The 72,089-nt window shown below is 36.4% G+C and overlaps 3 protein-coding genes, 1 long non-coding RNA gene and 2 pseudogenes across 5 annotated transcripts; 2 read left to right on the forward strand and 4 right to left on the reverse strand.

The window, feature by feature from the left end:
• Positions 1-2,105: 2,105 nt before the first annotated feature.
• LOC110734031 lies at positions 2,106-24,249 on the reverse strand. Of its 2 annotated transcripts, none has more exons than XM_021914089.1 (8): positions 23,858-24,249; positions 6,322-6,377; positions 6,117-6,241; positions 5,432-5,591; positions 4,316-4,740; positions 3,092-3,604; positions 2,664-2,802; positions 2,106-2,575 (listed from the first exon to the last, which is right to left on the reverse strand). In XM_021914089.1, exons 1-8 carry the CDS (start codon positions 24,035-24,037, stop codon positions 2,437-2,439), a joined length of 1,737 nt encoding a protein of 578 aa, XP_021769781.1. In that variant the 5' UTR covers positions 24,038-24,249; the 3' UTR covers positions 2,106-2,436. The 2 variants fall into 2 exon arrangements, with proteins under 2 accessions (XP_021769781.1, XP_021769782.1); XM_021914090.1 differs by lacking the exon at positions 23,858-24,249 and adding an exon at positions 9,854-10,367.
• Positions 24,250-26,138: 1,889 nt separating this feature from the next.
• Positions 26,139-28,778, forward strand: LOC110734032 (annotated as a pseudogene).
• A 179-nt stretch (positions 28,779-28,957) lies between these two features.
• LOC110734033 (probable glutathione S-transferase parC) lies at positions 28,958-30,296 on the reverse strand. The gene is made up of 2 exons (XM_021914091.1): positions 29,837-30,296; positions 28,958-29,568 (listed from the first exon to the last, which is right to left on the reverse strand). Exons 1-2 carry the CDS (start codon positions 30,149-30,151, stop codon positions 29,215-29,217), a joined length of 669 nt encoding a protein of 222 aa, XP_021769783.1. The 5' UTR covers positions 30,152-30,296; the 3' UTR covers positions 28,958-29,214.
• A 14,925-nt stretch (positions 30,297-45,221) lies between these two features.
• Positions 45,222-46,736, forward strand: LOC110734084. Its single transcript, XM_021914146.1, has 2 exons — positions 45,222-45,897; positions 45,952-46,736. The coding sequence occupies exons 1-2, from the start codon at positions 45,222-45,224 to the stop codon at positions 46,734-46,736; spliced, it is 1,461 nt and encodes a 486-aa protein (XP_021769838.1).
• Positions 46,737-61,450: 14,714 nt separating this feature from the next.
• Positions 61,451-64,638, reverse strand: LOC110734085 (annotated as a pseudogene).
• A 230-nt stretch (positions 64,639-64,868) lies between these two features.
• On the reverse strand, positions 64,869-66,513 carry LOC110734035. Its single transcript, XR_002513748.1, has 2 exons — positions 65,847-66,513; positions 64,869-65,002 (listed from the first exon to the last, which is right to left on the reverse strand). It is a non-coding gene; the product is annotated as an uncharacterized LOC110734035 (long non-coding RNA).
• Positions 66,514-72,089: the final 5,576 nt, after the last annotated feature.

Genomic DNA, 72,089 nt, shown 5'->3' on the forward strand with positions numbered 1-72,089 from the left:
ATTATGATTGTTAAAATTATTATTAATGATGATGATTATTATTATTCATTATTATGTTGCTTGATACATATTATGCTTATTATTTATTGCTTGATCACCTTTTATTGCATGTTTAAAGGGAATTTGGTACTTGTAACCACGCTTAATAAGATAATTAATAATCTTGTTAGGTTAATTGTGATTATAATTCAAGTGATCGCCAATAATAGATTTATTTGTGCATTAAATTCAACCAACATAGATTAAACAGGTTTAGGGTTAATCCTATTGATTGTATGTTAGTCAGAAAGCGCACATGAATACGAGCAGAATAAAGTAGAGGCCTATTATTAGGGCAGGTTCAATCTCTTTTAGGTTGGATTTGTACCTTCATCCCCGAACCCTTATTTGGTTCATGACCTTATGGAGATGACGATCTCTTGGATCGTTAAGGGGTGTAACCTTCACCTCGTGAACGGTTTACAAGTTCCTTAAAAACTTGTTGGCGACTCTTTTGCTCTATCTTCTTCCCTTTTGGACGCCACCGTACTTTAGTGTATGATCACAGTGGGGTTCGAGCTAGTGGGATTTTAAAGGCTTGAAATTATTCCCTACACCAACCGTGGGTCGATTTTATGAGTGGGGGAAGGGAGGGGGGCGATTTCGAGGGTGGGGGTTTTGGGAGGGGGTTTTACGGTTTAGGGTGGGAGGGTTTTTCGCCGAATTCTAGCGACAGGGAGGTATTATGGTAGGTGGGGGAAGGGTGGGCGCCGTTTTCCGGCGGCGGGGGAGGAGTTTTCGGGGATGGGGAGCGATTTTCGGCGGGGTGGGGTGGGGGTGAGGTGCTTTCCGGGATGGGGGTGGGGGTGGGGGCTGGGTTGTTTATTTTAACTTTTTTTATTTTATTTTGAATAAATCAGATTTTTTTTTTAAAAAAAAAACAATTAATTTAATTTTTTGGACCACTAAAATTCTGACAAGGGGCAATTTTATTTTTTTTAGAAAAATGAGTTAACCTTCTCTTCAAGTAACCGGTCATCTGGGATCTTTAAAAGAAGATGGGTATCAAAGTTGGGATTGTTGAGGGATAATGCATAGTTGAGATTTTTCATAGTAAACCGCCCAAAGTTGAGATTTATAAACTCAATTTTTCCTAAAAAAATGTGTCAACTAAAAAAACAGAGGAAGTATACTACTAACCAAACCACTAGCATAGCTATGATCAATCCCAATACTATAGGCCCAAACATTTCAATCACATGTAGCACACACAAGTTAATAAACACATCCGAGGCTGAAGGCTCCAAGCCATCAATTTCTTTCTACTAGGAGAATTTTTCCCACTCACCATTGAACATTACTCATAACATTTCTTATAATCACTCCGTTTTTTTTCTAAATCAAGCGATTAAACTGACACATAATTCTATGGAGAAAGTTACTAAATAAAATATTGTGTAAGTGAAATTGGTGGGAAATTAAAAAATTATTGAAATAGGGATAGTGGGGTATTATTATTTTTTTTAGGACGAGGGAAATAATAATAATAATTTTTTTTTTTTTAAAAAAAGTGGGTGTGAAGACCATAAGACAAAAAATATAATTTTTTTTAAAAAAAGGATACGTTGAGATGTCATTAAACAAAATGACACACTTAATATAAACAACTGTAAAAGGAAGCCATTAAAGAAAAACAGAGGGAGTACTTTGTATTTAACTATTTTAGTGATTGTATTGGTTAATGAAAGGTAGAGTGTGACCCTAAAATTGCGATACAGGTTCAAAAACAATCTTGGATTTTTCTAGGGTACATTTTAGAAAGCAAAGAGTCTCATGGACATCATGTAGATAGTTATTGATAGTTAATGAGGACAGATTTAATAAAAGATATGAGGTTGAAATTAAGAATAAAATTATGGCAATATCAATTTGGACCTTATACTTTTTTTTTTTGAATAGATTTGGACCTTATACTTAATACCTTTGGACCTTATACTTAATACCTTATGTATGGAGTGTTCTTTTATTTTGATACCTAAAACGGACTGGCATAAGAGTATCCTACCTCCCCTTGAATTTCTAAACCCCAAGAGTTCAAAATTTGAATTTTTAAATTTACAAAATTCTTAAGCAAACAAATGGAATTTGGGGTATTGATCATATATGAAAGTGTTGCTTATAAAAAATAAAAAATAAAAAATAAAAAACATGTAACAAGTACATTTGGACCTTTGTTATAGTATTACAGAGCTTTCACAACATGACATGACTTTGAAAGATCAAATGAAGGCAAGTAGGCAACCCTTTAATAACAAAATAACAGAGGCATGACCATAAAATGGCAGGATAAACTAAAATGGATTAGGTGATCAATGCTCTCGACTCTTAAAATTACAGCAAAATATAACTACATTACTAAATCTAATGGCAAACATCAATATCATTTTACACTATAAGTCATTTTCTCTTGAAGAATGATAATATATTGCCTTGCTTTGGATCCTTTGCATTTGCTCCTTTCTTACCGCCAGCTTTTCCCATTGTATGGGAAGGCGCTGTGCTTCCAACCGCTGGAGACTTCTTTGTAGTATTAGCCCTGAACCAAAACAATATAAATGTTAATGTAAGCGAGCTAGTAACAAGGCAATGATTCTAATGTCGTAAATTGTAAATATGTTAATAACCTGTTCACAGGGTTAGCAGAACCGTTCTCTTCAGCCTTCCCATTGTGACCATTAGAATTTTTCACACTGTCAGTGTTATTCTTACTTGCAGTTGTCTCTTTCGTGCCTACCTCTTCACCTTCCCATACCACCTCAGTGACTAACAACAAAACCAAGGCCAAATAATCAATTCCACAGCCAGAGAGAATGATGGACAAATTTTGAAAGTTAGAACCACACGAACCCTATTTCTCACATATAAATCCTGGATTTGCTCCGTAAGTAAAATCAAAACATTAAAGCAATGAGAAATACCCATCAAATCTAAACCAATACAAGCAAACAAAGTCCACAGCAAACAACACAGTAAACTAGAAAAAGGGAAATCCATAAAGTAAAATGCCAAGAAACCATTAACAAGACACAATAATACAGTAGAAACGCAGTACCTTCTCTCCCACGTTCATCAATGTGTGTCTTCAATACTTTTCTTCTTTTAGGCGAGGATGAAGCAGCCTCTGGTGCTTTATTCTTACTACTCATATCAATGTCAGGGGTCTTACCATGGACTTTTTCAGAATTGGCATTCCTTACATTCTTGCCCATGTAAAGAGCTGAAAATTCTTCTTTAGCATAATGGCCAGCACCATCTACTTCTTTCTCTTCCTTAACTACTGGTTTGCAATCATCCTGCTTGTCAAAATTCAATACGCTTTTCTCTTTGTCTGATGTTCTACTCTTTTGCTTCGAGTCTTGAGATGATTTTGTACTTTGAACATCAGGCGACCCCAGATTAACAGCAGTTTCAAAATCCTCTTCATCTGAATCATCAAGTACTACCCTTCTCTTCTTGCCACCGTCATTGGAAGCTCTCTTGAAATTCACATTTGATTCATCATCACTACTTGCAGCCTCTAAATTTTCAAGAACACTAATTTGAGCATCTGCACTATCTAAAACACCTGCCCAAGTACGATAGTCAAAAAGTTATAGCACTAACATCAATACACATGCATAACTGCTTGTCTGTTTATCTATCCATCTATCTAGTTATACATGTGCCCAACCATGCAGATGTATTTGATATTTCAAATGAAATGAAATAGGACCAAAAGTCCTAAACACCAATCTGGTAAGCTTCATAGACTGACGATGGTGTGCTTATTGCCAGATGGTACATTTTGGTGGTAGGGTTCCATAATTGTCGGCTTTAACCAAAATAAACATACTCCATACATAATAAAACAGTAGACATGACAACTTAAGGTTCCAATTTTCCTGTGAAGTTTATTATGAATCCTTATCATATGTATTTCAGAACTAGGACTCCAGACCTACGGTAAATTCTATCATATCTCAATGTCAAAAGTTCACTAACTTCAGGGTTAGAAGAGTTCCAAAACAGAGCCATATGAGGAATGAGATTAAACATCAAATATGATTATTTGAAATCTTAACTTCTTATAGTAGGCATCTCTGAATATTAAACATGGACCACATGATTCTGAAAGAGAAAGAGTGAAAGAGGAACTTAAATACAAGTCTAAATTAACAAGTTCTCACAAAGTTTACGTATGACTACCACAGTAGCACCAGCTTGAATAAGCAAAAGACAATAAGACATATAAATAAGAGCAAAGAAATACTCCATATAAATAGATTTTGACACTCACCATTTGCCTTGGAAGCATGACATTTTTCTTCTACGGAATAGTTAGTGGATTTGGATTTTGATGACGCACGACCCCATAAGTTTGCTAAAGAGCTTTTAGTTCCTGCTGAACTCTTGTCAGTCTGACCTTTCTTCTTGACTGGAAGAGAGATTTTATCCTTATCTGACTCCTTGGTTTGGATATCACAAGTACCAGATCTATCGGATTCTATTTTGGGAGTAGTCACGTTGGAAGCCTGTAGAGCTATTTTTGGGCTAGCTTGCTCCAACTTTTTTGGCTGAGGTTGCAAAGAAGAACCAATTTTATTAACAGAACTGCCAACAACCTGGCCAGGAATCCCTACACCTTTAGTTTGGGGCACTGTTATTGCTGCAGGTGCTCCCTCAGCATCACGCTTAACCAAGGAATTTGAGACCCCACAGAACCTGAATCACACATAATTAAGAATTTCAGCTATCCAGAAGTTGCAAAAAAAAATTCTCCCTGAGGACTAATCCCAAAGACTACTACTTGAAAAAAAAAAAAAATAATAAAAAAAAAAAAAAAAAAAAACATACAACTAGAAAATGTTTGTAAGATCGGTGTGCCCTTTGACAAGCTACAGAACTACAGAAGTTGGCCAACTGTAATTAGGTTTTTCAGTTCATTGTTCTCTTTATATAAAGCTTCCTTAGTAAAAGGATATATTTACAAGCAGAGCATTCACAGGAAGTTATTTACAAAATTCAAGCTCATCAAAGCAGTGGCTTTTCTGCTTTCTTTAAGTTTCGCCTGGAGTCCTGGACACATGGGAGGGAGTAATATTTGTTTTGGTTAAACTTTAAAACTATTAACAGAATCTTGAAACATAAAAATAGCAACAGGCTCAGTTGTCCTTCCAAAAAGCAAAGTTATCCAGCCACTACTGAGATCCATAGTATACAGAGGGTGAATAAAGCAACCTTCCCATCACAATATATTCTAAACAATTAGCTCATGACTATGCATGTCTAGGCAGTCACCCAAAAGATACCACATTTCAATATAGATTGAAAGGAACAAAGAATTAGCACATCCATCATCAAATACAAAAATATCTGTTAAATAAAGTTGGAAATAGCTAGGTAAGAAAATGACCTATTATCTCTGAGACAATTATTTATTGTGACAGGTTGCTTGAAAAGCTCTTCAGCTTGAATATACTCAGCATTCCAAATAGCAGCTGGATCTTTTGGGATACAAGATTGTACACTATAGACTTGGACGGAGCAATTACCATCAAAATCATGCTTAGCTTCTGCACAATTCATTTAAGATTCTTGAATAGTTTAATCATTCTGTTGACATAGACAACTGTTATTGAACTGCCAGCTAATTTTTAATTGTAAATCAATATATAGCTCTTTAATTACAGTTCTTAAGGATACCACCTCACTAAAGATGACTAGTTAAAAAAAAACAATCATAAAGAGACTAAAGACGACTACTCATCACTATCAAGATCATCAGACATATTCCAATTATCCAGGACTGTCGGGTGATTTCTGTTCAGTTTACAACTAGTAAGACGACATTGTTGACCATTTAGATCAAATACCACATGTCTCTTAAAACAAATTAATTAAAGCTATGTAGAAATCAAGACTACCATCACTATCAGGATCATTTCAGACATACTACAGCTAAAATCTTGGTGGCTTTTCACTCCAATTATCCAGAATTAGAAATTAATTAATTTTTTAATTTATTAAACATAAATAAATAAATAGATGGATACATAAATGCTGAAATGGCTATAAACATCTAATTTGTAAGCTTCAACCTTCAAGTTTTGGCTGTGGAACAAGTCTTATGTGGTAAGTTGGTGGAGCTTTCTTCAACCATCCTGCTACAGTGTACACGACTTCTAAATCATCTTTGGTTTTCTCCACAAATTCCTGAAGCAACCTAGACAAACTCAGAGTGTAAACATCAGCATGGCAGTAGAAAGGAATGCAAACCCAATTTCTTCAATGAGGAAGACTTACTTTTTCGCAACATTTGATGACACCAAAAAGTTACGGCTAAGCCACTTATAAGAAACCTGAAATAAGAAATAATGGTCAGTCACACAAAATTTTTAACTCACAACGTTTTACAAAGAATAATTATGTATGCTACCATCAGCGACATGTTACTACATTAATAATTTTATTCTTAATCTAGTCAAACACAAGAAATCCACAATGAACAGCTACCTCAATGACATCAGAACAAGGAACACTAATAGCTATAGTCTATATAAGAATAAAACACTTAAAGGCATTAAGCATTGATGATGCTGATATTGATATGCCTATTAGAATAAACTACTTTAAAGGCATTAAGCATTGATGACGCTGATATTGATGTGCCTATTAAGACGACTACTCATCACTATCAGCTTTTCTACAAGACTGATCATGCCAATCCAGTTCCCCTCAACAGGGAATAAAAATTCTCACAAGCTCTTAGTTTCTAAATATTAATTTCTTCCTTAGCACGATAGCAGCTTTGAAAGCTGCAGAGTTGTTACAGCATTTTGAAGAATTCAATGAGTAATGTTAGTAAGATACAAAAAAGACATAATGGTGTAATGGACATATACTAGCATATTTCTTCACTTGACCGGACACCCAAGCTTCATGTAATTCTTTAAAGGTCTACTGCCTACTCCAATTGTCTCCTGATTTCTACTATGCACCCTCTCACCATTTCCTCATTAGCAGTCAATAGAATAGACAGCCCACTTGCTCTTTGCTTGCACTTATTCCAGATTTTTATGGCAACAGGTACTAAATTTGCATAATATTGGGAGGTCGGTGGTTAGTTCTGATGCTAAGAAGAGCTTTGCCATCAAGTTATGCAGAAAATCTGAGAACAGAAGCAAGCTTCATACTATTTTGTAACAGTGTGCCGCATTCAGCTTAACAAAAATGCTGGCATTTTTGGTGAGGGCCGTATACCAAATACTATTGTTTACAGAAAGATTATTTTTCATGTAGTTAGTAGATGTAAAGCTGTTACAATAGATATGCTGGCTATGTAGCCATAACACATGAAGAGCCTATATTCTCAACCCTTCCTAGAAGGTGGGGAGCAAAGAAATTGATCTCTTTAGATAAGGCTTTTGTGTCCTCACTCCTTTGTGTCTTTTGTCGGTTAATAGCTTGTTTTAAGCTAATGGCATTTGTACTGTCATGTTCACTTCAGGTACTGAATAATTTCCACTCTCTCCTTCTAAGATGATTGGCAAGCTTGCTCATCCCAATATTACTTCATACATATTGTCTTAATATTCCAATATTACTTCAGTGCCACAACAAGTTTTCTAGGGACAGTAAAAGCACATGTATAGACTACAGAGTAGTAATTTTATCACTGGACATACCAAATATAGATGCCATGTTATTCAAGTAAGAGAGTGAGAGCAATAATTCTCTTTTCTACTAATTTCTTGTTTTTAAATTAACAAATACATAATATAGTAAAGAGTTTAAAACATCAAATATTATGTGACGAGTATAATCTTGTAACTTAATTATTAATTATGTTTTCCCATAACCAAAATTATCTCAGAATATTAAGACACTACATCCTCTATCCCTAACTTTTCTTTTGCATGTTATTTGAAACACATTCAAACGGTCAAACCTTTGTGTATTCATAATTGTAGTTATCAATTAATATATTTCCTATTCACATTTTGAAGCTTTAAAACATTTAACCTTACTTTCCTTCATAATCCTAACCCATCATGGAACATTTTAAACAGTTCCAAGCTAAAGGTGAAAGTATCCATGTAATACAAGTTCAATAACGCTATGTTTCATCAACCAGTGCAAGAGGTGGTACGATACATTAGCAAAATTCTCTCAAACATAATGCTAATGCAAAATATAAAACACAAGTCCACAATGACCACAAGTACTGACAAAACTCAATCCAAATGCTGCAGCATATTTTAATATAGGAGATTATTTGTTTTTTTTATAATAAGTACAAGAAATGCTACAGAAAACCTAGACTAAAAAACAGTGTATGTAATCAATGTCTCAACATAAATTTTAAACTTTTTGCTGCCAACTTCCAAGGGTTCAGATCCTTAAGAAGAATAAGCGTCCAGGGTTTAATGGTTTACACATAGAATAACTTATCAAATGCACATACTACTTGTTTGGCAGTAATAAATGCATACAACAAAGCACATAGTAATGCATCAAATATCTCAATTTCTTAATGAATCTTTATTAGCATCCACATTAGGGTAATGGTATTGGGTGGGAATAAAAATTTAGGGAAGAAAGACATGTTTGGGGATAAGATGGCATTACCATGGATATTATAATGTTACTTTCATTCCCAAATTATATCCCATTACCATATTAGTACCAGCTACCAAACAAGACAACAGGGTCATTACGTATTTCTAGATCTTCTCTTCACAAAAAGGAAAACTCGTTTTTGTCATATTTATAAAAATCATAGTGCAGCTTCATGTTGCTCTAGTTAAAATTATAATAATAAGTGAGCGGTGTGAGATCAAATATTCGAGTCACTTAGTAATCCTCAGTAGCTAAATGTTACAAGGCACACTACTGTTAATTGAATGGTTGTACTTGTAGCCCTTGTAGGCTTAAATCTTAGTTAGGAGACTAGATTATACTAGATTCATTCTTCATTTCTTATTCCAAATAAAATCCCAAGAAAAGATTCAAATGCATAAAACCGAAAAGAAATTTACGACACCCTCTTCGTAATTTACACCACTCTTTCCCTTCCTTTGGGGAATGGTTATCAAACCTGACGTTCTCCAAATGGTAACTAACAATTAAATGAGTAAGATGACAGTCACAGTTTGACTGATTAGCAAAAGCAGAACCCACTAAATTGAACTGAATTAGAGTTTAACCTTAAAATCACAAATCAACTTAATCTTTCGACTTTCAACATTCTAAAACCCAAACGGTAATTCATCATAATTACTACCAATTCCTTATGAAGAAAATCTCAAATCTAATGCATCAAAAACACCAAACCAATACACCACTCTTTCCCTTCCTTTGGGGAATGGTTATCAAACCTGACATTCTCCTGATGGAAATTAGCAATTAGATGACAGTCCCAGTTAGACTGATTAGCAAAAGCAAACCCACTGAATAGAATCGAATTAAAGTTTAACTTTATAATCACAATTCAACTTTTACTAGCTCTAGCACAGAAGAAAAAACTAAGAAAACCTTCATCTTTCGGCTTTCGACAATCTCAAAAACCAACTCATCTTAACTGCTACCAATTCCTTATAAAGAAAATCTCAAATCTGATTCGACAAAACACCAAATCAATACCAAAAACAAGAAAACTAAAAACCCTTAAAAAATCATGACATTCAACAAGACTTGCACAAATTAGTCCGACATAAATTGGAAAAAAGTCATCAATTTCAAGGACAGAAACAAATAAAAACTTGTCATATATAATCAATTCATCGAAAAATAGGTAAAATTAAAGGCAATAAATGCAAATAGAAAGAGAAATTACCACTTGAAGACGATCAGAAACAAGGGATGATAATTCTTCGATGATGTCTAGGGTTTGGATTTCCGACATCTTTTAATCTGAAGACGAAGAAGAGAGAGAAAGAGATAGAGAGAGAGAAGAAAAACGAAGAAGAGGAAGTGAGAGAATTTTAGAGGGAGGGATAACTGGGAGAGGACAAGTGATATTGCGTAGGGCAAAGTAATTTTCCCGCCATTATCTTAATTGGGGAGCTATTCTTTCCAAGGGGACGAATTTGGAATTTGGAATTTGGATGGAGTCGATGATTCGGAATGACAACGGATTAAAATCGGGTCGGACACTCGGACGGGGTTCGTAAATTCTTAGCTACAAACTTGTATAGTCAAGCCATATATACGAATATATAGTACTTAAAAATGAAAATATGTTTTTTTTCCCTTTCTTAGAGCATCAATTCTAATAAGAATACAAATATCCTTTCCCATCTTCTCTCTCTTTTACTAAAACTAGAGTGTACCCATGCTCATACACGAGATATATGTAGTATGTAGTTTAACATAAAAATAAATAAATAAATAAATAAATATAAAAATGTAAAAATAAAAGAAAAAAAAAATACTTAGAAGCTAAAGTTCTAAAAAGCTTTCTTTTGTGTTAAATTGTTAGAGGTGGAAATAAGTTCTTTATAAGTTAAGAAAAAAAATGTACACATACTTGAAGAAATAAGGTTTATCTTTTTTTTGACAGGGTGAATTGAAGCGAATACTTTAAAGTTACATTTTTTTTAATTTATTTATTTATTTTTATCGGTAAAAAATCATGTGCAACAATTGAATTGATATACTGAGGGTGTGAGATGCGGTATTGTGTTTGATCATGAAGCTATAGATAATTAAATATGTATACAACCATTAATTAGATTTGAGACAATTTTTTAGATATAAAGTATTAAGTCATTGATATATTTACTTTTAGATAATTAATAATAGACTTACACTTAAATATATAGAATAGATGAAAAGCTAAAGTTTAAATACAAAAGGTCTTTATACTGTTATAAAAATTAAATTGTATTGTACTGTAAAATGATAAATATTTACCAAATAAATAAAAAGATCACACAATTAATATAAGTACGTGTTACCAAAAACTATATAGGTATAAAATCAAAAAAATTGTATATCTATCATCATTATCCTTGATTCCATACTCTCAAAACTTAAATGCAAAATAGTAAAAAGGATACATGGGAAAATCGAAACATTACATGGTATGGTATAAGACATAAATGCAAAATAGTTGTCACTCAAATTAGGTGTTCAATGAAGCATATGCATCATCCACAAACATAAATCTTGTGAAAGAAACAACGTAATATAGTTGTTAAAACTTGAAACCCAAATAAACATCAGTAAGTAATATTGTTAATTTCAAAGATAATAAGCATCAATTCAACAAAACAAACAAAAACTATTATTATTGGCCGTTAAAGAGAAAAAAAAAATGTGAAACTACTCACAAAATAGAATTTCAATTTCATGAGGTCATTTTCAGACAAATACTGGATCAACACACATACACTACAACATATATCAAAAGTATATCATAAGATAAAAAAAAAAAAAAAAAAAAAAAAAAAAAAAAAATTGAATAAAACACCATAAAATTACACAAAATTGATTCATGAATATAATGTAGGAACAGAACGATCATATGTTATCTCACACCAACAGGAAACAACATCAGCCTTTAAGCAGAAACGGAAGAAATTAAAAGAAAATCCAAAAATTTAAATTATATATATAATAATAATATAACATTATAAAAAGATATATTCTGAATTATAATAAAATCTATGATTATAATAGTTTGCAGAGTGTACCGAGGATTATACTTTGCAAAGTGAGAAGGCCTAACCTAATAAAATATTAAATTTCAGCAACTTGACGGTTCATACTAATTCACTATATAGAAAGAGGCGTTGTGATTAATGAGGGGATTGTAAATTGTAATTGTTGAATTTAGGGGAGGTTAGGCAAGATAAGTGGGAAGATGAAGAGTGGAGGTGTGCAGTTATCAAATTTGTAAAACTAATTGTCAGATTTTGTTTTTTTTATCTATCAGTTTTTTTTTTTTTTTTTTTTCTCTTTTGAAATTAAAATCTGATAACTGTTGGAGGGATTTTAGATTTTTAGGTGTACATTTTTTTTTATTTTTTTAAAATTTAAATTAGTTTTTTTGTTGGAGGGATTTAGATTTAGGCGGGATTGAATAAGAAAGCTGGATTGGGGATTTGTTGCAACCTCATCGAAATGACTCTTAAATTATATGTTAGATTTTCTTTGTGAGCATGGTACATTCGGATATTTAATCATTTTTTTAAAAAAAAAGCGGAATGAACATATACTTGTTTTGTAAAGAATATATAGTTGTTTTATATAGAACATTCATCTTTATGTTGTTTTTGTATATATGAAAAACATATAGTTGTTTTGTAAAGAATATATAGTTATTTTATAAAGAATATTTCATTTGCCAAAAAAAAATAAAGAATATTAATAAAGAACAAGATAATATTATTTAAACAATTAACATTATGTCACAATTAAAAGTACATTATATTGACAATAAAAGAACATGAAGATAAAAAACATTATTTAACAGTACGTTCTTTATAAAAATATAGTGTTATGTTAATTGCTATTAAGAGCTCTATGTTCTTTTTATGTACATCTCTTATGTTCTTTGATCACGTTCATTACACTTAAACAATTATTTTTTGAAAAATTTGTAATTATTAATCCTAACTTTGAGCCATTTACTTTCATTAATCCCAACTATCGATTATTCCTAAATAATCCTAACTTTAGGGGGTGTTTTCTTTTATTAGGTCCAAATTACCGGTGACCTGAAGAAAAGGTAAACTCTTTTTTTGTTTTTTCATATTGCTTGTAACACCCCCAAAATTCGAGTCTTTAAAAACAATAAGTGTAACCTTTAACTTTCAAAAACCCAACCATCGAACTCTGGAAGTGTTACTGCTACACTTATTTTCCGTAGAAAATAAATGCAAAGCAAAAATAACATAATATTTAAAATAACTAAGTGGTCTAAGTTGTGGCAAAATAAAATAGTCATTACATCAAAACTGCAATTATTTGAAACCAATAACTGAGAGGAAATAATTAAACTCGGGGATAAACTAAATTGTCTTAGCTACGTGATTATTCTAACGTCTCCTCACACGTAACCGAGTACCCTTTCTACCAACCTGCAAAATAAATCAGAAACGAGAAAAGAGAGAAGACTCCCAAAAATCAGATAAACTGATTAATTCCAACTCCATCCCGTAAAATAAATAAATTTTAGTTTAAAACAATTTATACATAATATAGTCTCATAAATATTTTAATACTCAACCAAGTTCAAATAGTCACATAACATATTATTACTTTATTTAAGAAAGGGAAAGAGAACGCCAGTAAGCCGGGACTAGTACCTGTCACCACCTACTTTACAGAGGGTCGCGCGTCACCCCAATTGGCCATAAAATAAAACAGAATGTCCCTAGTGTGCACACCCCTCGCTAATACCCAGAGATTAGGAGGAAGACTAACAACAATATACAATAAATTAAACCAACTAGTAGCAACCATCACTACTAGTGGGCAACCAGTTCTTCACCCTTTTGGGTTTCATTTCCCTTCTTAAATTAAAATTCGCTGTACATTTTATTAGATTATATCATCCAATTACACTGTACACAAGTATTGCACAAATTAATTTAATTTCAAGTAACAACACATCAATTTCAGTATTATTAGACCATAGTCATCCTACATGACATATAGACCATCAATCACATATAATCAATCATCCAATACCCAAGATTATATTTAAAAAAAAAACTCATACGATAACAAATAATCATATTTTTTTTTTGAAATTACATATACTAGTACACAAAATAGAAAACTCATATATAATATATGATTCCATAATAACATACGATAACACACTCATCACATATAATTACATAAGCACGTATTTGACACATAATATTTCAAAATAATTTCCTAACGGGATTCTAAAGATGATGGACATTGAAAATTACCTTGATTGTGCGTAAAAATTCAAGGTAATTAACTCCGGAATGATCACCTAGTAGCCTCCGTCTACAAATAGACAAATAAATAGCCTAAATTAGATAATTGTACGACTAACGGAAAAAAAAGAATTGAGCGTAAAATTGATTTGTCACCACCCATAGTCTAATCACCCCAAAAATAGACAACTAGATGAACTAATTGATGAGTCAAACGTGAGATATTATATCATCATCATCATCATCATAATCACCTACCAAACTTTCGAACCCAAGAGCCAGAACATCCACCACAAAGTCTAATTAAATGGACCAAGGAGAAGATCAGTAAGTAATTAAATAAAGTAGATAGTAATGATCAATTATCAAACCCAACAATGAGGAAAGTGACGAGTTGCTTTCCAAAGTCGGTATTTCGGCTTCGAAACTTTTTTTTTTTTGAAATCGTAATGATAGTATTAGAAAGATGAAACATATATTTATAAATCAATCTTGAGAGTCTAGAAAGTTCATGGGATAGGATCAAAATTTTAACTGATTTTGTTATCAGCCTTTATCCACCTTTGCCAATTTTTTTTTCCGGTATGCAAAATCAGTTTTTGTAAATTATCAAAAGTCAATTTTTTTTTTTTTTTTTTTTTTTTATCAAATCCGAAAATAATAATAATAATAATAATTTTACAATTTGAAAATAATAATTAGTTTTAAAGTTTATTTATTTTTGAAAAGAAATCGTTGACTAAAAAAAATACTCCAAAATTAATACTCCAAAATTTGGGGTATTACATCTACTTCCCCCTTAAAACGAAAGTTCGTCCTCGAACTTTAAAATTAGCTCTCAAAAAGTCTCACATGAAGATAAAAGATAAGTTAGTATTACATTCTACCCCCTTTAAAAGTTTCGACCTCGAAACTTGGCATACCTGGTCGAAAAGTTTCGGGTAACGTTTTTTCATATCATGCTCAGCTTCCCAAGTTGCTTCTTCAGAATTCTGATTAGACCATAGGACTTTATCTAACTTTACCGCCTTATTTTGGGTACTTCTCGTTTTGGTGTCGAGAATTTTCACAAGGCGTTCTTCGAAAGTTAAGGTCTCATCTATCTCAATAGTCTCGGGTTGGATAACATGGGTAGGGTCATGAACATACTTTCGGAGTTGGGAAACATGAAAAACATTGTGAACATTGGCTAACTCCATGAGTAAGGCTAGTTGATATGCTACCTCTCCAACTCTCTTCAATACTTCATACGGGCCAATGTATCTAGGACTCAACTTCCCTTTTCTACCAAACCGCATGACTCCCTTGGTAGGTGAAACCTTAAGTAAAGCCTTTTCCCCAACTTCAAATTCCACTATTCTCCTATTCTGGTCTGCATATGACTTTTATCGATCCTGAGTTGCCTTCATGTTTGCCTGGATAAGCCTAACTTGATTCGTTGTTTCTTCAATCATTTGTGGCCCCAAAGTCAAAGACTCACTGATATCGCTCCAACACAAGGGACTCCTACATTTTCTCCCATACAATGCTTCATAAGGTGCCATTCCTATACTCACATGATGGCCATTATTGTATGAAAATTCGATCAAAGGTAATCTTTCGTCCCATGTTCCGCCAAAGTCCATCACACAAGCTCTCAACATGTCCTCCAAGTTCTGAATTGTTCTCTCTGTCTGTCCATCTGTAGTAGGGTGAAATGCTGTGCTAAACTTCAGGATAGTGCCAAATGCTTGCTGAAACATTTCCCAGAACTTTGATAAAAATCTTGGATCTCTGTCTGAAATAATATCTTTAGAAACTCCATGTAGTCTCACAATTTCTTTCACATAGGCAGCTGCCAACTGATTCACATTCCAAGTATCCTTTATTGCTATGAATCTTGCTATTTTCGTTAAACGATCAACTATGACCCAAATAGCATTCTTTGCTGCCCTTGTAAGTGGTAATCCCATCACAAAATCCATAGAGATAGACTCTCACTTCCATCCTGGCACATCTAACGATTGCAGCTTCCCTCAAGGTCTCATATGTTGTATCTTCACTTTCTGACATGTAAGGCACCTTGCCACAAACTTGGCTACTTCACGCTTCATGCTTGGCCACCAAAAATGTTTCTTAAGATTCTTATAGAGCTTATCTCCTCCTGGGTGTACAGAGTACGGGGTGTTGTGAGATTCTTCTAAAATCTTCCTTTTGAGATCTTCATTTTTAGGAATACACCATCTCCCTTTGTATTTCACTGTTCCACTATCATCAACATCAAACTCAGTTGTCGCTCCTTCTTCTTTCATCTTCCTCACCTTGGTCAACCACTCATCTAACATTTGCTTCTCACGAATCTCATCATATATGGTAGGTTTGACTGACATTGCATTCAACTGAGCGTTCACTTGGTCATACTCTATAACCTCCAAGTTCAACTTCCTAAATTCTTCACAAAGTTCCTTGGCTAAAATCATCAAGTTCACTGTATGACTTGTCTTCCTACTCAAAGCATCAGCTACCTTGTTCGCCTTTCCTTCGTGATACAGAATGTCTGGGTTGTAATCGGTTAGCACCTCAAGCCATCTCCTTTGCCTCATGTTCAAATGAGTCTGTGTGAATATATATTTAAGACTCTTATGGTCCGTATACACCTTACATCTCACACCATACAAGTAGTGTCTCCAGATCTTGAGAGCAAACACTACCGCTCCTAGCTCCAAATCATGAGTAGGGTAATTCTGTTCATGTTGCTTGAGCTGCCTTGATGCATAAGCTACAACCTTCCCATGTTGCATAAGTACACACCCAAAGCCATTCTTAGATGCGTCACTATATATTTCAAACCCCTCAGTGATGGTAAGGTAAGACTGGTGCTGAGGTGAGTCTTCGCTTCAATTCTTGAAAAGATTGCTCACACCTCTCATCCCACTGAAACTTAGTAGTTTTCTTCATCAAATTTGTTAATGGTTGAGCTATCCTCGAAAAGTCTTGTACAAATCTCCTATAGTATCCAGCAAGCCCTAAGAAACTTCTCACTTTGGTCACACTTTTGGGTCTTGGCCAATCAGAAACTGCTCGAATCTTAGATGGGTCCACCGCAACTCCTTCCTTTGAGATCACATGGCCTAGAAATACTACCTTCTCTAGCCAAAATTCACATTTTGAAAATTTGGCATATAACTTCTTCTCTCTAAGAATCTCCAATACTTTTCTTAGATGTTCTTCGTGCTCTTCTCTATCCCTCGAGTACACCAAAATATCATCTATGAACACCACCACAAATTTATCCAAATATAGCTGAAAAGTTCTATTCATGAGATCCATAAAAGCTGCCGGCGCATTAGTGAGTCCAAAAAGCATAACAGTGAACTCATAATGTCCGTATCTTGTGCGAAATACTGTCTTTGGTATATCTTCCTCAGCAATCCTCAACTGGTGGTATCCTGTCCTCAAGTCAATTTTTGAGAATATCCCAGCACCTTTAAGCTGATCAAACAAGTCCTCGATCCTAGGCAATGGATATTTGTTCTTTATAATGACATTATTCAACTCTCGGTAGTCAATACACAACCTTAAGGATCCGTCCTTCTTTCTCACAAACAAAACCGGTGCTCCCCAAGGTGACACACTTGGCCTTATATAACCCTTCTCCAGCAACTCCTCCAACTGTACCTTCAACTCTTTCATCTCTGCTGGTGCCATTCTATATGGTGCTTTAGAAATAGCTCCAGTCCCAAGCACTAAGTCTATTTTGAAATCCATCTCCCTAACCGGCGGCATCCCTGGAATTTCATCTGAAAACACATCTTGGAATTCTCTCACCACTGGAATGTTTTCTATGGATTTCTCTTCTACATCACATCTTGCACATGGCATAAATAAATAGGGTATCCCTTTTGGATATAAGAATGAAAATTCATGGCTGACACAATACTGATCCCTGGTTTTGACACAACCCCCTGGTAAGAGATTCTATTCCCTCTTGGCCCCCTAAGAGACACCTTTTGGGTATGACACTCAATTCTAGCCTTATATTTACTAAGCCAATCCATCCCCAATATCACATCAAAGTCAGTTAAGTCAAACTGAATAAGGTTTGCAAGCAACTCAGTTCCAACAATATTAACTGGAATGTCTTGGTATAGGGATCTACAAGGAACTACCTCCCCTGAAGGAATTGTTATGTTGGTTTGACACAAAGATGAAGGTTTTAAAGCATTTTTATTCACGAAAGAAGTGGCTACAAAAGAATGAGATGCCCCGGAATCAAAAAGTAAATAAGCAGGTTTTGAGTTCACGAGAAAAGTACCCGTCACAACGTCGGCATTAGAGTCAATCTCGCTCTGGTTCATGACATAGATTCTTCCATTAATGGTCCTACCATTGCCATTGTGGTTGCTTCCTCCGCCATTGTTGTTGCTTTGGCCATTCCCTCCTTGAGCATTGCCATTTTGGCCCTGAGAATTTTTGTTGTTGAAGCGGTTGTTGTAGTTTGAGTTCCTCCCATAACCACCTCCCTTATTGCCATTGTTGTTACCTTGCCCATTCTGAGCTTGATTATTGCCATTCTGCTTCTTTGGGCACTCAAATTTCTTGTGACCAACCTCCCCACATTCAAAACAAGTAAGCAAATCTCCATTGCAGTTGCGTCCTGGATGGCTCTTGTCACATTTACGGCATGTTCGATTGCAAGATCCTTGCTGATTCTATTGTCCTTGGCCTCGGTGATTATTTCTTTAATTGTTGTTGTTACGGCCTCCCTGCTGACCATTTCCACCATTCCCATTGCTATTACCCCCTAGGCGTGGTCTCTTGTCATAACCTTGAGGGTTCGATGAACTCTCACCATTTCCTTTCCTCTTATGCCTATCCTTGACCTCCTGTTCACGTTTTAAAATCCTTTCAATATTACAAGCTCTATCATAGGCCTCCTTATAAGTAGCAGCAGTACCAGCCCCGATCACCTTCTTTTGGATCCTAAAAGTCAGTCCATCTTCAAACTTCTGAGCCTTGGATCTCTCATCAGGCACTACATTAGGACAAAACCTTGCGTACTTATTAAATTACACAGCGTACTCCTGCACACTCATACCAGCTGTTTGGTTAAACCTACTAAACTCGCTGTATTTCTGCCTCTTGATATGCTCAGGAAAGAAACGGTCCCTAATTGCTGTCTTAAAAGCATCCCAGTTAAAATTCTGTTGAGCTCTTATGGTGGCTCCTTCATTTTCCCACCAAATATCAGCAGCCTCACGTAAATAGAATGTGGCTTGATCCACCTTCTGAGCATCAGGGGTACCAGCAGCAGTGAAAATCTTGTCAAAGTCACGTACCTAGTTCTCAACCAACATGGGATCTTCCTTCCCCATAAATAGCGGAGGTTTCAATGCAGCAAGTTTCTTAGCCATAGCAGCTTGAGGGTCGTTGTCATTATTGTTGTGGTTGTTGTTGTTATTCAGCTGGTTTTGCAACAACATTCCAAGGTTCTGGTTCATTTGCTCAAGAGCTCTTAACCTAGCAGCAAGTTGTTCAGGAGTCTTAGCCATTTGTGCAATTCTTCTCCAACGAGACCTGGTGTATACGTGGTAATTTTGCATACACAGTCTGCACAATTTCAACACTGGTGTTACCACCATACACATTTTAACACGACTTATTTAGATCGTGTGAATTGCAATTAAACCATCAACCACGACATGCTTTCATGTAACACAACAGCACATATAGAGACAAGAATTAAGCGATTTATTAAATCTCAATAACATTCAAAGAGTCGGCCAAATTCCAAACCAAATAATGCATCAAATTAGCATTAGACTATAAATTCGCGCATTGCTTTGTGATTTCACTATCACCCGACCAAGTCATTACTAGGCTTGACTAAAGTAAGCATAAGAAAATAAGAGCTTTGTCCTATATAAATACAATAGACCGAAAAAAAAAATGAATTGATTTTTTTATTAATAATCATAAAATAGCAAGGTATAAATATATTAATCAAAATTATTATTTTAGTGCAAAACCAGAAGAGAATGAAATTGTCTTTGAAATACTAGTACTAAATAGCTCAATAAACTACTAGTTACAAATAAACCAAAACTATAGCTCCTAGTCATAAGAAACTAGCTTTTATTTGTAAAACTAATATATAAAAATTTTAACCAAATAAACTAAACGTAGCTTTTAAAAAATAAATGGATAATTCAATTACTATTTTCCCCTTGACTCTCACGAGCTTCACTTTCCTGGGGCTCATCCTCCTCCTCATCATCCAGGTTATAGTCAAAGTCTCGCTTGGCTTCCATCATTGCCTTCTCAAGGTAGTCCACAGTAGGGATCCATTGTTCATCATAATAATACTTATCATTCGCTTTACCATTAATGTATAAGTCAACATACTTCTTTGTAAGTTGAGCATAAGGTCCCTTCCCAATTAACGTGTGTAGAAGGATTTGAGATTTTATTTGGTAAAGAACCTAGTTTTGATGAGTTACGTGTTTTTGGTTGTCTTTGTTTTGCACACAATCAAAAGGCCAAGGGAGATAAATTTGCACCTAGGAGTCGGAGATGTGTTTTCTTAGGCTATCCACATGGTAAGAAGGGTTGGAAATTGTATGACCTTGAGATGGGTGATATCTTTGTGTCTCGTGATGTGAAGTTTTTTGAGAACGAATTCCCTTTTGCTAGTGTGAGGGATTCCGGAAATAACATTGCAATGACTGAATCAAATGAGGTTAATGTGGGCATTGATCATGATTTTATTGATGACTTGGAGGCTGTTTTGGAAATTCGTTATATTGCTCGTGTTCCAGACCCCGAAACTACAGAAAATGCGTTGGATACGCATGGGACAGGTGCTGGAAGTGAGCTCCGCAACCCCCCTGGATGGCAGTGGCCACGGGCAGCCTGCGGAGTCCACTGCAGAACCTGCTGCTGCTGGAAGTGGCCACGGGCAGCCTGCTCCAGCCACTGCAGATTCTACTGCTGCTGCCCGTGATGTTCCTGTGGCTGGCAGCTCGTTTATGGGCAGTGATGGGGCTTCTTGCAGCTCACTTGAGCGTGGTCTTGAGGCTGTTAGCAGCGTTGGTGCTACTACTTCCCTTGATCTTCAGCGTGGACACCGTGAACGACGAGCTCCGGGTTGGCATAAGGATTATGTCGCACATACTGTACAAGCACCGAGTCCTTCTGGTTCACCTACTCCATGCTCCTCAGGTACTCCCTATCCTATAGCACACTTTGTGAACACCGATAAATTTTCTGTTAGACACCGTATATTTCTTGCAGCTGTAATTGTAGGCACCGAGCCCCGTAATTTCAAAGAGGCTATGAAAGATGCTGGGTGGAGAGAAGCAATGCAGAAAGAAATTGCAGCATTAGAAGACAATCAGACTTGGGTGATGGCAGAATTACCTCCGGGGAAGAAGGCTCTCGGATGCAGATGGGTCTATAAAATCAAGTACAATTCTGATGGTACAGTTGAACGGTTAAAGGCTCGTTTGGTCATCTTTGGCAATCATCAGGTTGAGGGCATTGATTATAATGAGACGTTCGCTCCTGTGGCTAAAATGGTCACAGTTCGGATTTTCTTAGCGGTTGCAGCTGCGAAAAATTGGGAATTGCATCAAATGGATGTTCATAACGCCTTTCTTCATGGTGATCTTGATGAGGAGGTATATATGAAGCCACCTCCTGGGTTTCATGGTAGCAAACCAGGAATCGTTTTTCGTCACTTTATGGTCTACGTCAGGCACCCCGCTGTTGGTTTGCCAAACTAGCAGGATCACTCAAAAGGTATGGCTTTAAACAGTCATATTCCGATTATTATCTGTTTACTCTGAATCAAGGGAATGTCCATCTTAGTGTTCTGGTGTATGTTGATGATTTATTGATTTCTGGCAACTTTGCATTTGTGATTTTTGATTTCAAGGCGTATTTGAGTGATTGTTTTCATATGAAAGATTTGGGTGTGTTGAAATACTTTCTTGGTATTGAGGTTGCTCTAGTCCGGAAGGCATATTTTTGTGCCAACAGAAATATACTCTTGATATCATTGTAGAGTCTGGTTTATTAGGGGCACGCCCGACAGGTACTCCAATTGAGCAAAACCACAATCTGGCAAAGTCAGAGGCACCTCCTATTGTAGACCCCGAAATGTATCGGCGTCTTGTGGGTCGTTTGATCTATTTGTCTTTCACTAGACCAGATTTGGCATACGCCGTTCATATTTTGTCCCAATTTATGCATCAACCTCGTCAAGATCATTGGGAGGCAGCTCTCCGTACGGTGCGCTACTTGAAGGGTTGTCCGGGTCAAGGTATTCTTTTGCGATCAGATTGTGACTTACATTTGACAGGATTGTGTGACACGGATTGGGCTAGTTGTCCTCTTACGAGACGATCGATTACAGGTTATTTGGTGTTTCTTGGACATTCTCCTATTTCTTGGAAGACTAAGAAGCAGGATACCGTCGCTAAATCTTCTGCAGAATCTGAGTATCGTACGATGTCTAAGGCCACTGATGAGTTGAAATGGTTGAAGGGTCTTCTTGACAGTTTAGGAGTTTCGCATCCGCAAGCGATGAGTTTATTTTGTGATAGTCAGTCGGCGTTGTATATTGCGCAGAATCCGGTCTTTCATGAACGTACGAAGCATATTGAGGTTGACTGTCATTATGTTCGGGATGCTATTCAGGAAGGGATTATTAGACCAGCTTATGTGAAGACCACAGATCAGTTAGCGAACATCTTTACTAAGGCATTAAGCAAGCAACAATTTTTGTATTTACTTGGCAAGTTGGGCATTTGTGATTTGCATGCTCCAACTTGAAGGAGGGTGTTAAGCCAGGCCCGTATATATTGTATTTAGTTGTTAACGGGCTATGTTAAGCCCTTACTTTAGGTTGTATAAATACCGTGGTTATACTGAAATACAAACCAAGGATTCACATTCTTGACATCCTTCTTTTCATCTTGCTGAATTTCGTCTTTTTGTCTCCATATCTTGCGGAGAAAATTGAAGAACTGATCCATGATAGATTTTAAGAGAGATTATCATCATATATAACAAAAGGAATAACATGAAAGATGAAAAATAATGTATCATATATAAATGTATATATAAGCACTAATGCACGTCTAGTCAAAAGATGAAAAATAAAATGGCCATGATTCTTGATAATTTGAATAAAAAGACTCCAAATTATTTGTAGTTAAATAAACTCTAAAGAGGATCAAGGATTCAAGGGGCAGAGGACGGTTAATCCCTCCATCTCCCCCATTAGTGATCTGGGTTTGATCCTCACCCTACCCCTCATGAATAGGAGGGGCACCCCCTATCTTTATCGTGAAAAAAAAAGCTTAATAAACTTTAAAATTTCGATGATCAACAAGCTTAATTTGTTGTTTGTTAAAGTCTTAAGGAGTGCTACTCAAAACCCTCAAAGCTCGAGAGTGTATCCCGTCAATATCATTTACCCTTATGACTTTCTAAATAAAAGGAGTAAAATTTAAAGTTTAAACACACACTTTTGATACCTTTACTTTAATCATTTTAATCTTTAACACCAAATATCTTCAGTGGTGCCTACCGACAAATTTCCATCCTTTTACCTCATTTTAATTCCTTTAAATTAAACAACATTGGGTTAAAGCAAATCTAGTCTATCAATAAGCTAACAATTGATAATCAAACAATAATTTACCACTGCACCTTAAATTATAAGTGTCAATTCGGGTAACTAGATTAGGTTCAACTAAGTCGGATTCGGCTTATTTCAAATTTAAGTTATGGTAAATCATTGCACTCATACATGTTCAAATCTAAATCCGATTACTTTCGGACGGGTTGGGTTAGATTGTGTTAGTTCTAAACACCTCTATCTTAACTTATGCATCATGATAAACTTCAAAACTTATGTAGGGAAAAACACATACCATCTTGTCATTATAATCAGCCCAAAATCGAGCTCGAGCCCTCTCATAAGGATCAACAGGCAATAAATTATGAGACTTGTCATTCCAAACTTCATCAATGTACTCCAAAATTACAAGTGACTCGCAAACCGGTTTTCCATTATGAATTAAAACCGGGATTTTCTTGTGAACCGGGTTCATCTCCAAAAGAAGTGAGCTTTTAGCATTGAATAAATCTTCATGTTGACATTCATAGTCTACAACACCCTTTTCTTGTAGCGCAATCTTGACTCTTGCAGAATAAGGGCTAGACCAGAATTCTAGTAACAACAGATTATTGTTTGAGATGTTTATGGATTTTATTTAGTGGGGTCTATTTTGGAGTGATTTATGTTATTGAACTTGGTTTAGTTAGTTTATTTTATATAGGTGAAAAGATGGGATTTAGGGTGATAGACTGATAGTGGTTAAGTTATTGATCCGTGATGTCATCGCTTTCGTAACATTTAGGCATGTAATCTATGGACAAAATTTTATACTGAGTAGTCTAAAACGGTGGGAATATAAGAATATTTTTATTTTTGGTAGGTACGAGTAACTACATCAAGAACTCAAATTATTTGGATCGGGTCATTTCGGGTTTTAGGTGTATTGGCAATTAATATTATGTGCACCGTGGTGCACATAAAATTGAACATTTACAATAAAATGAACATTTAGTAACAAAAATATGAACATGTCACAAAACTAAACATAAACATGCAATTTTTATGTTCATATTTTATAAATAAATGTTCATTTTGTATACAATAAATGTTCAGTTTATATTACAAACCTATTGAATTATTACGAGTCAGACAAACTTTTTTCAAAAATTTGTGTGACATGTAATAATATAAAATTTGAGATTGTTAAGATTTATTATTGCTCAAAATTTATTATTGTTCATATTATTTTTACTATATGTTCAAAAGTATAGGGCTATAGGCGTGGTGCATTGCGATTGTTTAGATCTTTTTACTAAATGTTTAAAATTTGCGATGTTCATAATTATTTACTAAATGTTCAAAATTTGCGATTGTTCAGATTGTTTTACTAAATGTTCAAAAGTATAGGCGTAATGCATTGCGATTGTTTAGATTTTTTAACAAAATGTTCAAAATTTGTGATGTTCAGATGGTTTTACTGCATGTTCAAAATTTGCAATTGTTCAGATTTTTTACTAAATGTTCAAAAGTATAGGCGTGGTGCACTTATTTCTAGGTGCACCATGGTGCATCTTAAAATTTTTAGGCAAGTTCAAAATTGGATCGAGACTATAGGTCAAGCTTGGATCCGATTCATTGCACTTTACAAATTTTTTTTAAAAAATATATGAAAATAATCAGGTCAGTTTGGTTAAGGCTATTTTCTATTCGAGTCTAATTCGAATGTAAATCAGGTCGGACGACTTTTGGTATCAGGTAATTTCGGGCCGGGTACAATAGGTAGAGTCGCTTTGAGTATTGGGTCAAAAGCAAGTCAACTCCACTTTGGATCTGGTAAAATAGAGACCTGATATGGACCTTAAACAACAACACAAACACTAATCAAAATCGGACTTTTGACCCGATAGATACCCGAAGTGATGACTCGATTCGAATTTACCCAATCCGAAGTGACCCAAGCTGATTTAAAACCCAATCGAAAATATCTTGAACCACACTGTATTTTCTTTTTGATACATTACGAATTTCTTTAGTTAGAAGGATTCCTAATGTTTAATGTTTATTTATCTTACTTTTTCAAAGGAAAAAAAATTAATGAAAGGCTCTAGTTTATTATTAAGATAAAATAAAAAGGGTTTATCTAATGAGATTTCTTTTTTTTTTTTTTTTTTTTTTGAAACAATATCTAATGAGATTTTTGTAACCAAATCAATAAAAATGTTTAGTTAGTATGACATTTTCGTAAATAAATCAACCGTTTTGAAGCCCACATTTAAGTAGTGTTTTTTTTTTTCTCGTCATGATGATAAAATTTAAATTCCCGTATTTAGTACTCCCTCCGTCCCTAAATTACATTCCTCTTTCTCTCTATTATGTGAGGAATAAATGCTAGAAAGAGGAATGTAATTTAGGGACGGAGGGAGTACTTGGTACTTACTTGTAGAAAAATTAATTGTGCGACATATATGTATATTGTATACTAGTATATATATATATATATATATATATATATATATATATATATATATATATATATATATATATATATATATATATATATATATATATATGTATGTATGTATGTAACCCACATATCAGTAAGTCATACTTTTCTCACAAACACACTCAAAAAACTTCAACCATGGCAAATGAGCAGCTAATATTAATTGATATCTGGGCAAGCATGTTTAGTATGAGACCCAAAATAGCATTAGCTGAGAAAAACATCACTGATTATGATTGCAGAGTGGAAGATCTTATGGGTGACAAAAAAAGCTCATTGTTGCTAGAAATGAACCCTGTTCACAAATTAATCCCTGTTCTAATCCACCATGGAAAACCCATTTGTGAGTCATTGATAATTGTTGAGTACATTGATGAAGTTTGGAAAGGTGAAATTCCTTTATTGCCCTCTGATCCTTACCAGAAATCTCAGTCTAAATTTTGGGCTGACATTTGTTGACAAAAAGGTATATCTCTTATCAATTATGTTAATTTTAGTCTTTTTTCAGTATTGACTGTGGTTTGATTTTGTGAAGTTTATATAATTATGTTTTTTCTTTTTTAATTAGTTTGTGTTGTTTTAGCTTAATGATAATGTTTGAGTCTTCAAAAAAAAAAAAAAATTAATCATTATATATACAATTTGACCTATGTTTGCTACTAATAAGTTTTGAAAGATGCTTATGTAGATCTTCAGAAATTGAGCTCTATGAAATAATACATGTTTATTTTTAAAATAAGATAATTATGGAGTATTTATAATAATAATTTGTAATATTAAATTGTTGATTATTCCCTCTATTTCTAAATCATCTTATTAAGGGTATGTTCTCATACGATTCTTTTCCTCTAATTTTCTTCTCTTATAAAATATTCATTTCAATTCAGTTCAATTGAACTCTAATAAGTTCAGTTCAATCAACAAGAACATACCCTAAGTTTTGATTGTATGATGTTGTTAGATTTGTATAGATGTATTGGTTAAAAGAGAGTGAGTGAACAATACTATCTCAAATTCTCAATATTAAGGAACAGTAGAAAACAAATGTCAAATATGTAAAATTATGTATGGACAAACATGAATTTCAAAATGGTGCAATAATTGAATTAGGGTACAAAAAATTGTTTTGCTACTAATGAGATGCCTTATTGTTTCAATACTAATTCTAGAACCTCTGTTAGCCCCAAAAAACAATGATAATGAGATAGTTTGCTAATTCAGATCAATTAGTGGTTATACTTTGAAATGGATATTTCTAATTGGGTTTTTTGATTAGATACTCCATCCATTGTTTAATTTAAGTGAATAACCGAGAAAAATAAAATTAATTTAATAAGTTTGATTGATATAAATTTGTAAATGAAGGAATAGTGTAGTCCTATGTTACTTGGACTCAGGTACCCATGTCCGACACGGGTATGCGTCCAAGTGTTCGACTCGGCTATTTATGAATTAATTTAATAAGTTTGATTGATATAAATTTGTGAATGAAGGAATAGTGTAGTCTTATGTTACTTGGACTCAGGTACCCATGTCCGACACGGGTATGTGTCCAAGTGTCCGACTCGGCTATTTGTGAAAAAATTCTATAATTTTGAACTAAAATGAAGTGTTTAAGTACCATACCTATGTCCGAGCGTCGAGAGTCCAACACAGGTTTTTGAGGTAAAATGAAGAGTACAAGTAACATAATTATAGTCATTGCATCTTATAAATTGGGGGTAGACTTATTGCCTGGTTGTCCCTCGAATAACAAACCTGTAATTAATTCACCATGTTTGCTTTTTTACGCAGTTTTATCCAGCAAGTAGAACATTGTGGAGAACAAAGGAAAGCGCTGAAAGAGAGGCAGCTAAATCAGAGTTCATTGAAAGTCTGAAGTTGTTAGAGGAAGAACTCGGAGATAAATGCTACTTCGGAGGTGATCACTTTGGGTTCGTGGACATCGCTCTCATTCCATTTTACTCTTGGTTTCATACATATGAAAGTTGTGGTAATTTTAGTATTGAAGCAGAGTGTCCTAAGATTATTGCGTGGGCGAAACGTTGTGAACAAAGAGATGCTGTGAAGAACTCTCTTCCTGAAATGCACAAAGTTTCTGAAATGATTTTGGGGGCAAGGAAACAATATTTGGGAATTGAATAACTGAAAGTGCGGAAAGTTGTAAGAATTTTACATTCTTACTTATGAGGCGCAGCTTTGATTAATGTACCAACAAAAAAATGAATGTAGTAATCAACAAGACCATGTATTACAATAGTATGAATAAACATTTTTTTGTTTTTGGGTAATTCCAAGTTTCTCTTCTTGAGAAACAAGGAGTGTTTTTCATAGGAATAAACTTGTCTTTTTAGCTAGTAAATCAGGGATAAAAATGTAATTCTCTAAATTTTTTTTCTCCTTTTCCACAATTACTGACATTTTAGATGTACCATTGAAGCAACTTCTCTCCTCCATTGAAGCACCTTTCTCTCCACCATTGAAGCAGCTTTTGAGGTTAAAAAACACTTACCCTCTAGGGTTAACAATGTCCTTTCTTTCTCCACTTTTCTTAGGGTTTTCGTAGAACTCGGCGGCGAAGCCGCCGGAAGAAACTGCCGGAAATGGCTGTCGAGATGGTGGGTTGGGGTTGGTCTATGCTGTGGTGGTGGGTTGCTGTCTAATCTGGGTAACAATTCCACCATTGTTACGTTGATAAGTTCAAAAGAAGGAAGCAGGAGAGAGAAGGGAATGAGGGACATGAGTGAATCAGCAACCAAAAAATAATAAAATATTATTAAAGTTGCTATTATTTACAATTCTTGCCATTTTGAGAAACTGGGGCTCCCCCGTTGTTTTTAGCTTTTTGCTTGTATATAATAGAGTATTCGAGCCAATTATGAGTAAACATAGAAGAGTAAAATTATTGAATAAAACAAGGTAAACTATACTAATATTGAAGAAACACATTTACAAGGCTTGCATACTCATTACTCTTAATAAGAGGTACATGTTTCGCGATTTAGGTGTCTACATAAACATTGGTAGAATATCATAATTTTCAAACCTAGAAAGTTTAGATGATAATTGGTAAACTGTAAACATTAACAAAAACATTAGAAGAGAAAAAAAAAAACAAACAAAATAAAACAAAAGGCACCCTAAATTACATGGTACAGTAAGTTTCATTAGCCTTTGAGTTCAGCAAGATGCTGCTTCCTTAGCTCCAAAAGGTGAGTATAAACTTTGTATTGATCGGGAAGAGACTTGGAAACGCTCTCTCTTTCCATGCACCTCTTAGCCCACGCCACCAAGTGTGGACATTCTTCCACAAGGCTGAAGTTGCCGCACGTTTCGAGGGCATAAAACCAACTGTAAAATGGTATAAGAGCTATATCAACAATGTTTAGATTTTCGCCTCCAAAGAAACGGTTGTTACCAAGCTCGGCCTCCAACAATTTGAAGCACACCACTAGTTCCCTCTTTGCTGCCTCTTGCACTTCACCTTCAGAAGCCCACACTAACTTCCCTATGTTGTATATCTGTAACGATTCCGAAATTCAGTCAGTCACATATACTTAACATTGTACTACATAACTTTGTTGTGTTATTACTATTGTAGTCCTTTCTTCGGATTCAAAGGTCACATATACTTGCAATGTTCGGAAAAAAAAAACACAATTATCAGATATTACTGGTATCTGTACATGATTAGATTTCCTAACGTGGAACAACTCCGTTAAGAGTGATTAATACCATTAATTATGAAGGGTGAAGACAATGTAACAAACTACAGACGAAAAAACTTACTTTCTTGTCAATGTAGTCAGCCCAAAACCGAGCATTCACCCTCTGATAAGGATTAGAGGGCAATAGGGGAGCCTTATGTGCCCAAACTTCATCAATATATTGAACAATGATCATAGATTCACACACAGGCTTCCCTTTGTGAATCAAAACAGGGATTTGCTTGTGAACAGGATTCATCTTCAAAAGAAGTGGACTTTTGTTGTTAAGATTTTCTTCTCTTTCTTCATACTCTACATCTTTTTCAGCTAATGCAATCCTAACTCTCATCCCAAATGGACTTGACCAGTAGTCCAACAATATCACTTCTTCTCCCATTTTTCTTGATTTTTTCTTACTTAGTGTAGTGGTTTGTGTTATAATATGTTCTTGCTATTTTAAAGGGATGAATGAAGAACAAAGAAGATCCTAGAGTTTGGTACTTGAGTTGTTAAAGCACTAGAACTTTCCTTTATTCTCATCTCTTACTTTCTTCAACCTGGCTACTTCTAGGATGTTGTATTAGTTTATCCAGAAGCTTTGTAAAAGAGGAGATATATAATTAAATAACTTATAAGATAATTATTTATTATTTATCTCTCACTAATATCATTTGCATAGTTTTTTGTTAATTTTCCTACCAACATACTTGTACAACATTGTAAATGTTTCTCATCCTTGTGAATCTTATATATTCAAATGTTGCAGTTATTTTTAAACGATTGGAATACAGGAGAATGACCTTGTAGCCGCAGTACTGAGAGCCCAAAGGAGGCTCTAGTACTGAGCCGATGTGATTGCTTGAACGTACTCATCTACGGCAACAAGACTATTAAATTATTTAGAGCATTTGCATTGGTGAGTTAGTACCCTACTCACAACACTCTCTCTCCTCTTTATGACTTAACTCACCATTGTGAAAAGTGACTCACAAGTTACCCATAGTAAGGAGAACACCCCATTAATGAGTAATTGATGAGTAAGTGGCCCGCAAGTTACTTTTAATTTTGTTTTTGCTTCTACCCACTAAAAACATGACAAGTGTCCCCTACAAAGTAATATTTGAATTCTTGAATTAGGAGAGATAGTGGTGAGTAACCTTATCATTATAGATAAAAAAAAATAAGATGACTCATAATAATAACTTTAATATAGTGGAAAGAGAGGTGGAAGATGGTTTGGAAGAGAGAAATAAATGAGATGAGTTGTAATGGTGGTGAGTTACCCACCATTGCTCATGCTTGTTGTAGGGAATAATTTCAAGCCTTTAAAAATCCCACTAGCTTGAACCCCACTGTGATCATACACTAAAGTACGGTGGCGTCCAAAAGGGAAGAAAATAGAGCAAAAGAGTCGCCAACAAGTTTTTAAGGAACTTGTAAACCGTTCACGAGGTGAAGGTTACACCCCTTAACGATCAAAGAGATCGTCAACTCCATAAGGTCATGAACCAAATAAGGGTTCGGGGATGATGGTACAAATCCAACCTAAAAGAGATTGAACCTGCCCTAATAATAGGCCTCTACTTTATTCTGCTCGTATTCATGTGCGCTTTCTGATTAACATGCAATCAATAGGTTAACCCTAAACCTGTTTAAACTATGTTGGTTGAATATTAATGCACAAATAAACTATTATTGACGATCACTTGAATTATAATCACAATTAACCCTAACAAGATTATTAAATTATCTTATTAAGCGTGATTACAAATACCAATTCCCTTTAACCTGCAATAAAAGGTGATCAAGCAATAACGATATAAAATAATATGCATATCAAGCAACATAATAAATAATAATAATAATCAATCATAATAATAAATATTGGGAAGAGCATAGGAAGTATCATACTTTTAAGCATACTTAATATTAAAGATACCCTAGACATGATACTAGGAATCATCAAAATAACAATTTAAGCAAGATTTCTACATCATGAAATCAATTAAACCATCAAAGCACTTACTTAGATGCCTCGTATCTCTTTCTAATTACAAAATACACGCGTTAGTAACTTCAAGGAAAATAAATAATCAAAACAATTAAATTAAATAATTGAAAGAGAGATTTGGGACCAAACCCTCAGAAATTAAAACCTTTCACGTCTAGGGCGAAGACAACTTCGAATATGGCTAGGTGTATCTAGATCTTGTGAATGCGGAATTTTGTATTAAAGCAAGAAAGAAGAGAAAGAAGAGAATGAATGTTAAGAATTATTGAAAAGAGATGAAGATGATGAAAAGAATTGATGAACGATTTATTAATAAAAAGAGTTGATTAATGGTCAATGAATATTGATCATGGGTAATTGAAAAAAGTGATTGTTGATGATTGATGATGATGAAAACGAAGTTTTTTAAAACTTAAGAATAAAGAGAATTGGTGAATGAAAACGGAATTTTTGATACGATATTTATAGAGAAAATCATCCAAAAAAGATAATTTATCAAAACAGAGTCTGAAGATCGAAAAACTAACTTGGCGCCAGCCCTGGCTCATTGGCGCTAGGACTAGTGGCTAGCGCCAGGCGCCAATGGCTAGCATCTGGCGCCAATCCTGATTCCAGGCGCCAAGGCCTGGGGTTGGACGCCAAGCCGGCTTTTAACGTGTTTTCGAAAATCTGATAATTTTACTGTATTGGAAGATAAAATAATATAATTTCAGTCGAAAATGCTATTTGATCTAATTAAAACTCTGAAGAGTCCTAATTGAATTAAGAATGATAAGACCTTCTAGAATGTTCTAGAAGACCAAAACCATTCCTAATTACATTAGGAATGATAAATCATATTAGGCCCTCCCCTAGATCATTGGGCCGTACTCAAAGCTCAAACCGGGCCCAGTTTAGTAAATTGGCCATAAATTCCTCAATACTCATCGAAATTGGGCTTATAATATATCGTTGGAAAGGTCTTTGCAAACCCCATCCAACTACACCACTATTGGACCCATATCATGGACCAACCAAACTGGATTGGCTGTTTTCTTTAAAATAAAGTTTTCAAAAAACAGGAAGAAGAGAAAAGAAATAAAACTTTCCGCAACACTAGACCTTTCCACACTTTTGTTTCATTCGATTATGATTCGACGTGAAAGGCACTCATCACTGGGTTTGGTTTTGGGGAGACACAAATGGGTGTCTACACTTGTATATTCATTTTCAAGTGTATTATTTAACGATTTTCCTATAATATCCTTAATTACTGGAGGTTATGATAAAAATAGGCCTCAGGTACTTGAGTAGAAGCATTGTAGACATGAAACAAAAATGAATGCAAATACAGAACCTCAAAGCTGGGGTATAATTTCATCTCTCTTCGGCCACATTTTACGGATAAAAATTGTTGCACATCCATAAAATGGGATAAGTAAAGAACAAAAAGGATATTATACATGTAGCCGAAATACATCAAATTTCCGAGTTTCTCCATCAAATCAACTGCAAAACCTACCTCCTGATTTGTACATCAAAGCCCAACATCTCAGCCTGAACATTACCATTTGACTAGTAGCAATCACTTTCAGCAGAAGAATAGGTAGAAAATAGTTGTCTACTCGATAATCGATATGCATCCACTGGAAACCGTATAACATGTATAGGGGGTAGGCCGCATAGTACGCATCCCCAAATATTACAAATAAGTTTACAACCCATTCCTAGATAAATGGGATTCTGCTGATGAAATTCTGAAAGTGTCGGATACCTTCTTCCTCTGCCATGTGATTCGAGAGTAATAAACTATGAACTACTTCTGGCTGCTAAATGATCTAATGTGTTCAATTAGGCTTCCTTTCAAAGATCCAGGAATTTGTGAAATAAATGTTGATCTGGCATCAGCAATTAATATGTTTCTGTAATGCAAAACCAATAGGAAAATTAGTTTGAAAACCAAAGCAGCTTAGTCACAAAGTTGAAAATTATACTCTGATGCTAATAGTAGGTCATCACAGAGAAAATGGATATAGGTGAGGGCATCCAAGCATGAATTTAGCATCAGGTGTTCAACTATCACTGCAAATAATTTATCAAATGTTCAAGCATCACTGAAAACCCATTTTGATTAACACAGAAGAACATGCTTCAAACATAAGACCACTCTCATTCATGGGTGAAAAAAAATGCCATTATCTCTCTACCCACTTTCTCACTCCTCTTTCCCACTTTTCCTCATGGGCATTTTATTTTTATAACTTCTCACACACTCATGGGCTAAAATAACTTCTCACTGGATAAAAATGACTGAAAATTGAGATCTATTTATCAAGTAAAAATAAATGTAGTCGTTCTTGTTTTGTTTTTTTTTTAAAAAAATTTAGGTGAATCAGTCCAAATTGGCATGCAAAATTAACGGTAAAAAATAAGAGATGTCAACCTTGGGGACTGACAGGGACACGTGGCTGCAAATAAGTGGTCGCTCTGACGGTCCCTGTCAGGTGAGCCATGCAACGACTCTTTTTTACATTTTCAAGTTTTGTTAATTTTTTTTAATTAAACATGGAGGGCTGCAAATTCCTCATGGTCATATTTTTTATGGCCCATGTGTGCGGAGCTATAATTCTCATTTTTTTCCCCTTAATTCTCCTCATGGGCAAAAATATGCCCATGAGTGAGAGTGCTCTAAAGCCCTTTTAGCAAGAAACCAAGAACTCATGCTCCTAGCATGCACTCAATTTTTTCAGTAAAGCCAATCTGCCACAGTAGAGCATTGAGGAAATTATACAGTAAACCAGTCCTCTAAAATAGACCCACAGCAGGGCAATAAGGTAGAACCACCACTTTATTCTCCATGGGAAAGAAGCATGGGCCTGGACGTTATTGTTCACATATTTTTGCAGAACCCTAGCTCCTTGTTTTTCCTAAAACCAATGTGACTTTACATGTAAACACGCCAAAAAATTGGCCTACACAAGACATCTAGACCTATGTTGCATCTTCACAGATAAGATGCCACCTTACAAGCAACATTTAGTTTCACTGTAACACTTATATCTAAGATTCACAAAAGTCAACTGAGGCTTTGGTTTTCAAACTAATTTTCCTATTGGTGCTTAGTTTGAAAACCAAAGCACCTTAGCACTCTGTAGTATCTAAGAGAATCATCTACAGCCAATTAGCATTAGCTTATATGCTTTTGGAATATATCTCTGAATAACCATCAAAGTTCCTCCAGATTGCCTTAAAATTGAGATACTACAGAGTGCTTCAACAGCGGGTGCCTTTAAAGAACCCAAACAAAATCAACCTGTTCAGTACCCTAAAGTAACCAAGGAAAATTACTTACCCCCAAATTCCAAACAAATAGCCAGCGATATACTAGCCAAGACTAATCATATAATCTCTATTCAGCAATATGCCAACAAAATCAACCTGTTCAGTACCCTAAAGTAACCAAGGAAAATTACTTACCCCCAAATTTACAAACACATTAGAATTATGTGTTTAATTGTTCCCCATAATTGCAACCTAGCGTAGTATTGTCTTCTTTATATAAACTTGCTGCCTAAATTAAATCTTTACAACTCACAAGCCCCAGGGTTTCTAAATTAAGGAATAAGTAACAACTTGACTTCAAGACAAGTGATATGCAATTTCTATAAGATTACCCATACCAACGCCTAAGATACACGAAAAACTCTAGAGAGAGAAAGTATGAGAGATAGGCTCTCAAGTCACAAAGGTCCCCCTAATTTCTTCATCCTTCCTTCTTCACAGACAATTCTTCTTTGCCTAATTTCATTTCCTTAAATTAATTTGCCTAATTTTTTGTCCTTTCCCCTTAATCAACTAGCAACTCTTCAATTCCTACAGAAAGAAGTTCTCAAATCTCACAGATGGCACCTTGAACCGCAATCTCACCGACACGACTTCGCTGATTTCCAGGTAAGTTTTCTATACCCTCTTCTAATTTTATTTTGGTTTTCAATTACCTCTTTGATCAGTAATTACCGCCTATTAATTAGCTATGTGTCAAGCTATCAGATTATTTTAAGGGAGGAGTCATATAATTTGCTCCGTGTCAATTGCAGATCTAGTTGCATGTTTACAGTAATTAATTTGTTGACTTGTGTCTTATGGTTTTTCTATGTTCATGCTATTTCTTTATGGAGTAATATATATATTTTAGATATGTGCTTGTTCATATCATCTTCTTCTAGCCTTTTTTCTTACTCAATTTTCAATTACTTAATGTCATCAATCCCTAGCTCTCAATCCACCTATGCCGATCGTGTCACGAGATTTTCGTCTTCCAGTCACACTATTGGCTCCAAATTACCAAAGAGTGGAATTCTTGCTGTCCCTGGTAATGATTTTGGAAATAACCCCTCTACCACTATCCCGTCATCCTCCTCTATGGAATTTCAATGTAAGGATAATGCTACCATTACCCATTCTGCAACTAATGATCCAATTATCGACGATCAACTTTTGTCTCCCATTAGAAAATCCCCTCCTGTAGTTAATTTACGATCTTCTTTTCAAGCTCCTGACCCTCATATGCTTCAATTATTAGAAGAACGTTGTCTGGTAGGAAAACCTTTTGGTGATTCTATTCCCCTCCGTGTTATCGTTTCTAAGCTTAAGAAAGATTGGTCTTTTTTAAAAGGAGAGTTCTCTGTGGCACAAATGGGTTGTGACTGGTTTCTTATTAAATTTTATTATGCTCAAGATAAAGAGGATGTTTGGAACAGGAGGCCTTGGTTTGTGCAAGGTCTCAATTTTGTTCTCAACCCTTGGGTTCGAGGCTTCTGTCCTTACACTACTGATATTGACACCATTGATCAATGGGTTCGTATCTATCTACTTCCTCTTGAATTCTGGTCTTTTGATTGCTTAGCTACTATATTGAAGCCTGTTGGTAATCTCATCAAGTTAGATGATTTTACTCTCTCCCAAACCAAAGTGCATTTTGCTCGTGTTTGTGTCAACATCTCTACTAAAAGACCTCTTCCAGGCTCTTTGTGGATTTCCTTGCCAGGGAAATCTATTGAAATTCATATTAACTATGAAGGTATGAATGAAGTTTGTCCACTATGTGGTTCCTTTACTCATTCTCTTGCTGCTTGCCCACGTCGTATTCAATCTGACCTTCATCTTATTGTTGAGCGTCTTCACTCTAGTAGCCTCAACTCCCCTGTTGCAGAGTCATCGGATAATCCTTTGCCACATGATGATCGTGGTAAATGGATTAAGGTTACGCCCAAAAAGCGCTTTAAATATTCAACTATTGCACCCTCTGATAAGAAGTATCATTCTCAGCCTAACATCATTGTTCCTCGTAACGAACCTACTATAGGTAAACCTCCTAGCCCGATTGTCAATCCTACTTCTTTGGCTGATAATAACCCTTATGCTATCCTTTTTGCAAATGAGTCTATTGGAGATATACTTGGAGGGAATCCTTCTCTTCCTCCTAAACCTCATGAGAAAAGTCCTTTAGATGACTCTCAAAGCAAACAAGATGATCAAGGCTCTAGCTTTCTAGATTCGGATGATGATCTTCTTTCAGGTTTTACTACTCCTCCAATAATGGAGTATAGCTCCAACTTACCTAAAATCTCAGGGAATATTTCTGAAGATGATCAGCTTTTTTTGGAAAATTTGGGTATTACCTCTCCCACGGAATCAATGAAGCGTAGAAGGGCTGATGATGTAGAGGATTCTGCTGCCTCTAAAAGCAAACGAGTTTGAATGACCTTGGTTGCTACTATTTTTTGTTAAGTACCTTATCCCTATGTGCCATTTGTATATAGTACTTTTAATAAGGCTATGGGCTTATCTGGGTATCTTCGTATGCTGTAACTTTTGCTTGCAGGGAATTGTTTTTGTAGTTTATGGTCCCTTTGTAGTACATGTAATCATGTTTCTTTTAGGGAATTCCATAAACTGTACTAAGATGCTATCTTATGATCTAAGTAGCATTTTGTGTATTTCTTGTACATATTGGCTTTGGTTTATAAATTTGACATATTTCTTTAGATTTTATCCTTTGGGCTATTTTTATACTCCATATTTCTTTGTTGTACTTTATACTAGCTTATATCTTTGTGGTGGTTTTTCTTTAAGTCTAAGTTTTTATGATAACTTTACATACTTCTTGCACATTATTGCATATGAAGTTCTCTTTGATCAGTTTATTAAGATGTCAAATCTTATGGTTGTATCTAGTAATCTCATTATAGTGCTATTCTTGCATTCTACTCATAAATTATTTATCTTTCATATGAATTGTGTATTAATGGTATACCTTTGTCACATACATATTTATACTACTATTGTCATCATAAAAAGTGAGTATTACGCTAATCCTACTCTATTGGGAATGGCAATATGCCTTGCCCGCATCGTTCGATGCTTGCTCGGACAATTATTGTCCCCGAAAATCTATCTAAATTTGATGCTCAATTATTGTCCTACTATTATTCCGATGAGAATTATTTTGCATACAAGCTTCTGTACAATTATTTTTTCCAGAATATTTGGTTTGTATGTATGGCCTTCTCTTACAAAATTGATAGAATGAAGATTATAAGTTGGAATATAAGGGGCGCTAAAAGATCCCAAGCCATCAGTGAATTGATTTATTTGCGGAAAAAAATAAATCCTGACATTTTATTTGTAATTGAAACAATGGTCTCACCTTCTACTAGCAATCGATTGTCTAAAACTTTAGGCTATGAAAATGTCAAATTTGTAGATCCTATTGGCCATTGCGGTGGTATGTGGATTTGTTGGAATCAATCTCACATTGATGTTCAAATTGTATCTCTTCAACACATGATTGCACATTTGTTTGTGACAGATTAAAAGACTAATACATGCTTTTCTCTTTTTGGTCTTTATGCCCCTGCTCAAGAAGGGGAAAAATTGGAATTTTGGAACAATTTTAGCTCACTAATTCGTAATAATTGTTCTTTCCCTTGGTGTATTATCGGAGATTTTAATGAATTATTATGTATGGCTGATAAAAGAGGAGGTACTTTTCCTACCTTAAATCGATGTTTGAAATTACAACGTTTTGCTCACTTACATAATGCAATAGATATTCCTCCTAGAGGAATAACCTTCTCATGGAAAAAACAAATAAATAATCATATTATCTATGAACGTTTAGATAGATGTTTAGTAAGTACTTCGTGGTTACAAAATTAACCGTATGCAACTTTATCTTACGAATATTTCTCTTGTTCAGATCATAGCCCTATTTGCCTATATGTGGACAATTCTAGTACACATCAGCTATCTTCTTTTCGTTTCCAAAATGCTTGGACATTGGACCCTGAGGCCAAGAATTTGACTATTAAGAATTGGAAACAAAAATATTCAGGATCTCGTTTTTACTGTATTATGCAGAAATTATCACGGCTAAAAATTGATTTAAAACATTGGAATTTCCATAAGTATGGGAACATTAAAAATAAATTGACTATTAACCAAGAAAAATTACAAAATGTGGAACTACAACTTCAACAATTTCCCGGAAATCATCATATTGAACAACATCTAAATCGTCTAATTAAACAACGTGAAAAACTACTCCTTTTTGGCCAAAAATACTGGGGTAAATATGCTAGAAAAAATTGGTTAACACAAGGTGATCGAAATACAAGATTTTTTCACGAAACAATGAAAATAAGAAAAAGAAAAACTCAAATTTTCAGGCTATGTAATGAACTTGATCAATGGGTTGAGGACCCAACAGATATTACTCGTTTATTTTTTAAGGAATTTTCAAATAGATTCAACTCAGATCATACATGCTCTCGTAATATTTCCATTCCTTGGATACAACCATGTATTACTAGTGAAGACAATCTAACCTTGACACAACCTTTTTTAGATGAAGAAATCAAACAAGTCTTCTTCGATATCTCTCCATATAAAGCTCCGGGTTCAGATGGTTTTGGGCCTAAATTTTTCCAATATTATTGGCCTATCATTGGAATGGATATTTGTAAAGCAATAAAAGGTTTTTTTTCATAATGGTATTTTATTAAGACAACTTAATCATACGATTATTACTCTAATTCCAAAAACCGACAATCCAAATAAGGCACATCAATTTCGCCCTATTATTCTTTGTACTACAATTTATAAAGCAATAGCTAAACTTCTAGTAAATAGAATTAAACCATTCTTAAAGAAAGTTATAGGACCATATCAAAATGTTTTTGCCCCGGAAAGAGCAATCCAAGATAACGTTTTGTTGGTCCAAGAAATCTTAAATATGTTTAATAAGTCCAAAAATAAGTCTGGATGCTTAGCCTTGAAATTAGATATGGAAAAAGCCTATGATCAGGTTGAATGGGATTTCCTATGGGCTACTTTAAAAGCTTTTGGTTTTAATGAAACTTTGATTACATGGATTAAGTCTTGTGTTACTACGGTTTCTTACTCGATTTCTCTAAATAACAACTCTACAGAACTAATCACTCCTACTCGAGGCCTACGTCAGGGGGATCCTTTATCCCCAGTTCTCTTTTTTATTTGTATGGAAGTTATTGCTCGAAAATTACTTCATCAATCATTAGATAAATCTTCTGGCATTAGTCTCAAAGTTACCCCATCTGCTCCGATCATCCCTTGTTTACTGTTTGCAGACGATAGTTTATTATTTTGTCAGGCCAAATCTAGAGTATGTGCTACTCTTAGGGATATCCTTAATGAATTTTCTTTAATGTCCGACCAATTGATCAATTTCCATAAGTCCTCTATCGTCTTTTCAAAGCTAGTAAATAACTCTAGAAAAGTTAAAAGTTATTTCAATATGACTCCTAAATCATTCCTTGGTCGTTATTTAGGGGTCCTTTTTAATTCATCGTCTTTTACTAAGCAGAATTTTCATCACCTTTTAGCAAAAGCAGAAAACAAATTGAATAACTGGTCTGTCAACTCAGTTTCTAAGGCAGGTAAAACTGTTTTAATTCAAAGTCATTTGGAAGCTCTTCCTTCTTATGCTATGACTACTGCGCGTCTTCCTAAAAAAATCACTAAATCTTTGGATCAAATTAACCGTAATTTCTTTTGGAAACAATCTCCGGATAAGAATGGCCTCCCCATGATTTCTTGGGACAAAATTTGTCAACCCAAAAGTCAAGGAGGTTTAGGTTTAAGGAAAACGGAAGCAATCAACTCTGCTCTCCTTGCCAAATTAGGTTGGAAATTAATCTCGGATCATAATAATTTATGGGTTCGTAGTATTCGGGCTAAATATTTAAAACATAGCTCTTTTTTTGAATGTAAACCCCACGCTAAGGACTCCTGGATTTGGAGAAAAATTTTACAAGTTCGCCCTCTTCTTCTAGGGGCTGAGATGGAAAGTTGGTTTGGGCTCTAATATTCTTTTTTGGCTAGATAATTGGTGTTCTTCTACGAATTTAATTACTTTATTAGATTTAAATATTTCTGATATTCAAAATCTTGACCTTACAGTTAATCAATTTATTACAGAAGATCATTCTTGGGATATTGCAGCTCTATCTTTAGTGGTACCTCCTTACATAGTTCAGACCATTAAAGGTATTTCTTTGCCAATTAATGATACTTTTGATGAACCCTGTTGGGGTTTTTCTGGTAATGGAGAGTTTACGGTAAAGTCAGCAACCTGGTTAGCTCATAACTTTAATTCTCCTGCAAAATGGGAATTTTCTTGGATTTGGAAACTTGATATTGCTCCAAAACTAAATATATTTATTTGGCAATTGCTACTTAATGGTCTTCCAACTAGAAATAATTTGATTTACCGTAATATTAATGTCCCTCATACTTGCCCCTTTTGTAATTCACATGCTGAAACACAGGATCATCTGTTTCTAAATTGTCCATTTATTAGACAGTATTGGGATGCAGATATCGTTAGTCATTGGATGGGAACTCAAGTTAATACCCCGAATCTCCTTACTCTTTTTTGGGACATTCGTCATAATGTTAACCTTCCTGTAAAAAAAATTATTGTTTCTTTATGGAGTATATGGAAAGGTCGTAATGCTCTTATTTTTAGTCATATCCCCTCTACTATTATGAGTATTTATTCTATAGCTTACAAAACATTTACAGAATGGAATATTCGTTCTCATCTTGATTCTTTTAATGACATTGTTCCCAAGACCCATTCTCCTCTTTACCATAAAACCATCCAAGTAGCTTGGTCCCCCCCTGCCCCTGGTGTTTTCAAAATTAATTTTGATGGTTCTGTTTGTAATAACTTTGGGTCAGCCGGAGTTGTTATTAGAGATTATATAGGAAATATTGTTGTTAGTTGTGCTTATAATCTTGGTACCTCGACTCCTATTATTGCAGAAGCTACAGCTCTGCGCAACAGTCTTCTCTTAGCTATTGAAAATAATATACGAAAACTTTTTATTGAAGGTGATAACCTTTTAATTATAAATATTTTGCAGGATAAAGCACGCTGTCCTTGGAAAATTCAATTGCTAATGAATGACGTTAAGAAGTTGTTGGCTCACTTCGAGGTTGTTGCTTCTTGCCATGTGTATCGAGAAGCTAATCGTGCAGCAGATTATGTTGCAACTATAGGTCATCAAATTTCAGGCTATGTAAACATTGACCCTAATGTAGATGCTAATTTTTCTTATTTTATTTCTTTAGATAAGTTAGGGTATAGTCTTGAGAGAAGACTTACCTAACTTTTGTATTTTTCTTATCAAAAAAAAAAAAAAAAAAAAGATTACCCATACCAGAGATGAGTCACTCTGAACATGACCCAAAATTTAATAAAGCTTGAGGAGATGATAACTGATCATATCTCAACCTAAATGTGATAACTTTGAAAGCCGACATGAACCATAAAAAGACCAGACCTATTTGAACCCAAATTAAACTGCAAGGGATCAGCCAAAGCCTAGTATCCGTTTCACTTATGCAAGAAGGCCCAAGAGTACTAACAATTGATGAGAGGGAAGGTGTTAAGAAATCAGTTTTGGGGAGAGGGTAAAGTAGTAATTCATGAATAAGTTAGTTATTGAGTTCGTTATTTTGATTCCTTTTGCTAATTGCGAGTTTGTTAGCTTGCTTCATTTTTTGGGTATTAATAGGAGTTTGGACTTTGGGGTCAAGGGGAAGGCATGAAGAAATTAAAGTTTGTTTTGGGAGAGCACTTTCCTCTCGAATGAAGGCCCTGTACTCTGTTTAATGATAAAACTACTCCGTTTAGCTGCCATTTCTATCTTTTCTAGTTTGTGATCCTATTGTTCTCATACTAATTCCTAGCATAAATTCACCCAATCCTGAAATAACATCTCTATAAAAGATTAAGGAAAACACACACACACACACACACACACACACACACACACACACACACACATTTGACCAGTTATTTAACCCTGATAGAACAAGATCCTAATTATATGTGCATGTTCATAAATCCAAAACCAAAAATTAACACCCAAATTGAACGGCATGGCAGTTCTAAGCTTAAATGGAGGTAGGTGCACGAAGTTAAGTGAAGTTAGAAAGACGTTCAAAATCCTCCCACAAGAATACACTATTGATCTCATTCCTATTACACTTTGACAAAGGAATTAAGGTACACAGGGTGCCTCCACTGACAAGCAATATTCCAAAACAACTAATCCCTATTCTAAGGAGTATAGGCTGCAGATGATCTCAAGTCTCAACCCCCTAGTGTTGCACTAACGGTGTGTTTGGATTGAAGGAAATGAAGGGAAAGGAAGGGAAGGGAAATGGAGAGATGGGTATCTTGGATAACAAATGAGGAAGGATGGGAATTGGTGGGGAGAGAAAGGGAGGGATAAATTTGTAGGAAATTGATCCCTCCAACAATGGAGAGATTTGGAAGGAAAACTCACCATTTTTCCCTCCCCTCTTCTTCTCCTCCCTCCCCTTCTTTTCCTTCTCCTTTCTTTATCCAAACACACTGTAAATGGGTTCCAAAGAGGAATGGATGAAAATTCTGAAAACCAACACGTTTCACAATCATATAAATGTTTTCAAGTGACACTTTTAAACATGGAACTCTTCTGGTTCACAAGACGTCAAGACCAACCCTCAGCTCAGATGTTTCCCTCCTACGAGTCCTATTTGCCCAATTCTAAATCACAAGGTAAATTCATGGATATTCTTAGTCATGTCCACTGAAAGATACAACGGCAAAAAGAAATAAGGAAAAAATGCTGTTCTCCAGCAATTTTACTAATCTAAAATATCTTTTGACAGGCCTTTGACCAACCTGTGGTACTCTTATATACGAGCTAACTCATAAGGAAACACACAGCATAGAATAAATGTAGCAGAGAGCTCAGTGATTTTACCCACTTCCCTAATTGTATGGGATGATATATGACAATGGCTGATATCATCTAAAAAGGAAAGATATCGGCCAGGAAAGGGCTGATAAGCTATAAAAAGCAGACATATAGGCCTTATCGGGCCCTACAGTGCTTGGCACGTGGCAGCCTTTTTGTTGACACTTGGCGAGAAAAGCCTTACATGCCTTGTAGCCACCTGTCATGAGGTTTATTATAAATAGTAGGTTAAGCTTCATTAAATGGTAAGCATTAATTACTCTCTCTCTCTCTATCTTTCTCTCTCTTCTTTCTCTCTCTTACTTATCATCTTATAAACACTTTCTAACTTTATCATCGGAGTGGTTTTCCCCGGACCACCCCGGGGTTAGCTGACTTCTGTTCATTGTGTAGGTTCTCAGCTTGCCGATAGAAGTATCATGATTTCAGGTTCGGGTTATCGGGTTATACAGAAACAATTTGGCGCTAGAAGGAGGGGCAGTGATTACTTCTATCGTCTAAGAACCTAACATACACAAAAGTAACAATAGCAATGGCTGAAAACAATGCAACACCCATAATAAGCAAAACGGTAAACCGACCGATTATAATGCAACCAACAATTGAAGTAGAGGATGAAACACATACATTAGAGGAAAATCAGTTCCACATGCCGTTAACCCCAGAAAGGCAGGGGGGAACGACGGTAGATCCCATGTCAGAGTTCACGCCAGAAGAATTACAAGTGGCAGCACGAGTAATGACTGCAATGAGCAAAAAAAGAAAAGAGGCAGAAATGGCTCAGGCAGAAGGGGAGGTGCCGCTAGCCAATCATGGAGAACAGTTCAACCGAGCAACAAGTTCGCCAAGACACCGTCATGAAGAAACACCGATAAGGACGCATACCACACCGCGTCACTCGGACGGGAAATCATCAGGCCGTACTGTTATAACAAGAGCCCATCAGCAAGGGAGCTCCCAGGTTGGGGGGGAAGGTACCGCGAACTGTGGTACAATTAAGGGCATCGCTGTTTGCGCAGAGCATCTTGAGTCAGCCAATGGAAAAAATCAAGATGCCAACATGTAGGTACGATGGAAGAGGAGACCCAAGTAGGTTCATAACGTCCTACGAAGGGCATATGATGCTTTACACAAATACAGATGCTGTGTGGTGCAAAGTTTTTCCAACCACGTTGATTGGGGTTGCAGCCGATTGGTTCAACAACCTAGAAAATGGAATGGTAGATAGTTTCGAAAAGTTAACTGAGTTGTTTATAGGGCAGTATGTTAGCAATAGTGTGCGGCAGAGAACATCAGGGGAATTGATGGCGGTGGAGCAAAGGGCAGATGATTCTTTGAGGGACTATATTAGACGGTTTAATAACGAGGCAAACACAATTCCAAAGTTGCAGCAAGAAATAGCAGTAATGGCTTTAATGAATGGTCTGAATGACTCTGAATTCAAGCGTTATCTTACGCGAAAGAATTTTTCAACACTGGCAGCCGCATTTAACAAGGCCCATGATTATATCAAGAGTGAAGAGTTGATGAAAACAAGTAGCAGGAGCATGACCGCTGGAAAGGGTCAGCAGCAGTTTGAAGGGTCGGCGTCTGGAAGTGGTAGGCCGAGAGCTCAGACCCCAGGAAGGGGAGGGGGAAATCGGCAAGAGTTCAGAGTTGCAAAACCGCCAATATGGTACAGTAAGTACACACCCTTGAATACACCAAGAGCGGCGATTTATTCAGTTAATCAGAGTAGAGAGGCGTGGACAAGGCCGATTCCGATGAAGGCAAAACCAAGAGATGCTAAGAAATACTGTATGTTTCACAGGGATGTGGGTCATTATACTGAAGAGTGTACGTAATTAAAAGACAACATTGAAGAGTTGAAAAGGAAAGGTCACTTGACTCAATATCGGTTAAGGGCAGGAGGGACTCAACCACCTCCAAGGCAAGTAGAAAGGCAGCAGTTGGAGGCAAGGCCTGAGAGGTCGCAAGGAGTAATCCGACAAGGAAGTGGCGGATTGCCTCCCCTCTCAACTGGAAGGGGAGTAGACGTGATAACTGGAGGGCCAGTTCATGGGGGAACTGTCAGTGAAGCCAAGAAACATTTATCTGAGCACCGACATATTATCAATGCCCTAGATACCAACAATCGTCCTCGGCCAGCATCAATCCCAGATGTGGTGTTCACGGAAGAAGATTCTAGGGGTATCGTATTTCCACATGATGACCCGTTGGTACTCATTATAAAGATTAACGGAGCAGGTGTTAAGAGAGTCCTAGTGGACGGGGGCAGTTTTGCAAATGTCTTGTTCATGAAAGCGTTCAACGAAATGATGATTGGAAGGCAATACCTGACGCAGGTGTCTTACCCAGTTATCGGGTTTAATGGGTCGACAGTGAGACCAGAAGGAAGCATAGGTTTACCCGTGCGATTGGCTGATGGACCGACTGCAAGGGATGTAATGGCGGAGTTTCTGGTGATCAATGTCTCATCAGCTTATAATGCAATTATCGGCAGACCGATAATACATGATGTGCAAGCGGTTGTGTCAACATACCATTTGACAATAGCTTATGTGTCAAATTTAGGAGCCGTAGAAAAGGTTCATGGGGGGCAAGTTATGGCAAAGTCGTGTTATTGTAGGGAATAGTTTCAAGCCTTAATCCCACTAGCTTGAACCCCATTGTGATCATACACTAAAGTACGGTGGCGTCCAAAAGGGAAGAAGATAGAGCAAAAGAGTCGCCAACAAGTTTTTAAGGAACTTGTAAAACGTTCACGAGGTGAAGGTTACACCTCTTAACGATCCAAGAGATCGTCAACTCCATAAGGTCATGAACCAAATAAGGGTTCGGGGATGATGGTACAAATCCAACCTAAAAGAGATTGAACCTGCCCTAATAATAGGCCTCTACTTTATTCTGATCGTATTCATGTGCGCTTTCTGATTAACATACAATCAATAGGATCAACCCTAAACCTGTTTAATCTATGTTGGTTGAATTTAATGCACAAATAAACTATTATTGGAGATCACTTGAATTATTATCAAAGTTAACCCTAACAAGATTATTAATTATCTTATTAAGTGTGGTTGCAAGTACCAATTCCCTTTAAACATGCAATAAAAGGTGATCAAGCAATAACAAATAAAATATATGCATATCAAGCAACATAATAAATAACATCATTAATAATAATAATAATCAATCATAATAATCATGTTAAAGCATAGCAAGATCCTAGGCATGATACTAACAAGATTAATAACAAACCCTAGCATGTCACTAAACAATAAAAATCAAATCTTTAGCCCTAACATGATACTAACAATCATAAGTATTAGGAAGAATATAGGAAGCATCGTAGCAATCATATTTAATATTAAAATTACCCTAGACATGATACTAGGAATATCATAATAATGTAAACATGATTTCTACATCATAATATCAATTAAAGTACTTACTTGGATGCCTCGTACCTCTTTCTAATAACAAAATACACGCGTTAGTAACTTTAAGGAAAATAATAACCAAAACAATTAAATTAAATAATTGAAATAGAGATTTGGGACCAAACTCTCTGAAATTAAAACCTTTCACGTTTAGGGCGAAGGCAACTTCGAATATGGATAGGTGTATCTAGATCTTGCGAATGCGGAATTTTGTGTTAAAAATAAAAGTTTAGAAAAGAATGCTAAAGAATTAATATTATTGAGAATTGATGAAAGAAAGATGATGAATGAATAAAGAGAATTAATTAAAAGCCTTGATGAATGAAGAGAGTTGATGATTAATAGATGTAGATGATGAATGAAAACGGAGTTTTTAATACGATATTTATAGAGAAAATCAGCCAAATAAGATAATTTAACAAAACAGAGTCTGAAGATCACAAAAATGCATTGGCGCCAACCCTGGCTAACTGGCTCCAGGCACCAGTGGCTAGCGCCAGGCGCCAATGGCTAGCGTCTGGCGCCAAGCCTGGTTCCAGGCGCCAAGGGCTGGGGTTGGACGCCAAAGTGGTTTTCAACGCGTTTTCGAAAATCTGATAAATTTCCTATACTGGAAAATAAAATAATATAGTTCCATCGAAAATGCTATTTGATCTTGATTAAAACTCTGAAGAGTCCTAATTGAATTAGGAATGAAAAGAACCTTCTAGAATGTTCTAGAAGACTAAAACCATTCTTTATTTCATTAGGAATGATAAATTATATTAGGCCCTCCCCTAGATCATTAGGCCGTACTTAAAGCTCAAACCGGGCCTAGTTTAGTAAATTGGCCATAATTTCCTCAATATTCATCGGAATTAGGCTTATAATATGTCGTTGGAAAGGTCTTTGCAAGCCCCATCTAACTACACCACTATTGGACTCATATCATGGACCAATAAAACTGGATTAGCTGTTTTCTTTAAAATAAAGTTTTCAAAAACAGGGAGAAGAGAAAAGAAATAAAACTTTCCGCAACACTAGACCTTTCCACACTTTCGTTTCATTTGATTATGATTCGACATGAAAGGCACTCATCACTGGGTTTGGTTTTGGGGAGACACAAATGGGTGTCTACAGTTATTTAACTGCTTTGAAAAAATCCGGTTGGAGATGGATTAGTGCCGAGTAATCCTAAAAAGGAGCTGGAGCCCATAGTACGTGACTTATCCATGGGGAACTTTGATATAAGGCCGGAATCAGCTCCGAGACCGTTGCCGGGAGGAGAAATGGTGCAGGTTGAGTTGCAGCCGGGTGACTCCAGCAGAACGGTTAGGGTTGGAGCTGATATGGATGTGGACATGAGGTGCAATCTAATAAGCCTGTTGCGCGAAAATGCCGATTTCTTTGCTTTCTCGGCGAGTGAACTGCCAGGACTACACCCAGGGGTGATGGAACACAAATTAAATGTTAATAGGGGGTTTAGGCCTGTAAGACAGAAAAAGCGTAACTTCTCAACTGAGAAGATAGAGGCTATACAGGCTGAAGTTAACAAGCTCCTAGCGGCTGGTTTTATTGAACCGTGCACATATCCGGAGTGGTTGGCAAATGTTGTCATGGTTAGAAAGCCGACGGGAAAATGGCGGATGTGTGTCGACTTTACCGATTTGAATAGGGCATATCCTAAGGATTGTTATCCATTGCCCCGGATAGATAGATTGGTGGATTCCACTTCTGGTCATGAGATGCTCAGCTTTTTAGATGCGTTTTCGGGGTATCATCAGGTCAGCCTTCACAAAGCCGACAGACCAAAGACGACCTTTATAACGGATGCAGGGGTATTTTGCTACAAAGCCATGCCGTTTGGGTTAAAAAATGCTGGGGCAACATATCAGAAGTTAGTTGACAAGATTTTTGAAGAGCAAAAGGGCCGGAATGTGGAGGTGTATGAGACGACACAATTGTTAAAAGCAAGGAAAAGAAGGATCACATAGCCAATTTAAGGGAAACATTTGAGACATTGCGGAAGTATCAGATGAAGTTGAACCTAGAGAAATGTGTCTTTGGTGTTCGGTCAGGAAAGTTTCTGGGCTTTATGGTTAGCGAGCGGGGTATAGATGCTAATCCTGATAAGGTGAGTGCAGTCCTTGAGATGAAGCAACCAAAAACAATCCGAGATATTCAAAGGTTAACTGGAAGGATGGCAGGGTTAACTCGGTTTATCAGTAAATCAACTGACAAGGCACTTCCGTTCTTTGTAACTTTGAGGCAGAACAAGGCGTTTCAATGGGGAAAAGAGCAAAAAGATGCTCTGGAAGTGGTAAGGAATCATTTACGGTCTCTTCCAACAGTGGCAAGGCCGGAAAAGGGGGAGTTGCTACAATTGTACATTTCGGCTTCCCCAAAGACGATAGCTGCAGTATTGCTAGTGGAAAGGAAGAAGATGCAAATGCCGATATACTTTGTCAGTCATGTTCTGAGTGCAACTGAAAGGAGGTACCCGGTAATAGAAAAAATGGCATTGGCAGTAGTCGTAGCGGCTAGGAAGTTGAGGCCGTATTTTGATTCACATCCAATAGATGTCCTGACGAACCATCCACTGGAAAAATCACTGCACAAAATGGATACATCAGGTCGATTGCTAAAGTGGGTTGTAGAGCTATCGGAGTACGAGATAAATTATAAGCCGAGAGTGTCAATAAAAGCGTAGGCCTTATCGGACTTCATAGTAGAAACTACCTACAATGATGAGGAAGAAGAACTGGGAACTTGGCAGGTTTCAATGGTTAATAAACCTATGCTTATGATGTATTTTGTAGAATGTTAAATATAATGTTTAAATGTTTAATATAAAGGTTAAATGTTGAATATAAGTATAAATATAAAGGTTTCAGCAGTTAACAATGTTTACAATTTTTCGTATAAATATAAATATAAATATAATATTGCACATATAATATTAGTTTGCAATGTGGCCGGTATCAGTAGATGGATCCGCAACATCAACTGGTTCAGGGGCAGGAATAATTATAACGGCCCCAGATAAAAAAAAATTTGAGTATGCGATCAAATTCAAGTTTAAAGCCACCAATAATGAGGCTGAATATGAGGCGGCCATAGCAGGGATCCAATTATCAATAGCAGCTGAAGCAAAGAGAATAATTTTGATCACCGATTCTCAATTAGTGTCCAATCAGTATTAAGGAGAATATGAAGCAAGGGAGCCGACAATGGTGAAATATACTGAAAAAATGAAAAAGTTGACGGCACAGTTGCAACATTTCAAAATCAGACTAGTGCCAAGAGCACAGAATGTGCAAGCTGATGCTTTGGCAAGACTGGCATCTTCAAGTTTCAATGACTTGGAAAGAACGGTTATGGTTGAAATTTTACAGCAAAAAAGCATAGAGGAGAAATCGGAAGTATGATGTGTTGATAACAGCACACAGTGGTTTGACAAGATACTAGCATACTTACTCTACGGAGTTCTACCTCCAAATAGGGAGGAATCAAGAAAATTGTGCAAAGACAGTGTATGGTTCATAATGTATCAAGGCCAACTGTACAAGAGAGGATTTTCGCTGCCATTACAAAGGTGCATAACAGATCTAGAATCTGTAAAATTAATCGAAGAAATACACGAGGGCACCTGCGGGAATCATCTCGGTGCAAAGAGTTGTCCCGGGAAGCAATGAGAAGGGGATACTACTGGCGAACAATGAATGAAGACGCCGTTAAGTATGTGAAGAAATGTCAAAAATGTCAAAAATTTGCACCCGCTATTAATTTGCCGTCCAACGATCTAACACCGATACTTAATCCAGTTCCTTTTGCACAATGGGGAATGGATATAGTAGGTCCGTTTCCCTCAGCAACAGGTGGAAGGAGATTTCTCATAGTAGGAGTGGATTATTTTACAAAATGGATAGAGGCGGACCCAGTGGTAAAGATAACTGCATCGGAAGTAAAAAGATTCATCTGGAAAAATATTTTCACGAGATTTGGGTTGCCTATGGCGATGGTTTTTGATCACGGAACTCAGTTTGACTGTAAGCCGGTGAAGGACTTGTTGTCCATGTATAAAGTGAAATTTGCATATGCAGCAGTCTGTCACTAGCAATCAAACGGGTAAGCAAAATCGGCAAATAAACAGATAATAGCGGCGATCAAAAAGAAAATAGAAGATGCAAAGGGCTTATGGGCCGATTTGATACCGGAAATTTTGTGGGCAAATAGAACTACAGCAAAAGAAGCAACAGGAGAATCGCCGTTCAACTTAGTGTTTGGAACAGAGGCAGTGGTACCGACAGAGGTAGGGTTGCCAACTTTCAAAATTCAACATTACTGTGAGGATTAAAATGACTTGCTTCTGCGACAACAGTTGGATTTTCTCCCTGAAATACGAGAGAAAGCGGCAGTCAGATCAGCCGCCTTCAAAGTTAGAATGTCGAGGGCTTATAACAAAAGAGTCGCTTATCGACCGTTAAATAAGGGAGATCTAGTGCTGCGACGAACATCGGCCACAGGGAAAGGAAATGATGATGGAAAGTTAACAGCTAAATGGGAGGGACCATACCGAATAAGGGATATGGTGATGCAAGGATCGTTTTATTTAGAAACAATAGATGGAAAACCGTTGAAGAATGTATGGAATACTGCAATATTAAAAAAGTATTATGTATAAGTCTAATGAAATTTTGAATCAATAACGACAATAATTACAGTGGGAATACATGTGTTTTATCGTAAATTTTATCGATTGAAAAGGCATCCTCTACTTAACAAAACATCGTTAAGTAGGACGGACAGCTAAAAACCACTTCCGTGAGGGTAATAAAAACGCAACCTGATCAGTTGTAGTCATTACCCCACGAGGTTGCTGGTTCAAAATATAATTCCGGTCAAATCAAATCGAGTATACACCGACAAGAGGTGTAGCTCTGATAATGATAACCGAGAGGGTGCTTGACTGACTAAATTAGTGCAGCAAGCGACCGATATTATGCTCTGGATCAGTAACATGAAATATTATAGTGCATACGGTTGTACAACAAGCATATGCACTAGGGGGGCAAGAAGTGTAGCAAGAAGTATAGAAAAGGGCTTAATTTAATAAGCACCTGCTTCAAATTATCTTTTGTCTCAACTTTTGTCTTACTGACGAGATGGATATAATAGAATGTTAAAATAAGGGCGTTAAGACTAGTAGAGTAATAATATAAAGTTCATAAGTTATCAGTAATACATAACGTTGGCAGTTATAAAAATAGCGTAAGTTAAAAGAGAGCGATTAAATGTTGGAAATAGTACGAGAATAATCGACAGGCACCACCACAAAAAGGGCATATGCCGATAAAGCAGCTTTAATATACAAAAATAGTTTGATAAAAACGAAAAGAAAACACTTCAAACTAAGTCCGATAAGGTCCAATAACACAAGACCCACAAGAAGATGTCGGTGATGACTGCCCGCCCCTTCAAGATTGTTTATTGTTAGACGTCGTCGGGGATTCCAAAATGCTAGGATCTTTCAAACCTTCATCAGCGCTTGGCTCTGCGTTGAAAAGATCCTCCTCAGCAAATTCCTGTTGTTCAAAACCGGAAGGAATCTTGAAGGCTTCATCATGAAAGGCTTTTTCAACCTTAGCCCAGACTTCCTTTTTCCAACTGGCGGCCTGGGCAATACATCTCTGCACGGCTGTCCAACCGCCATCAAAGCGATCTTGTAACCGAGTGCAAAATTCTTTTGAAGCCAAGTAGCGACCGACAGCTCTTTGCCGAATACCTGGCTTGTCAGCCTCCATCTTATGAACCTTCTCTTCAAGATTTTGAATCTTTGCCTTAGAATCGCTGAGGTCTTTCTCAAGTATAGGAAGACGCTCAAGATCAAGGTTCTTTTCGGCAATTTGGCTCTTCAGTTGTTGAACCTCCTTCTCAAGTCCTTCAACCTTGCCAGCTTTGTCCTTCAAAGACGCCAACTCCAGGTCATCTCTCTTTTTGACCTCTTTCAGCAAATTTAAAGCCTTTTCAGCATTGTTTAAGGCAGTTTGTAAGGCATTCTGGTTGGCAGAAGATTGATGATATTGCTCCTGATAGTAGCGGTACATCTCAACTAGTTCCGTACCAGACATGACGGCCTACGTATAAAAGTTGTCTCAGTATAAGAACATAATACAGTAAAATAAGTAAAAAAAATAATAAATAACAATAACAAAAATAATAATAAACTCGTAGCCGAGTTATAACAATTTTGCCCATACAGATAAAGTATCGAGGTAAAAGTAAAACAAATGAGTACCTTCATCATATTATGCATATGAACAGCAGCAAGGGGACTGATTTCGCCCACCGGTCTGTCCAGGGGAGGAGCCAAGTTGCATAACAGCCGATATCCGAGATTACCACCTTGCATCGGATCATCGGTATATAGAGATTCATTTCGGTACACGTCAAGGTTTGGCTGCCATCGATCCCTAGAATGGCCAGGGGGAACAGAGAACCCTCTCAGAACAAGGAAACCTCCCTTCTGGGCGCTCGATCCATTGCTGAGATCGATAAATAAACCCGGGAATGCTGGTATCAGACCCACCAGTCGTAATGGGGATGTTTGGACCAGCTGGTAGAACTGTCTCTGTAGGTTGCGGCGGGGGACATTCGGAAGTTCGAGTGAGATCTTCAATCTCCACCTTCTCGGTCATCTTTTTAGTAATTGGTTCGGTTTGAACTATTGTCTTGTCTTTGACAGCAGAAGGCTTGGAAGGCTGAGATAAGTGTGTGGTTTTATTGTCATTTGCCCTGGATTTCTTCTCAGCCTGGGTGTCGAATACCCTGGTGTTCGCTGCTGCGACATTACCACCTCGACGATTTCTTAAAGTGGACAGTTTTCTCTTCTTTGACTGATCATCAGCCATTTTTTCAGCTTTTCTCTTTGGATTGACTGGAGAGGCGCGACTACAATATGACGCAAGTGTGTCGTAACTAGGGTTAGGAGCTCTAGGACACCTCCGAATAACCTTTTTACCGTCAGCTGACAATCCAAGCTGCTTATTATCTAGCTTGTCAACACCTATTGCACATATAAAGAGGGGTTAAGGTTAAGATAAAGTTGATGTTATGTAGATAAAAGACAGCACAAAATCAAATCATAAACATAATTACAAATAAGGGGTTAGTACCACAACAGTCAGTCCAGCACAAACCGACATGTGACAATGGGGCATTGCCGAGAATGTATCCCACATTAGGAACCCACACCTTTGGAGCAAGGCGAGGTCTACCTTCATCATCTTGGGATTCAATAATGTCAAAGTAATTGACAGCTCTAAGTTCATGACGGCCAAGTTCCCTCTCGGGAATAGTGTCAAATCGAGGATGTGGCCGATAAAAAGTTCTCCGAATAGGGTAATCATCGGGAACAGATAAAAAGAAAAACTTGTCTTGCCACCTTTTACAACTAGATAGCTTAGGGTGAACGGTATATTTTCTAGAAGCAGTGTACAAAGACCACCAACCCTCAGATTGGCCATCTCTTTTCAGGGTCATCAGCTTCCGGAAAGCGTTAAGAGTTAGGGGAAAATTTCTATACAGCAAAACCCACACAAGAGCGATTACAGCACGAATTGTGGGAGGGGTTAACTGAACTAAGCAAACATTCCAAGCTTTTAAAACTTTTGCTACAAATGGATGAAGAGGAAATCGTAAACCAAAATCAAAATGCTTAGCATAAACGACAACATGACCAGCAGGGCAATCAAGAACAGAAGATCCTGTGGCTGGAAGATAAAGGTCATAGCCGTTAGGAAGGTTATAAAATCGCTTGGCACGACGGCAGTAATCCTTCTCTGTTGCAGTTTTTCGGAATTTCTCGCTTATTATGGCTTTCCCTACTTTACTATTCCTCGGCAAGACAAGAGGTTGCCGAAAATTATTGTCATCGGTCTCAGAGTTGTACTCTTCATCCAGTCTCTCCTCTTGAATTATTTCTGCGGTTAAGTCAATGACATTGTCACTACTCTCGTCGTCAGAGTTGTCGTCATCTTCAACCGAGTTTATTGCGGATTCATGAACGGGAGATGTTTGATCTTCACGCCGAGATGAGGGACCCTCTTCTCTGTCGGAATCAGAAGAGCTAGGACTTACCACCTGACCTTGCCAAGGTTTTTTACTTGATTCAGCAGCTTCTCTGGCCGCAACCTCGGGTTGGTAACTTGTTTGTTTCATTCTCGGCATAAAAGTGGTATTTACACCAATATTCCCAACGTTAGAGCTGTATTGGTCGAACCGCGTGTTGTCAAAACTCCTCAGATGATAACGGACGTTCACTGGTTCGATATCAAGAATTTCTGTACCCTCCGGAATACATGGGTTAACAGGGCGGGTAGCCTTCTCGCAGTCGGCTAGTAATTTGTGAAGATAAAAGGCTTTCTTTTGCTCTTCTGGAGATAACGGCTGAAACGGATCGTCAATATTGTCAGACAGAGAAGAAGCAGTCCCTCCGGAACGGCCGAGATCTTTACCCAACGATTGTCTAATAAGACGACGCCTAACAGTACTTAGGGAAGGGAGTTCTTCCTCAATACTACTATTGGACATCTAAAATCCTAAACTTAAAAAAAGAGGGAGATATAAAAAGTCGAATTATGAAGCATGAAAATCCTTTTCTAATAAAAATTATGATTAAAATTATGTAAATACCTTAAAGCTATTCGCCCAGAGTGTAGAACTTCAAATTGCGCTTCTAAATAACGAGCAGACAAATAAGTGTTGGCTTGCTATGACGACGAAGGAGATGAAGATGGAAGCCCTTTTCTTGAAATCTTAGTTGTTTAAACCGACTTTTTGTTTTTTTTAAAAAAAATGTTTTTTGAATGTGAAAATAAAAGGCAGATTTTAAAAAGGGAAGAAACTGATGTGACGTTTGGGTCAGATATCCAAGGGTTAGGATAATTTGGGGAATTTAAATGTAAGTCGATAGATTAGCGACACGTGTCCTACCTCATACCATATTTCCCGCTTCAAACCTAGCAAATGATTCATCTCCTAAACGACAGCGTTTTAGCAGTTAATTTATTAAGTACACCTTGTGTCCTATCGCACACAAGGTCACTTGGGGGAAAACAGAGTTTTTCGCTCCCATTTAGTTTATTAAGTAGACCTGGTGTCCTATCGGCACAAAAAGTCTCTTGGAGGGAAAACGGAGTTTTTCGCTCCCATTTAGTTTATTAAGTAGACCTGGTGTCCTATCGGCACACAAGGTCACTTGGGGGGAAAACGGAGTTTTTCGCTCCCATTTAGTTTATTAAGTAGACCTGGTGTCCTATCGGCACACAAGGTCTCTTGGAGGGAAAACAGAGTTTTTCGCTTCCATTTAGTTTATTGAGTAGACCTGGTGTCCTATCGACACACAAGGTCACTTGAGGGGAAAACGGAGTTTTTCGCTCCCATTTAGTATTAAGTACACCTTGTGTCCTATTGGCATACAAGGTCATTTGTAAAACGCCCACGAAAATTACAACGAATATTATAATAGATACACTTAACAGAGTGCAAGAAACATAGTACTAAACTAAATTAATAAATCACAAAATTTTATACTATGAAAAGAAAGTAAAAATCTAACGTCATATAAAGTGAGAACGTCGATCAATAATCTAACGTCCTCACTTGGGGGGCTAGTTGTATGGGATGATATATGACAATGGCTGATATCATCTAAAAAGGAAAGATATCAGCCAGGAAAGGGCTGATAAGCTATAAAAAGCAGACATATCGGCCTTATCGGGCCCTACAGTACTTGGCACGTGGCAGCCTTTTTGTTGACACTTGGCGAGAAAAGCCTTGCATGCCTTGTAGCCACCTGTCATGAGGTTTATTATAAATAGTAGGTTAAGCTTCATTAAATGGTAAGCATTAATTACTCTCTCTCTCTCTATCTTTCTCTCTCTTCTTTCTCTCTCTTACTTATCATCTTATAAACACTTTCTAACTTTATCATCGGAGTGGTTTTCCCCGGACCACCCCGGGGTTAGCTGACTTCTGTTCATTGTGTAGGTTCTCAGCTTGCCGATAGAAGTATCAGGATTTCAGGTTCGGGTTATCGGGTCATACAGAAACACTAATCCAACTCATGAAGCACTGAAAAATTATCCAGTATAATATAACCATCATTTTTCATTGTCCACCACCTCTAGATGAAAGAGTTTATCACCTTTCATTGAAAATTGTCCAAATAACTAATTCCACTACATATTTAGATTGTATACACAATTATAACTTCAATCAAACAGCAAAGAATAAGATATCAAACCAAAAAACACAGCTCTATCCTGAAAAAGATTAGTGCCATTAAGGGATGGATTTAGAACTAGAAAGAATCAATATTCCAGCAAAATTACAAAAATTTGGGGAAGAAAAAAGTTCCAATCACATGTTAAATCTATTTGAAATAAATTAGGGAATGCTTAGTGAGCGTCAGGCAAACTAGAAGCTAAAATATTGGTTCCTTCACTCCTAAATACCCAACTAAAAAAGAAAAAAAGAATAGGGCGAGCTGAAGAGGAGAAACAAAAGGAAATAAGACTAGACCACCCAATCCAATAAATCCTTTCATTTAGTTCAAACAAACTCATATATATATATATATATATATATATATATATATATATATATCCCAGGAGTACCACAAACATTAATGTCCCTTGTGCTCCAACAATTGACGAAATAAAATCAGAAACTATAACTGGACTAGGCAACTAGCCGAACGTTACCTGGGAACCTTAAAATAGAATCTACCATAAGCTGTCACAACATAGTGCAAGGTACCCATCACCCCTTTAGCAAGGGCTCAAGACAAGTGGTACATCACCCCATAACCATAATCACATAACTTCATGGGGACATCATCCGTAGAGATCACATTAGGGTGATAGTTTCAGTGATAGGTACATCCTAAGAGCCATCATAGGAAATTCAGATACACGAGGTATGAAATGGCAAACACGAAAGGGATCTCCGCTATCCCACCACCTACATCTCTGATAAAGAATCCCTCCAGCGTGTCCTTAATGACTCATTAGCACAATTGGCAAAAATAAATTTCAACTGTATACTGTACAACTCGTGTAAAAGGGAAGATCTCAACCTACAAGGGACCTGAAAGTATAGACTGTACAATTTATGTTACTCTCACATCACTAAAAAGCCCAGCTTCAAGGACGGACCAGACACAAGAGCCAATAAAACCTTGAAGCAAAGTACCAAACCTATGACCCATCAATTCAAATAGAGCATAAAAATTAAAAAATCCAGGTTCCCATTGTCAAATACTATATTATAAAGATTTGGCATGGATGTCAAATATGGGTAAAAAATACTGCTTCCTTTGTTTTTTTTTTTTTTTTTTTTTTATACTTGCAACACTTTTCCTTTCAAACTTGTTGATGCATTATTTCAATAATTAATGTTTTTAATTACCAATATGTAAAAAAATATAGGCATATGATCTTAAAATAGTAAAATCGAGACAAATCTAACAAGATCCCACATTATTATTTTTCCTTAGTTATAAAACATCAAATTTAGTCAAAGTGGAACATATGAATAGTGTAAAAGTCAAATTGTTGCAAGTATAAAAAAAATTGAGGAAGTACATTTAAAATAACATGGCGCAAAATCAAAACAGGAAGGCACTCTTGTCAATCAGGGCACAAAAAATAAGGCACAACATTCTACAAAAGAATTTCTATCAAAAATGATCATGTAAACATGCAATTGGATTGAAGGAAACGGGAACCAAAGAGATTCTTTCAAGGAAACTTAAATCACAAAATCCAAACAATTATATTTTTAATCAGTGTCAGCTACTTTAATTGAAGCCTTATTTGACCCACGCATATAATTACATTAAAACCACTCAAACTTACAAGAACAATAACCTTATAACCTAAAGGCCAAGATGAGAAAGAGATTACTTCTTCTAGTCTTCTTTATGATCTCAACCTCCCTAACCATCTTTTACTTGTGATTCATAGCAGCACAAGTGTCCAATTCCAAGTCAAGTGCTTAGGTACATATTCCACTTATAGTTCCTCACCACCTTTTTTAATTTGTGGTTCATAGCAGCACAAGTATCCAATTTAAAGGTCAAGTTCTTAGGTACATATTCCACTTATAAATCCTCATTCTTATGTGGCGTATTGACACACATGCAGCAGATGGTCAAAAAGGCCTTCTTAAAATGTGGTGATTCTGATATCCCAATAACCCAAAAGGCAAAAACAGAGAGAATATGAAGGACCATAAATTGATGATAAATTGGAACATATATCCCTACATACAGACCTCAACCTCAAGAACCAATTTATTACAAAGAGCCTCACAAGCCACAAAACTTCCCGAATGAAGAAATTTGCCACACAAGGGACCAAGTTAGTTAAATTTATTAAATTTTGAAAGAAGCAAATAACAAGGGCACCCTTTACCAAGGATCCTAGTACAAATTAGTATTTGTAATATTCATGGAGCCACTTGAAAATTCTACCAATAACTTTTCAATAATTACAAGCTTTTTTTAATGCAATCATAGGAGACGGCAAACAAATAGTTTCAAGAAGAGAAGTGGTCTCTGTGAGTCCATATGGTCTCATAGACATTCAAGTAGACAACCGGCCTACTCTCCAATGGTCTCATAGAGTCGATCTCCCCTTTAGAATGAAATGGTCAAAGCACAAGGTTTTTAAACCAATGTAATCAACTTTTCAAGCAACAAACTGGATTTATAGCCCGAGAAAAAATCAAGACTAATAAACATGTTAAACACAACAAAGTTTACCAATGCCAAGGAGCACTCTGACTTTATTGACACCATTTACCACTGACAATAAACACAGTAGAAGTATACAATCTATGTTTATTATTTAAAAAAGGAGTATATTAACAATACTCTCTAAAGTGAGTAAAGTCTAAACAGGTACATACTTAAGACCTTAACATTACTCTCTAATCAGGTAGAAACAGAATGAATTGTTTAAGAGCCACTCACAGGTAGCATTCAGTTAGTCAGCCTACACTTCTGAGAACAGCTTAAGTAACGCAAAGAAAGTTGGTGATACTGGATCTTCAGTTGAAGGCCTCTTAGGATACCATGATTATTATTAAGTTCACCATTAAAGGAACTCAGAAACAAGCTGTTGAAAAGCAGATATCTCTTCCCGTCTATCTTATAAAGATGATTATGATACTAAAGCTATAAACCGCCTTGGGAAATCACAGACATTGTGCTATGCTCACTAAAGCATGTATGATTATGTAGTCAACATTTTTGTACCCTTGTCTGTGAGTCACAACTTGGGTAGGGAGCCTATATATCCCATCTATGAAAGATATAAATAGATCAGCATTAGAAGAAAATTTGTAGACTAACTTTCTTCTATCTTCAAAACTCTATTCGAGTTCATCACCATCTATTAATGTCTTTGCCAGCCAGTATATCCTAAAAGATCTATGGTGATACTCATAAACATCAACTCTACAAATTTAGGCCTTAGCCAGCTAGAAAGAAAATGTATTAGTGGGTGAGGGCTTATTGTCAATGGAAAAAATAATGGCTGGAGATAGTAATAATGAAACTAGAAGCATTGAAGAGGAGACAAGAGGACAAAAGTTGGGGGGTATAGGAGATGATATTTAGACAAAAAAAAAATGAAAAGGAGGATAGATAAAAGACAAGAGAGTACATATTTTACTGTAATAATCTTCATAATCCATACCAAATTTAATATCTTAGCATTATTCTTTCTTCCAATTAGGTGCGCTTGCTTGAAAGAAAAGTGCACATGAAATATTTAATATGGTAATAACATATACTAAGTTTTACCAGGCTATTTTATCCCAAAAAAAGAGTAAGGAAGCACAAGGTTCCAGCCGTAAAGGTGAAGATGATTCTTCTATGAAGAAAATATCATTTCAATATACTAGTGGCAGAACATTAGGGGGAAAATCCAATGTCTCAGACGCGTCAAAGGTAGAATTATAGCATACCACTGTATCCAGGTGTTTGTCAAATATGAACACAAAATATATCAGTGTAACAATATCGGGGTTTCTAGTGAACACTGGTTCTCTGGAAGAAGGACCAGAAGCATATGCAATCCTCTTACTAAATCACTAAAGAGAATTGTTCACAATCTAAGAACTACTGTAACTAACTGTCAAAATTTGAGCTCTTTCCTCCCCGTTGCTTATCTATTTAGCCTCCTTTCTTCTTCTAATTACACTGCAATATTCATCACCATGCCCTCCCCTACTATAAGAGTCAAACCTAACAACTTAACTCTGCCCAATATTAGAGATTAGTACTTTCATTCCAGTTAAAAACAATGTGAGATGCAAAACTTTGACTGCAGAGCAAACAGCTTTGTTCAAGTTATGTCCCAAAAAAAAAAAAAAAAAAAAAAAAAAAAAACACTATTAATCAATGTAAAAGTAAATAATCAGCATTTCAGTCAACAAATTCTTTGTTTTTTTTCCCCTACTTTATACTACTTTTTAGTTATTATACTGTGATCCTCTTACATTAATATAAAGTAACTTCACTTTATTGACCAATCTTGTTCAATATAAGAACACTGAACTTGTTTTAAAATTGAAAGACTTACTTTGGCTCTTTGTTGTCTGTTGAGCTGCAAGCATCCACACACGCCCTCTTCTTTGATCTCATGTATTCATAAACCTTATCAGACCAGCCAGATGTTTGTAGAGCTAATGCAGCCTCCTTTTGAAGACTGGATATTCAATAAAATATCAACATAAGAAAAACTCTCGAGAAATAAATTCAGCATTTAAGTAAACTGGTCATTTAAGTAAACTGGTGCACGAAAGCATATGATATGCAGCTAGAACTAGTACTAGCAATCTCTTAAATGACATGGACAAGAAAACATAACTCTACTCGACTTAGAAGTAAAACTGAATAAGCATCACATGATATGGCTATCATATAATAATCAGCTAAACGATTTTTATTTATACTTCGATCTTATCAGTTATCATCATACTCTATTATATTCAGCTCTAACTTAAACAAATTCAATTCAAATAAACAAAAATAAAATAAATAAATAAATAAAAGAACCTGAATAAATTCAAAAGACTTCATGTCAAAACACATAAACCAGTAACAAAGAGTGCAACGAGCATAGACTTGCTACAATATCAGTTGTACATAAGCATATCATCCTTTTCTTCTTATTAATCACTAATTAATATTCATATATTTCTGTTTTTAAGAGTGTTGTTTCATAACTCAAAAGTAGCTATTATATAATATAAAATGGAATGTGTTGGTTACTAAAATTATTCCACATGTTCTGTGACGTAAGAATTTCCTGAATAGGGGGGTGGGGGAGCATAAATCCACTTCTTATGTTGTGTTGTGAGTAGGGATATCAGTGGGGCGGGTCAAGTAGGAGACCCGCCCCATTGGGGCGGGGATGTTCTCGATTTGGCGGGTGGTGGGGCGGGGATGGGGATAAAAACCATACCCGCCATGGGTAATGGGGCGGGGGTGGATTTTAAGTTGTACCCGCCCAATCTCCGCCCCGCCCCACTTCGTACCCGCCCCATCCCCACCTCATACCCACAACTATATATCTTTTAAAGCAAAATTACATACTTTTATTCTATAAAATAATTACATAAAATACAATATTAATTATAATACTTTGTACGACACATATTAGGTGGGGATGGAGATGGGGATGAAAATATTAGGTGGGGATGGGGATGGGAAGGCCAACATCCGCCCCGCCCCATTGACATCCCTAGTTGTGAGGAGTGAGGGGGGAGGGGGGTGGGGGCCGAAGGAAAACTTGACTCTCCTTTGTTTGTTTACACATCCTATTCATGAGTTTGGGATGGGAGAAGAGGAGTGCATTTTGAATAAAAATACATACAGTTCCTTAAATTCTTCAACTTTAGCCCGGGATTTGGCATCTTTGGCTAATAAAATGCATGAGTCTCTGTCTTCCAAATTTCTCTTGGAGCCAGGGAAATCAATACACTTATAACTGTGACCAATATGAAGGGCACCATTGTCCAGCTTCTTCCCTGCACTCTCTGCATTTTCCAGCTTTCTCGGGCCAGAGAAATCACTACGCTCATTTCTTTGACCATTATGGATGACGCCATTATCAATCACCTTCCCGGCAAACTCTTTGTTTTTTAAGCCATTGTCTTCAGAGAGACTTCCTTTTACAGGACCGAGATTCCCATTCTTGAGATGAGTATCACCATTTATCAAAACCTGGCTACTTGCAACGGCATTTTGTTCACCATTCCTACAGTTTCCATTGTTATTTTGCATTGAATGCACATTGTTTCCATTCATCTGCTTACAAACAGAATGGCTCAGTTTTCCATTACTTCTCACAGCGTCCTTTTTTTGAACATCAAGTGTCCCATTATCACTACCAGAACTCTTTTAGCAAGTGAATTTGTGAGGCCACTGAACTTATTTTGTAGAATAGCAGAAGCATCAACATTTTTACTAGCAAGTGGAATGCCTTTAACAAGAGAAGGTGCATTAGATAATTTCATGTTCATTGCTTTTGCAGCAATAGAGCTCCTCGGAGACTTAGGCATGTTGCTGCCATTAATCCCATTAGGCTTCACTCCATTTAACACAGTAATATTATCAACAGCAACAGGTCTATGGCCATTCCGGGTGAAAAAAAGAATATAAGCTTTCTCAGAAAGTGCTTCTTGCAAAGTTGATAATGTCACATAAGAATCATTGCAGCAATACCAACGACCCATCACATCCTGCATATATTATAAATAGAAAGGAAAAAAAACAGATAATAAGCAACCAATCTATTCATTAAGTCTGCAAATTATGTATGTACAAAGGTCAAAAGTGAACCTTAATGTATGAATAATAATGTCCAGACTCAGGTGAAAATCCTGAATGCACAATGGTAGCAAAAAGACTATATTCAGGCTGAGGATCCTGCAAAAATTACATACAGATTATACGACAAATAACAGAGACAGTATAAGTTACACGATCTATTTGATGCAATCTCCTCTCCCCCAACTAAACCAAAAAGTAACAATTCATTAAACATACGAAAAAATTGACATCAACCACTAAACAATTTATATGTAACACCCCCAAAATTCGAGTCTTTAAAAACAATAAGTGTAACCTTTAACTTTTAAAAACCCAACCATCGAACTCTGGAAGTGTTACTGCTACACTTATTTTCCGTAGAAAATAAATGCAAAGCAAAAATAACATAATATTTAAAATAACTAAGTGGTCTAAGTTGTGGCAAAATAAAATAGTCATTACATCAAAACTGCAATTATTTGAAACCAATAACTGAGAGGAAATAATTAAACTCGGGGATAAACTAAATTGTCTTAGCTACGTGATTATTCTAACGTCTCATCACACGTAACCGAGTACCCTTTCTACCAACCTGCAAAATAAATCAGAAACGAGAAAAGAGAGAAGACTCCCAAAAATCAGATAAACTGATTAATTCCAACTCCATCCCGTAAAATAAATAAATTTTAGTTTAAAACAATTTATACATAATATAGTCTCATAAATATTTTAATACTCAACCAAGTTCAAATAGTCACATAACATATTATTACTTTATTTAAGAAAGGGAAAGAGAACGCCAGTAAGCCGGGACTAGTACCTGTCACCACCTACTTTACAGAGGGCCGCGCGTCACCCCAATTGGCCATAAAATAAAACAGAATGTCCCTAGTGTGCACACCCCTCACTAATACCTAGTGATTAGGAGGAAGACTAACAACAATATACAATAAATTAAACCAACTAGTAGCAACCATCACTACTAGTGGGCAACCTGTTCTTCACCCTTTTGGGTTTCATTTCCCTTCTTAAATTAAAATTCGCTGTACATTTTATTAGATTATATCATCCAATTACACTGTACACAAGTATTGCACAAATCAATTTAATTTCAAGTAACAACACATCAATTTCAGTATTATTAGACCATAGTCATCCTACATGACATATAGACCATCAATCACATATAATCAATCATCCAATACCCAAGATTATATTTAAAAAAAAAAACTCATACGATAACAAATAATCATATTTTTTTTTTGAAATTACATATACTAGTACACAAAATAGAAAACTCATATATAATATATGATTCCATAATAACATACGATAACACACTCATCACATATAATTACATAAGCACGTATTTGACACATAATATTTCAAAATAATTTCCTAACGGGATTCTAAAGATGATGGACATTGAAAAGTACCTTGATTGTGCGTAAAAATTCAAGGTAATTAACTCCGGAATGATCACCTAGTAGCCTCCGTCTACAAATAGACAAATAAATAGCCTAAATTAGATAATTGTACGACTAACGGAAAAAAAAGAATTGAGCGTAAAATTGATTTGTCACCACCCATAGTCTAATCACCCCAAAAATAGACAACTAGATGAACTAATTGATGAGTCAAACGTGAGATATTATATCATCATCATCATAATCACCTACCAAACTTTCGAACCCAAGAGCCAGAACATCCACCACAAAGTCTAATTAAGTGAACCAAGGAGAAGATCAGTAAGTAATTAAATAAAGTAGATAGTAATGATCAATTATCATACCCAACAATGAGGAAAGTGACGAGTTGCTTTCCAAAGTCGGTATTTCGGCTTCGAAACTTTTTTTTTTTTTTTTTTAAATCGTAATGATAGTATTAGAAAGATGAAACATATATTTATAAATCAATCTTGAGACTCTAGAAAGTTCATGGGATAGGATCAAAATTTTAACTGATTTTGTTATCAGCCTTTATCCACCTTTGCCAATTTTTTTTTCCAGTATGCAAAATCCGTTTTTGTAAATTATCCAAAGTCAATTTTTTTTTTTTATCAAATCCGAAAATAATAATAATAATATTTTTACAATTTGAAAATAATAATTAGTTTTAAAGTTTATTTATTTTTGAAAAGAAATCGTTGACTAAAAAAAATACTCCAAAATTAATACTCCAAAATTTGGGGTATTACATCTACTCCCCCTTAAAACGAAAGTTCGTCCTCGAACTTTAAAATTAGCTCTCAAAAAGTCTCACATGAAGATAAAAGATAAGTTAGTATTACATTCTACCCCCCTTTAAAAGTTTCGACCTCGAAACTTGGCATACCTGGTCGAAAAGTTATGGGTAACGTTTTTTCATATCATGCTCAGCTTCCCAAGTTGCTTCTTCAGAATTCTGATTAGGCCATAGGACTTTAACTAACTTTACCGCCTTAATTATTTCGGGTACTTCTCGTTTTGGTGTCGAGAATTTTCACAGGGCGTTCTTCGAAAGTTAAGGTCTCATCTATCTCAATAGTCTCGGGTTGGATAACATGGGTAGGGTCATGAACATACTTTCGGAGTTGGGAAACATGAAAATCATTGTGAACATTGGCTAACTCCATGGGTAAGGCTAGTTGATATGCTACCTCTCCAACTCTCTTCAATACTTCATACGGGCCAATGTATTTAGGACTCAAATTCCCTTTTTCTACCAAACCGCATGACTCCCTTGGTAGGTGAAACCTTAAGTAAAGCCTTTTCCCCAAATTCAAATTCCACTATTCTCCTATTCTGGTCTGCATATGACTTTTGTCGATCCTGAGCTGCCTTCATGTTTGCCTGGATAAGCCTAACTTGCTTCGTTGTTTCTTCAATCATTTCTGGCCCCAAAGTCAAAGACTCACTGATATCGCTCCAACACAAGGGACTCCTACATTTTCTCTCATACAACGCTTCATAAGGTGCCATTCCTATACTTGCATGATGGCTATTATTGTATGAAAATTCGATCATAGGTAATCTTTTGTCCCATGCTCCGCCAAAGTCCATCACACAAGCTCTCAACATGTCCTCCAAGGTCTGAATTGTTCTCTCTGTCTGTCCATCTGTAGCAGGGTGAAATGCTGTGCTAAACTTCAGGATAGTGCCAAATGCTTGCTGAAACATTTCCCAGAACTTTGATAAAAATCTTGGATCTCTGTATGAAATAATATCTTTAGAAACTCCATGTAGTCTCACAATTTCTTTCACATAGGCAGCTGCCAACTAATTCACATTCCAAGTATCCTTTATTGCTATGAATCTTGTTGTTTTCGTTAAACGATCAACTATGACCCAAATAGCATTCTTTGCTGCCCTTGTAAGTGGTAATCCCATCACAAAATCCATAGAGATAGACTCCCACTTCCATCCTGGCACATCTAACTATTGTAGCTTCCCTCCAGGTCTCATATGTTGTATCTTCACTTTCTGACATGTAAGGCACCTTGCCACAAACTCGACTACTTCACGCTTCATGTTTGGCCACCAAAAATGTTTCTTAAGGTCCTTATAGAGCTTATATCCTCCTGGGTGTACAGAGTACGGGGTGTTGTGAGATTCTTCTAAAATCTTCCTTTTGAGATCTTCATTTTTAAGAATACACCATCTCCGTTTGTATTTCACTGTTCCACTATCATCAACATCAAACTCAGTTGTCGCCCCTTCTTCTTTCATCTTCCTCACCTTGGTCAACCACTCATCTAACATTTGCTTCTCACGAATCTCATCATATATGGTAGGTTTGACTGACATTGCATTCAACTGAGCGTTCACTTGGTCATACTCTATAACTTCCAAGTTCAACTTCCTAAATTCTTCACAAAGTTCCTTGGCTAAAATCATCAAGTTCACTGTATGACTTGTCTTCCTACTCAAAGCATCAGCTACCTTGTTCGCCTTTCCTTCGTGATACAGAATGTCTGGGTTGTAATCGGTTAGCACCTCAAGCCATCTCCTTTGCCTCATGTTCAAATGAGTCTGTGTGAATATGCATTTAAGACTCTTATGGTCCGTATACACCTTAAATCTCACACCATACAAGTAGTGTCTCCAGATCTTGAGAGAAAACACTACCGCTCCTAGCTCCAAATCATGAGTAGGGTAATTCTGTTCATGTTTCTTGAGCTGCCTTGATGCATAAGCTACAACCTTCCCATGTTGCATAAGTACACACCCAAATTCAAACCCCTCAGTCCCTGATGTTAAGGTTAAGACTGGTGCTGAGGTGAGTCTTCGCTTCAATTCTTGAAAAGATTGTTCACACCTCTCATCCCACTGAAACTTAGTAGTTTTCTTCATCAAATTTGTTAATGGTTGAGCTATCCTCAAAAAAACTTGTACAAATTTCCTATAGTATCCAGCAAGCCTTAAGAAACTTCTCACTTCGGTCACACTTTTGGGTCTTGGCCAATCAGAAACTGCTCGAATCTTAGATGGGTCCACCGCAACTCCTTCCTTTGAGATCACATGGCCTAGAAATGCTACCTTCACTAGCCAAAATTCACATTTTGAAAATTTGGCATATAACTTCTTCTCTCTAAGAATCTCCTATACTTTTCTTAGATGTTCTTTGTGCTCTTCTCTATCCCTCGAGTACACCAAAATATCATCTATGAACACCACCACAAATTTATCCAAATATAGCTGAAAAGTTCTATTCATGAGATCCATAAAAGCTGTCAGCGCATTAGTGAGTCCAAAAGGCATAACAGTTAACTCATAATGTCCGTATCTTGTGCAAAATGCTGTCTTTGGTATATCTTCCTTAGCAATCCTCAACTGGTGGTATCCTGTCCTCAAGTCAATTTTTGAGAATATCCCAGCACCTTTAAGCTGATCAAACAAGTCCTCGATCCTAGGCAATGGATATTTGTTCTTTATAGTGACATTATTCAACTCTCGGTAGTCAATACACAACCTTAAGGATCCGTCCTTCTTTCTCACAAACAAAACCGGTGCTCCCCAAGGTGACACACTTGGCCTTATATAACCCTTCTCCAGTAACTCCTCTAACTGTACCTTCAACTCTTTCATCCCTGCTGGTGCCATTCTATATGGTGCTTTAGAAATAGCTCTAGTCCCAGGCACTAAGTCTATTTTGAAATCCATCTCCCTAACCGGCGGCATCCCTGGAATTTCATCTGGAAACACATCTTGGAATTCTCTCACCACTGGAATGTTTTCTATGGATTTCTCTTCTACACTCACATCTTGCACATGGCATAAATAAATAGGGTATCCCTTTCGGATATAAGAATGAAAAGTCATGGCTGACACAATACTGATCCCTGGTTTTGACACAACCCCCTGGTAAGAGTATCTATTCCCTCTTGGCCCCCTAAGAGACACCTTTTGGGTATGACACTCAATTCTAGCCTTATATTTACTAAGCCAATCCATCCCCAATATCACATCAAAGTCAGTTAAGTCAAACTGAATAAGGTTTGCAAGCAACTCAGTTCCAACAATGTTAACTGGAATGTCTTGGTATAGGGATCTACAAGGAACTACCTCCCCTGAAGGAATTGTTATGTTGGTTTGATACAAAGATGAAGGTTTTAAAGCATGTTTATTCACGAAAGAAGTGGCTACAAAAGAATGAGATGCCCCAGAATCAAAAAGTAAATAAGCAGGTTTTGAGTTCACGAGAAAAGTACCCGTCACAACATCGGCATTAGAGTCAATCTCGCTCTGGTTCATGACATAGATTCTTCCATTACTGGTCCTACCATTGCCATTGTGGTTGCTTCCTCCGCCATTTTTGTTGCTTTGGCCATTCCCTCCTTGAGCATTGCCATTTTGGCCCTGAGAATTGTTGTTGTTAAAGCGGTTGTTGTAGTTTGAGTTCCTCCCATAACCACCTCCCTTATTGCCATTGTTGTTACCTTGCCCATTCTGAGCTTGATTATTACCATTCTGCTTCTTTGGGCACTCAAATTTCTTGTGACCAACCTCCCCACATTCAAAGCAAGTAAGCAAACTCCATTGCAGTTGCGTCCTGGATGGCTCTTGTCACATTTACGGCATGGTCGATTGCGAGATCCTTGCTGATTCTGTTGTCCCTGGCCTCGGTGATTATTGCTTTGATTGTTGTTGTTACGGCCTCCCTGCTGACCATTTCCACCATTCCCATTGCTATTACCCCCTAGGCGTGGTCTCTTGTCATAACCTTGAGGGTTCGATGAACTCTCACCATTTCCTTTCCTCTTATGCCTATCCTTGACCTCCTGTTCACGTTTCAAAATCCTTTCAATATGATCATAGGCCTCCTTATAAGTAGCAGCAATACCAGCCCCGATCACCTTCTTTTGGATCCTAAAAGTCAGTCCATATTCAAACTTCTGAGCCTTGGATCTCTCATCAGGCACTACATTAGGACAAAACCTTGCGTACTCATTAAATTTCTCAGCATACTCCTGCAATCTCATATAAGTTTTTTGGTTAAACCTACTAAACTCACTGTATTTCTGCCTCTTGATATGCTCAGGAAAGAAACGGTCCCTAATTGCTGTCTTAAAAGCATCCCAGTTAAAATTATGTTGAGCTCTTATGGTGGCTTCTTCATTTTCCCACCAAATATCAGCAGCCTCACGTAAATAGAATGTGGCTTGATCCACCTTCTGAGCATCAGGGGTACCAGCAGCAGTGAAAATCTTGTCAAAGTCACGTACCCAATTCTCAACCAACATGGGATCTTCCTTCCCCATAAATAGCGGAGGTTTCAATGCAGCAAGTTTCTTAGCCATAGCAGCTTGAGGGTCGTTGTCATTATTGTTGTGGTTGTTGTTGTTATTCAGCTGGTTTTGCAACAACATTCCAAGGTTCTGGTTCATTTGCTCAAGAGCTCTTAACCTAGCAGCAAGTTGTTCAGGAGTCTCAGCCATTTGTGCAATTCTTCTCCAACGAGACCTGGTGTATACGTGGTAATTTTGCATACACATTCTGCACAATTTCAACACTGGTGTTACCACCATACACATTTTAACACGACTTATTTAGATCGTGTGAATTACAATTAAATCATCAACCACGACATGCTTTCATGTAACACAGCAGCACATATAGAGACAAGAATTAAGCGATTTATTAAATCTCAATAACATTTAAAGAGTCGGCCAAATTCCAAACCAAATAATGCATCAACTTAGCATTAGACTATAAATTCGCGCATTGCTTTGTGATTTCACTATCACCCGACCAAGTCATTACTAGGCTTGACTAAAGTAAGCATAAGAAAATAAGAGCTTTGTCCTATATAAATACAATAGACCGAAAAAAAATTGAATTGATTTTTTTATTAATAATCATAAAATAGCAAGGTATAAATATATTAATCAAAATTATTATTTTAGTGCAAAACCAGAAGAGAATGAAATTGTCTTTGAAATACTAGTACTAAATAGCTCAATAAACTACTAGTTACAAATAAACCAAAACTATAGCTCCTAGTCATAAGAAACTAGCTTTTATTTGTAAAACTAATATATAAAAATTTTAACCAAATAAACTAAACGTAGCTTTTAAAAAATAAATGGATAATTCAATTACTATTTTCCCCTTGACTCTCACGAGCTTCACTTTCCTGGGGCTCATCCTCCTCCTCATCATCCTGGTTATAGTCAAAGTCTCGCTTGGCTTCCATCATTG

The sequence above is a fragment of the Chenopodium quinoa genome, unplaced genomic scaffold, assembly GCF_001683475.1.
Source record: "Chenopodium quinoa cultivar QQ74 unplaced genomic scaffold, ASM168347v1, whole genome shotgun sequence".
In the NCBI taxonomy this organism is placed as follows: domain Eukaryota; kingdom Viridiplantae; phylum Streptophyta; class Magnoliopsida; order Caryophyllales; family Amaranthaceae; genus Chenopodium; species Chenopodium quinoa.

Bases quoted from the DNA above. Each gene is read 5' to 3' on its own strand.
- LOC110734031 (XM_021914089.1), bottom strand. From the start codon at position 24,037: ATGAACCCGGTTCACAAGAAAATCCCGGTTTTAATTCATAATGGAAAA. The intron at 6,378-23,857 runs GTATGTGTTTTT...TTCTTATTTCAG, and splicing joins CTGATTATAATGACAAGATG to GTTTCTTATAAGTGGCTTAG. The intron at 2,803-3,091 runs GTACTGCGTTTC...TTTTGTTGTTAG, and splicing joins TGATGAACGTGGGAGAGAAG to TCACTGAGGTGGTATGGGAA.
- LOC110734084 (XM_021914146.1), top strand. From the start codon at position 45,222: ATGCTTTACACAAATACAGATGCTGTGTGGTGCAAAGTTTTTCCAACC. The intron at 45,898-45,951 runs GTATGTTTCACA...CGTAATTAAAAG, and splicing joins AAGAGATGCTAAGAAATACT to ACAACATTGAAGAGTTGAAA.
- LOC110734033 (XM_021914091.1), bottom strand. From the start codon at position 30,151: ATGGGAGAAGAAGTGATATTGTTGGACTACTGGTCAAGTCCATTTGGG. The intron at 29,569-29,836 runs GTAAGTTTTTTC...GAATCGTTACAG, and splicing joins CTGACTACATTGACAAGAAA to ATATACAACATAGGGAAGTT.